The 62,175-nt window shown below is 47.3% G+C and overlaps 4 protein-coding genes across 8 annotated transcripts; 2 read left to right on the top strand and 2 right to left on the bottom strand.

Annotated features, from left to right (window-relative positions):
• The first annotated feature begins 1,432 nt into the window (after nucleotides 1–1,432).
• Nucleotides 1,433–12,871, top strand: NIPAL4 (NIPA like domain containing 4). Of its 3 annotated transcripts, XM_056502416.1 has the most exons (8): nucleotides 1,433–1,533; nucleotides 4,147–4,395; nucleotides 7,982–8,038; nucleotides 8,992–9,082; nucleotides 10,208–10,368; nucleotides 10,454–11,037; nucleotides 11,462–11,505; nucleotides 12,399–12,871. In XM_056502416.1, exons 1-7 carry the CDS (start codon nucleotides 1,497–1,499, stop codon nucleotides 11,471–11,473), a joined length of 1,191 nt encoding a protein of 396 aa, XP_056358391.1. In that variant the 5' UTR covers nucleotides 1,433–1,496; the 3' UTR covers nucleotides 11,474–11,505; nucleotides 12,399–12,871. The 3 variants fall into 3 exon arrangements, with proteins under 3 accessions (XP_056358391.1, XP_056358390.1, XP_056358389.1); XM_056502415.1 differs by having other exon boundaries at nucleotides 11,462–12,871; XM_056502414.1 differs by lacking the exons at nucleotides 11,462–11,505; nucleotides 12,399–12,871 and having other exon boundaries at nucleotides 10,454–11,455.
• On the bottom strand, nucleotides 11,667–45,024 carry ADAM19 (ADAM metallopeptidase domain 19). The gene is made up of 23 exons (XM_056502412.1): nucleotides 44,941–45,024; nucleotides 44,404–44,483; nucleotides 41,365–41,435; nucleotides 32,079–32,157; nucleotides 30,838–30,914; nucleotides 29,146–29,338; nucleotides 28,658–28,723; nucleotides 27,347–27,418; nucleotides 26,384–26,550; nucleotides 25,426–25,510; nucleotides 25,053–25,192; nucleotides 23,717–23,894; nucleotides 22,803–22,892; nucleotides 21,443–21,638; nucleotides 21,119–21,227; nucleotides 20,425–20,617; nucleotides 19,786–19,866; nucleotides 18,963–19,071; nucleotides 18,733–18,868; nucleotides 18,458–18,524; nucleotides 17,014–17,190; nucleotides 15,553–15,699; nucleotides 11,667–14,915 (listed from the first exon to the last, which is right to left on the bottom strand). Exons 1-23 carry the CDS (start codon nucleotides 44,999–45,001, stop codon nucleotides 14,847–14,849), a joined length of 2,643 nt encoding a protein of 880 aa, XP_056358387.1. The 5' UTR covers nucleotides 45,002–45,024; the 3' UTR covers nucleotides 11,667–14,846.
• Nucleotides 45,025–49,504: 4,480 nt separating this feature from the next.
• On the bottom strand, nucleotides 49,505–56,995 carry SOX30 (SRY-box transcription factor 30). Its single transcript, XM_056502424.1, has 5 exons — nucleotides 56,264–56,995; nucleotides 54,852–55,091; nucleotides 53,416–53,589; nucleotides 51,844–52,321; nucleotides 49,505–49,942 (listed from the first exon to the last, which is right to left on the bottom strand). Exons 1-5 carry the CDS (start codon nucleotides 56,868–56,870, stop codon nucleotides 49,573–49,575), a joined length of 1,869 nt encoding a protein of 622 aa, XP_056358399.1. The 5' UTR covers nucleotides 56,871–56,995; the 3' UTR covers nucleotides 49,505–49,572.
• A 78-nt stretch (nucleotides 56,996–57,073) lies between these two features.
• On the top strand, nucleotides 57,074–61,735 carry THG1L (tRNA-histidine guanylyltransferase 1 like). Of its 3 annotated transcripts, XM_056502425.1 has the most exons (6): nucleotides 57,074–57,432; nucleotides 58,183–58,359; nucleotides 58,770–58,939; nucleotides 59,635–59,723; nucleotides 60,307–60,414; nucleotides 60,965–61,735. In XM_056502425.1, exons 1-6 carry the CDS (start codon nucleotides 57,257–57,259, stop codon nucleotides 61,124–61,126), a joined length of 882 nt encoding a protein of 293 aa, XP_056358400.1. In that variant the 5' UTR covers nucleotides 57,074–57,256; the 3' UTR covers nucleotides 61,127–61,735. The 3 variants fall into 3 exon arrangements, with proteins under 3 accessions (XP_056358400.1, XP_056358401.1, XP_056358402.1); XM_056502426.1 differs by lacking the exon at nucleotides 57,074–57,432 and having other exon boundaries at nucleotides 58,271–58,359; nucleotides 58,774–58,939; XM_056502427.1 differs by lacking the exon at nucleotides 57,074–57,432 and having other exon boundaries at nucleotides 58,293–58,359; nucleotides 58,865–58,939.
• The last annotated feature ends 440 nt before the right edge of the window (nucleotides 61,736–62,175 follow it).

Here is a 62,175-nt window from a genome sequence, read left to right as displayed (position 1 = left end):
AGTTGCTGGGAGATAGGATCAGGCACTGAATGAAGGAGTCATGAGGTGTTAGCAATGCTGCAGCCTGATCATCTAAGGGCAATTCCTGTAGTAACAGGCGATTTATTTTATGGGGGGAAAAAAAAGGGCAATTTTTCAGACATGTTCAGATCCTGCAAATCTTATATCTTTATATTGCCTTATGACAGGGACCCTTTCTATGTATAAATGTGAGCTTGTTGAAGCAGAGCTTTTGTTTCACTATTGGTTTTACTTATCTCTGTTGACCTACAGCAGAACCTGGCTAATGGCAATGAAAGGACTTTTCTATCAGCAATAGGTTTCTGTGTACACACAGCCAAAACTGAGCACAAATGCAGGAAGGGGACGCAGAGGAGGATGGGGATGAAGGCAAAACTGATGTGCCACAGACTCTGCTCACCAGAATCAGCAAGGGAGGCTTTGTGTGCCCTGGGAGGGGGAGTTGATGGAGATTCCTCTTCTCCAGCCTGAACAAACCAAGTGACCTCAGTTGCTCTTCCTTCAGACCTTTCTTAATCTTTGTGGCCCTCCTTTGAATGGTCCCTAACAACTTGATATCCTTCATATATTGTTGAGCCCAAAAGGCTGGAAAATACCTCTAAGTTCGAGTCCAACCATTAACCTGACATTGCCACTAACATTTCTCTCGTTTACCTTTAGTTTCTATTTCTACCACAACTGAGTTCAGCCCCGGGCTTTGCACAACCCCTCAGCACACACCAGGCTCCCCTAACCCTGGGCTCACACATCTGCTGCCCCAACGCCTTCTCCAGCCTCTGCAGCAAGGAAAACACCCTCCAGAGAAATCCCTGCGGCAGAGCCTGGCTGTGTGCGAGGGGAGAACCTGCAGAGATGGCGCCGGGCAGGCAGGGACAGGGATGGGGACACGGGCTGGGAGGATGGGGACAAGGATTGGGAGGATGGCGACAAGGGTTGAGGGAATGGGGACAAGGGCCAGGAGGATGAGGACAAGGATTGGGAGGATGGGGACATGGGCTGGGAAGGTGGGGACAAGGGCTGGGAGGATGGGGACACAGACCAGGAGGATAGGGACACGGGCTGGGGGGAAGGGGACACGGGCTGGGAGGAAGGGGACACGGGCTCGGGATGGGGACACGGGTTGGAAGGATGGGGACACGGGCTCAGGATGGGGACAAGGATTGAGAGGATGGGGACACGGACCAGGGAGATGGGGACACGGACCAGGAGGATGGGGGCACGGGCTCGGGATGGGGACAAGGATTGAGAAGATGGGGACACGGGCTAGGAGGATGGAGACACAGGCCAGGGAGATGGGGACACGGGCCAGGGAGATGGGGACACGGGCTGGGGATGCGGGGCTCGCCCGGGCACAGCCGGCGCTCGCAGCCCAGCGAGGGCTGTCCCGGCCCGGGGGAGGAGCGGGGCGGGCTCAGGTGTGCCCGGCCCTGCCCTGCCTCGGCCCGGGATGCGCTGAGCGGCCGCACAGCGAGGCCATGGAGCCGCTGGAGACCAACAGCAGCTGCAGCAACGGTGGGTGCAGGAGAGGGACTGCGGGACCGGCCCGGAGAGCGGGGCAGGAGCGGGGCAGGAGCAGGACTGGAGCGGGACAGGAACGGGGCAGGAGCGGGACTGGAGCGGGGCAGGAACGGGGCAGGAGCGGGACTGGAGCGGGGCAGGAGCGGGACAGGAACGGGACAGGAACGGGGCAGGAGCGGGGCAGGAGCGGGGCAGATACGGGACAGGAGCGGGACTGGAGCGGGACAGGAGCGGGACGGGAACGGGACAGGAGCGGGGCAGAAGCGGGACAGGAACGGGACAGGAGCGGGACAGGAGCGGGACAGGAGCGGGACTAGAGCGGGGCAGGAGCGGGACAGGAACGGGACAGGAGCGGGACAGGAACGGGACAGGAGCGGGGCAGGAGCGGGACTGGAGCGGGGCAGGAGCGGGACGGGAACGGGACAGGAGCGGGGCAGGAGCGGGACAGGAGCGGGACAGGAACGGGGCAGGAGCGGGACTGGAGCGGGACAGGAACGGGGCAGGAACGGGGCAGGAACGGGGCAGGAACGGGGCAGGAACGGGGCAGGAGCGGGACAGGAACGGGACAGGAACGGGGCAGGACCGGCCCGGAGAGCGGGACAGGAGCGGGACAGGAGCGGGGCAGGAACGGGACAGGAGCGGGACTGGAGCGGGCAGGAGCGGGACGGGAACGGGACAGGAGCGGGGCAGGAGCGGGACAGGAGCGGGGCAGGAACGGGACAGACACGGGACTGGAGCGGGGCAGGAGCGGGACAGGAACGGGACAGGAGTGGGACAGGAACGGGGCAGGAGCGGGACTGGAGCGGGACTGGAGCGGGGCAGGAGCGGGACAGGAGCGGGACAGGAGCGGGGCAGGAACGGGGCAGATACGGGACAGGAACGGGACAGGAGTGGGACAGGAACGGGGCAGGAACGGGGCAGGAGCGGGACTGGAGCGGGGCAGGAGCGGGACAGGAACGGGACAGACACGGGACTGGAGCGGGGCAGGAGTGGGACAGTAGCGGGACAGGTCCAGGACAGGTCTGGGATAGGTCCGGGACAGGTTCCGAGCGGGTCCGGGACAGGTCCGGCTCCGAGCCCACCGCACCCCCAGCATCATCCCCCCGGCTTTGGGGCTGTCTGTGTCACTGCTCTGCTTGGGTTTTTTTCCTGCCTTTTTGCGGGTTCTGTTCCTTTTTTTTGACTGTATAGGAATGGGGAAATTTGAGCAGCCGGCACCACGCTCTGCCAGACCTAAAGGCACAGAGGAGGCAGGAGTTGGGTTTTTCCCTTTAAGGATTACTTAATCTAGTCGGTAATCACCTCATCCCACTGCCTTATGCTTGTTCCCCGTAGCACCTTGTGGAGATTTTCACCCAGCCAAGGAGGCAAATTCCCCCCCTTATTCCCCAGGAAATATTTCCACGATCAAAAATAGTTTTCCTAGTAGGAAAAAAAAAAAAAAAAAAAAAAAAAAAAAAAAAAAAAAAAAGTGTTATTAAGGAACCCTTGGAAACTCATCTAGAAAGTCACTGGTATTTTTTCCTTCAGAAAAACCTTTAGCCGGTTCAGATCCAAAGCCTCAGCCGTGTGTGCTGGAGCCAGGGATTGCAGCTGTGTAAGATCTAAGCCAGGCTCCTGGTTCAGGAAAAATGTGGGGCCCATGCCCAGGCTCCTGACACTGCTGGGAGCAGCTCAGCCATTCCATACTCTGCCTGCAGAGACATAAATACTTGCTCTATAATTCCTATGCTAGTTCAGGGAAAAAAAAAAAAAAAAAAAAAAGTCTTACTACAAAGAGGCTTTTGTAATCCACCTGGCTGCTCTGTTCCTCATGGTCACAGTCACACCATCTTTACTACATTTAGAGTAAAGATTGCAGTAAAAGATGTGCTGGGTGTGGTAGGAGTGTCAGGGGAAGAAGAAACTCGGCAGTTTTCCCACCCCCACACAGCAACACGCCTTGGCCAGAGCCACAGGGCTGCTCTCGGTGTTAGCAGCAGAACCTGTGCCTGCTCTCAGTCCTTCCACACTGGCAGGACTGGGTTTGCTTTAGGAGCACCCTGCACATAGGCAGAATAAAACCATTACACAGTAGAGGAAATGAATTGATGGATCTGATGTTGGATTATGACACAGCTCAGCACGCAGAGTAGGCACAGATGCACAGTTACTGTGTTGGCATCAGTCCACATTAAACCCAAAGTTACAATTGCAGATGAGCTGGCAGGTGAGGATTAGCTGGCTGGAAAGCACCCAAGCCTTTGCATCAACAGGGTTAAGTGTTGGTAAAGCCTAATTCAACCCCATAACATTGGAGTTTGATGGAGATGCTCTGGCATATATATTTGGAAATTCAAATTATTTTTTAGAGATCCTTGTGGCCTGCCAGCTCTGTATGTAGACTCATACAGTGTCAAAGAGATGCTTGAACTGCAGGCCATAAATCTGTCAGACAACACCCTGCCATTTGCACATGAGAGTAAAGAGGTGTCCCGAGCTTTGGAGATGTTTGTGTGTTGTTAGGGTGACAGCAGGGGTGGCTGTGCAGGGGGACACCTGAATGAGCCTAGGGGAGGAGGGACACTGCTGAAAGCCATGTCAGTAATTTGCTGTTTTATCTCCAAGGGTCTCTGATCACCCTTTCCTGCCTTTCCCACCGGGTTGTGTGCCAAGTGATCAGCAGTGCTGTCCCCTCTGACCCCGTCCACGACAATGGGACTTCAGATAGCTCCTGGATAACTCGGCTGGAGAACAATTATGGATTCTACATCGGCCTGGGCTTGGCTGTCTTCTCCAGCTTCCTCATCGGGAGCAGCGTCATCCTCAAGAAGAAGGGACTGCTCCGGCTGGTGGAGAAGGGAGGCACCAGGGCAGGTAAGGCTTTCCTGGGGGCAGGAGAGGGAGGACCATCTGCACTCACAGTCCAAATTTCAGCACTCCTGAGGCAAGGGAACCCCTCTGGGTACAGTCAGTCTCCCATCAGCAATGTAAATAAGAGTTTTTGTGGATGCATCTTTGTGTGTGAGACCCAGACAGCAGTGCTGTGTGGGAGCTGAGGAGCTGATTTACAGGCCTGGCATTGGAAAGGAATTAATTTACAGTCTGTATATTGGAAAGGAGTTAATTCAGGGTCCTGCCCTGGAAGAGCTCAGCTAGCAGCAGCGTTTCCCTGCCTGGCACCACAAATAGGGAGTGATGTCCTGTGAGATCTGAGTGCCCCCACAGAACAATGAGTGCCCATCACTCAGGAATGTGAGGGGCCAGGAGGAAGCAGAGAGCTAAAAGCTCTTTGAAATTAGTCCCTTTGCACAAAGCCACAGCTCAGGGCCATGCCCCAGCCCGGAGCAGGGCAGCACAGCCCTGACCCCACTCTTGCTGTAAGTGACACCAGGCAGCTTTGCACAGGTCACCTAGATGAGGATGCAGGGATTGCAGGAGCTGTGTGTGGATCAGGGATTGCAGGAGCTGTGTGTGGATCAGGGATTGCAGGGGCTGTGTGTGGATCAGGGATTGCAGGAGCTGTGTGTGGATCAGGGATTGCAGGAGCTGTGTGTGGATCAGGGATTGCAGGAGCTGTGTGTGGATCAGGGATTGCAGGGGCTGTGTGTGATGCAGGGATTGCAGGAGCTGTTTGTGATGCAGGGATTGCAGGGGCTGTGTGTGGATCAGGGATTGCAGAGGCTGTGTGTGGATCAGGGATTGCAGAGGCTGTGTGTGGATCAGGGATTGCAGGAGCTGTGTGTGGATCAGGGATTGCAGGGGCTGTGTGTGATGCAGGGATTGCAGGAGCTGTGTGTGATGCAGGGATTGCAGGGGCTGTGTGTGATGCAGGGATTGCAGGAGCTGTGTGTGATACAGGGATTGCAGGGGCTGTGTGTGGATCATGGATTGCAGGAGCTGTGTGTGGATCAGGGATTGCAGGAGCTGTGTGTGGATCAGGGATTGCAGGAGCTGTGTGTGGATCAGGGATTGCAGGGGCTGTGTGTGATGCAGGGATTGCAGGGGCTGTGTGTGGATCAGGGATTGCAGGAGCTGTTTTGGATCAGGTATTGCAGGAGCTGTGTGTGGATCAGGGATTGCAGGAGCTGTGTGTGATGCAGGGATTGCAGGGGCTGTGTGTGGATCAGGGATTGCAGGGGCTGTGTGTGGATCAGGGATTGCAGAGGCTGTGTGTGGATCAGGGATTGCAGAGGCTGTGTGTGGATCAGGGATTGCAGGAGCTGTGTGTGGATCAGGGATTGCAGGGGCTGTGTGTGGATCAGGGATTGCAGGAGCTGTGTGTGGATCAGGGATTGCAGGAGCTGTGTGTGGATCAGGGATTGCAGGAGCTGTGTGTGATGCAGGGATTGCAGGGGCTGTGTGTGGATCAGGGATTGCAGGAGCTGTGTGTGGATGCAGGGATTGCAGGGGCTGTGTGTGGATCAGGGATTGCAGGAGCTGTGTGTGGATCAGGGATTGCAGGAGCTGTGTGTGGATCAGGGATTGCAGGGGCTGTGTGTGGATCAGGGATTGCAGGGGCTGTGTGTGATGCAGGGATTGCAGGGGCTGTGTGTGGATCAGGGATTGCAGGGGCTGTGTGTGATGCAGGGATTGCAGGAGCTGTGTGTGGATCAGGGATTGCAGGGGCTGTGTGTGGATCAGGGATTGCAGGAGCTGTGTGTGAGTGCAGGGATTGCAGGAGCTGTGTGTGGATCAGGGATTGCAGGAGCTGTGTGTGGATCAGGGATTGCAGGAGCTGTGTGTGGATCAGGGATTGCAGGGGCTGTGTGTGGATCAGGGATTGCAGGGGCTGTGTGTGGATCAGGGATTGCAGGGGCTGTGTGTGGATCAGGGATTGCAGGGGCTGTGTGTGATGCAGGGATTGCAGGGGCTGTGTGTGGATCAGGGATTGCAGGAGCTGTGTGTGGATCAGGGATTGCAGGAGCTGTGTGTGGATCAGGGATTGCAGGGGCTGTGTGTGGATCAGGGATTGCAGGGGCTGTGTGTGGATCAGGGATTGCAGGAGCTGTGTGTGATGCAGGGATTGCAGGGGCTGTGTGTGGATCAGGGATTGCAGGAGCTGTTTTGGATCAGGGATTGCAGGGGCTGTGTGTGGATCAGGGATTGCAGGAGCTGTTTTGGATCAGGGATTGCAGGAGCTGTGTGTGATGCAGGACAGGCTGGCTTTGTGGGAGCTCTGTGGTTTCAGAAGGATCCTTTGGAGCTGTGTTGCACAACAACCTGCAGATAACTTTCCTCTAGCACCAGGCTCCCAGGGTGAGGCGTGTGTTTAGGTTGTGTACACACACACACATATATTTATCTCTCTATATATGGATGGGCAGTGGTGGAGCAGCACTGCCTAGAGCAGAATTGCACTGTGGAATTGGACACATCCCATCAGCATTGCAAACATGCTCCAGCAGCAGGGTAAGTCCTACCTGGCTGCTGACCTACTTGCATAACTGCAAAACAGAGCAATGATAATTAAAATACTGCTGCTTCCCAGTTCTGGCCTAGGAACAGTTCTTAAATAATCTTTCAGAGTAAATATCACCATCCCCATTTTACTCTGTGCCTATGTGGGGACACAGAGGCATGGAATGCTGAAGTGTCTGTCCAGAGACAGCCAGCAAAGCTGCCAACAGCAGCTGAGCCACTGGGCAGCTTCAGGTCCATCTCCATCCTCTGTCACTGGGCTGGCCCCATGCAGCTGCTGAACACAGATGGGTTTGCTTTCTGACATTATACTTGCACAATGAAATACCAGTATTGCTCCAACTGTAGATGTCTCTCTCCTCCTTCCCTCCATGAACTCTTCCCACAGCAGAGCCAAGCAAGTAAAACAAGAGCAAACCCCTCCCTGTTTTTCAGAATGTTTAACATTCTGAAAGGCATTAGAGATTAATGACAGAAAATTGTAGCTGACAAAAAGAGTTCTTGGGAAAAGCCCCAACCAAACAAAAAGACCCTAAAACAAATAAACCAGCAATTTCTGAGGAATACCAGAGGATAACATTTGAACTTCAGCATTTATGGAGTTGTTGAGGAGCCAGAAGAGACTGAACTCTAGCAGAAGATTTTCCCTGTGTCCCAAAGTCTTCCTGCTCAACTCTTCATTGCCCCTTGCCCTGTAATCTCTCAGTCTCAGTGACACCCCTGCTAAGTGAGCACATCACTTCTCTCCAAGGCAAGCCAAACACTGCTGTTACTGACAGCTCCAGTCAAGTCAGATTTATCAAAAACATGGGCTCTCCCTGACCCAGCAAAATCAGGGTTCACCATGTCAGCAGGCTCAAGCTCCTTATGTCCAGCAGCCTCTGGATTAGGACCAGAATTGGATTAGCTCCCACACAGTCCATTCTTCCCTGTTCTTTGTCACACTCTTCCCCTTGCAATTTATCCCTCTCCAAAGGCACATTCTCATCTCTTGCTCTGAAGAATATGGCTGTTAACTCCTGCATGTGCTTTTCTTCCCCAGGAGATGGAGGCCATGGCTACCTAAAGGACTGGCTCTGGTGGGCTGGCTTGTTAACCAGTAAGTAGGAGCTGTTTCTGTTTGCAGCTTTTCCAGGGTCTGTCCTTGTGAATGAGGTGTGGAACAAACTGAGCATCGTGCTTAAAGCCTGTTTTCTGTCGACTTCCCCATCCTCAGCAGAGGATCCTCAGGGAGAGGAGAGGCAGTGATCCACACAGGATCTCCCTCTCCATCCTCCTGCAGGACTGGCAGGACCTGCTAGCTCAGTTTTACCTGATCAAAAGCACGAAAAGCCAGGTTTAATAGGGCAGCTGGCAGGGCTGCCTGTGTACCAGGCACAGGGCAAACAGCCTCCCCTGGGTGCCTGGGGGCTCCAGGAAGGTTTCCTGCTGCAGCACAGGGAGATAACAAAGAGGTATTGGCAGCACCTCCTTCCTTGGAAAAAACTTGCTTTCCCTTAAATCAAAATTAAAAACATTATTTCCTGCTGCAGCACTACAGTATCTCCTGAAACTGGACTGGAAGCTGCACAGAAAGCAGCAGATTTTACAGCAGGGTGTTTCAGAGCCCTTTTTTCTGGCTCTCACCGTGGCAGCTGCAGCCCAAGGTGTCCCAGAGTCACAGCTGCTGAGAGCCAGCACAGCCCTCAGGGGACAAGGACAGGGACAGCCAGAGAGGGACACCACAGCCCAGGGACACGGTGTGGAGGGGACAGGCACTGGGGGTGCCACAGCTGCCCCCTCCCTCCCTGACTGGGCTGGGGGGCTCCTGAGCCCCCCTGGGGCAGCCCAGGCCCCCCAGCCCTGCTCATGGAGGGGTTCCCTTCTCCAGGGGTGCCTCTTAATTTGGAATAGAATTTTCACCCACTGTCTGCCCCTGTTTAGCAGCAGGGTGAAACCCCCAGCATAAAACCCACTCTCCGAGTGACATCTTGCTGGTTTGCAAACCCCCAAGAGAAAACACAGAAAGTTCTCTGTAACTCACTGGTGTTTATTTTTCTTGTGTTTGTTTAGTGGGTGGAGGGGAAGCTGCCAACTTCGCTGCCTATGCCTTTGCTCCTGCAACTATTGTCACGCCTCTGGGGGCTCTGAGTGTGCTCATAAGGTGATTTTTGTGCCCATAATTTGCAATTTGCCTGTGTTTTTTTCTACCCTGTTTGCCTGTTTGACTTGTAAAAATAGACTTGAAGGGATACTAATATGATTTATTCTGCCCAAGGAAAAAAGTCTCAGTGTTTTCTAAAAATCACTTTAAGAGTTGTTGTCCTTTTGGAGGATCATTTGGGAACCATTGGATTAAGTAGCTTGCCCTTCTGGAAATGCTGGATGTGAAGAGCAGCCACAGACACTGCAGGTTAAATTATTGCAGATATCTACATTGCTTCATTCCTTATTCCAGCTCTTTAACCATTCAGGATTGGTGGGGTTTTAATGTTTGTTTGTTTTGTTTCTTTTTGTTTTGTAATCACGAGTACTGAAAATTTAAAAGGGTCAAAAATACCAGGCTTGTTTTCAAACTGCCTTTCACCTGCCTTTTATTTTATAAGTTTTTAGGGTCCTGTCATGTTGTTGGCTCTTCCCAAAAGGGCTGAAACCCTATTTTATTTCTTCATTTTTAAATAGGAGATTCCTACCAAAGTACAAGGCTTTGGCTACTTAATGTTTTTTAGAAAGGCTGTATTATGAAATACATAAGCAAACTAAGAGTTAGGACTGCTCTGGTGTCTTGCCCCAGATTTTTTTGGATAACCACTAGATATTTTTGCAGCTACATCTGTAGCCCCAGTACTTTCAAAGTTTCTCTGAAGTTTCTTAATAGTTCTGATGATTTAGTTAAAATCAACATTTTTTGTTGTTAGGTTCAGGTGTTTTCTGTGTTACACTGGCCCTTAAAGTAATTTTCTTCAGCACTAAAAGCTTCATAATGCCCAGCAGCTCCTGAATGATTCTGCCAAATGATTCTGAAAAAGTATTTCTGAGTATGTGCTAAAACATTCAGCATTTTTGCACCTTGCTGACACAAGAGCTGTGATGTACAGGTCACACCTGCACCCCTGCAGGTTCAGCTGTGATAAGATGCCATGTGATTGTGTATTAACCCACTGGAATCCAACTAATTTACCCCAAAACTGTGTCCTTGTATCTCATGGAAGCCTTCTTAAGTTTCTTAGAGCTGCTGTTCCTTCTTTAACGGAGCAAAGCACCGGCTGATGTTTTCCTGTCCATACAGTGCCATTCTGTCCTCGTATCTGCTTGGAGAAAGGCTCAACCTGCTGGGGAAGCTGGGCTGCCTGCTGAGCCTGGTGGGCAGCACTGTGATGGTCATCCACGCCCCAGAGGACGAGGAGGTCACCACTCTGGAGGAAATGACTTCCAAGCTGAAGGAGCCGGGTACGCACCCGTCTCGGGGCTGGCCAGTGCACACCTCTGCCCGTGCCCACTGCTGGAGCTTTGAGTTCTTCTCTCCCCCCTGCAGGTTTCCTGGCTTATGCTGCCATCCTCCTGGCTCTCTGCCTCCTCCTGATCTTCTACCTCGCCCCCCGTTACGGGCAGAGCAGCATCCTGGTGTACCTCACCATCTGCTCCGTCATCGGCGCCTTCTCCGTCTCCTCCGTCAAGGGCTTGGGAATTGCCATCAAGGGCTTCTTTGCTGGCCAGCCTGTGCTGCAGCACCCCCTGACCTGGATCCTGGTCATCACGCTGGTGGCATCCATCACCACTCAGATCAACTACCTCAACAAGTCTCTAGACATTTTCAACACCTCTTTGGTGTTCCCCATCTACTACGTGCTGTTCACCACCATCGTCATCACCACTTCCATCATCCTCTTCAAGGAGTGGGTCACCATGACCGTGGTTGACATCATTGGGACAGTCTGTGGCTTCCTCACCATCATCTTGGGGGTGTTTTTACTCCATGCTTTCAAAGACCTGGATGTCAGTTTAGGGAACTTGCCCCAAGTCCTTCAGAACGAGCAGCCGGTGCCAGTGACCAGAGATGACAAGAACATCCTGATAGAGGTGGACAACTCCAGCATCGCCCCAGAGGATAAACCCAAAGTATTTGTGCTCTACTCTTAGGGTGTAACATGCAGGGAACTGGAGGTTGGGTGGGTGATGTCAATATTCCGGGTGCCAGGGGGAAATTTTAAAAAGGAAAAGCAGAAAATGAAACGAACAGTGTCTTTTCCAAAGTCAAATCTTTCTCCAGGCTTTTGAAATGATCTCTGTCATGGTGTGGCAGCAAGGGGTGTGTTAATCCTCTCTGGGCCCTAATGCATGCAGCCACTGGAAACAGAAATCCTCTAGAAATATGATAGTGCTGAAACAAAGCTCCTCTCAGAGGCCCCTTCCCATCTCTTATTCTTGGCACAGCTGCTGTTTACCCTTCACTCCTTCCCCCGGGTGGCCAGTGATGTCTTTGTTTCCAGCCCTTGATGGATCATTGATTAGTGGTTTTTGTCTTTTTTTGTTTCCTTTCTAGACACTTGCATGAACTCTAAACACCCACCAGCGTCTCAAGAGGAGGTGAGAGACAAGGACTGAACGGTGCTATTCAGACTCTGCTCATCCATGTTTAATCACTTGCTCTGCTAATAAGGGGACAAGAATATTTGGTGAATTTTGCAATAGCTGCTCACTCAGTCTCAGTGGCAAGACTCAAGCCATGAAGTATTTTTACAAAGATCTTTTTCAGCTTTGGTTTTTTTGTGAGGTGCAGGAGTTTCCCTGAAGCAGTGTTAATTATTTTCATGGGAGTTTTGCTTGGTTGTTTTTTGTTTTTTCCTGAGCAGCTCTGGTGCCCAGGCCTTGGTGAAGTTGCTGGGCCTGACCCAGACCCCACCTGAGGAAGGGAGGGGAGCTCTGGCAGGATAAACCCCATGTCACAAGAAACTCTGCCATTGTCTCCAAAACTTCTTGTGACAATTTTTTCAGTCTGAAAGACCAAGTGGCTGTAAATAGTAAGTATTTTTTCCCTCAGGAAATAGGTTGACCTTGGAAAACCCCCCATATTATTTGAGCCCCATGAGGTGTCCTGCTGTCCTCTGAGATTCTCACATGATTATACCTGGGTGTGAGCATCACTGAGCAAATACAATGTGGGACTTTGAGAGAGAGGACAATGCAATTTCCTATTTTAATAACATTTCAGTGCTATCTTTTTGGAATGTGGAAAGGGAAATAAAGGTCTTTTTCAAAAAGAAAAAAAAAAGTTGCAGGTGGATCTGAAAGTTTTTCATTATTTCATCTTACTAGTGTAGCCCTAAATGATAGAGACTGAGGGACAGCTGAGAACAACAAAAAGAATCTGGAGCAGAGTAAAACAGCAGCGACCTCCTTTGGTAGCAAAAAATAATCCAAGTTACTCACTCCAGCTTTGGCATCCTAATCAGTGTGATGCTTTGTGCATTGTATTTTAGGAAATGGCTGTAAATGGGACTCATCTTTCTTCACTCTAGAAGTGCATTTCATAAAAGCAATCCTGCCATCCCTGCAGAAATGCCATGTAGAAAATGAAGATTTGAACTGAGGTGATGAAATAATAGACAGTGAAACAGTATTTGGTAATGACAACCAACAAATTTTATTAAAACTAGGCAAAAGGCACAATGAATTGCATTCTTCAAGTATTTGCATAGATGCATAGAGAGCATTATTGTAAACCATTAACATGTGGACATGGGAGAAAGTGAGATGTATTTTGTTATAAGTTCTCCCAAGTACTATTATCTTTCCAAAAAATCAGGTTTTACCATCTTTTACTCCTCCTGCAGTTCTCCTGGTCTCATTCACTCAACTTGCACAAGTTGAAAATTTAAAAGGACTCACTTAAAACTACCTTTTGGAGATCTTTGTGGTATTCCAGCAATAAAGTTTTCTATTAGAGTTTGGACAGGTCCAGTTGTTCTCTGAGCATTTTTTGAAACCTTGATCCCATGCTCACATGAAAATAATTTTAGTGATCTTAGTGGCCATTTGCTGAAGATCAGGGGTTGGAGCAGAAGTGCTGCTGCCCTCAGCAAGGGCTCAGATGTGAGATCAAGTTCTTGTGGTTGAATCAACAATTACAGTGTATGTACAGTCCTGCTGCACTGTGAGCAGCCAAACCTGCCATTACATACCAGGAAACAACAACTTTGGGGGTTGTTTGAATACACATTTCTATATGTAATATAGCCCAGCTATCAAAAAAGGACAAAGATTAGAAAGCTGTTGTATTGTACTTGCCCTCCCTTATTTCAGAAAAAAGGTTTTTGGATTGGTTTGTTTTCCAGGCACACAGAAGGTAAGAAAAGGTCCAAAATTAGTAAAATAAGGAATAATCTGTGAGAATTTCAAGACACACCATGTGAACTGTTTCCTTGTGGAGAAAGAGGTAGTAAAGTTGTGAAAACTAATGTAACCTAAGTCATCCTACAGATACATTACTACATACAACTACAAATTTAATGAGTTGAAAGGGTTTATCTGGGATTTCTTTAATGAGCAGATCTTAGGGAAAGAGAACCAGCAAACAAGACTCATTTTCTTTATGCCAATAACATTTTTGCACATGTGGAGCAGCAGTTATGCTCTTTGAGGATTTGTCCATAATGAATCATACACAAGAGGACTGTTGTAACCACAGCTCCAGATTTCCCTGTGTTCTCCTAGGAAATAATTTCAAGGAAAAAAAAAATTGGCATAACAAAAGGTCTTATTTAAAATCCTGAGGAAAAAAAAAACCACATACAAAAGCCAAACTATTAGGAGAAGAAAAAACTAAATTCATAAGGGAGGGTCCTCAGGGTCAGAACCATCAGCTGCTTAAAGTGCACACAGACAACTCTCTCCATCCATGGCCTGGAGGAAAGCCTGGAGTAAGAGAACTGCCCTACAAAAGCACCATATGTTGTGTTGATATTTGGGCTGTTTCACCACCTGGGCATTTTTCAGGTAGGTTTCTCACTGGTTTGGGGAGCAGGCAGCCCATGCTGAGTTGCAGCTCAGCACAGAGCAAAGCCTGAGGAGACACTTGCAGAAGCATCTCCTGCTCTTGGTACCACATGCTGCAGAGGGCTCTCAGCACTGCCTGCTGCTGAGATTCCTGCTGCCCTTCTGCCCTGGGTCTGGGCCAGAGCTGCCCTGTCGTACCTTGGGTGTGTCCTAGTGACATGGATTGGAGCTCATGGGCCATGCTGGGGCTGCTTTTGGGATTTCCAGCACCAGGGAAGACAGCGAGTGCTGGAGGACAGAAGGGTTGCACTGCTCTGCTGAAGAGGGTTATATAGGAAAACAATTAAATAAAAAATAATCCCCTCTCCTAAAGCTGACCAAAATCCACAGTGGCCACACAAATTATATTTGGCTCCCTGTGGGGCCCCACTTGCCACCCCCTGTAAACAGAGAATAAACTGAAGAATGTTATCACCAGCTGCCTTCTGCTCTCCCCAGAGGCAGTGGGTTCTGTATAGCACCAATATGCTCCTGCAGCTGCATGGGGGGGCTGAGGAAGCCAGCAGGGCTCACATGAAAGCCCATCAAGGCCAGCACCTGCACTCACAGCTTGTTCCCCCTGGTAACACTTAAATAACTGATTAAAAACACGTGAAACCCCCATCACCCCATCCCTGCTCTGGATATTGCACAACAATATTTAAATACCGTACAAACAAGTCATCCCTACGTGGAAAAGGCAGAGAGGGTCCAGCTGAGCCTGGCTTGTACCTGGGGAAGCCCTGGCTGCAGCCTGGTGAGCCACAGAGGGAGCAGGGGCAGGGGGAGAGGAGTGGGACACTGTCCTGGCAGTGAGGGTGTGAGTGTGGCTCTGGGTGATGAAGGCCATCCAGTGCCCTCTGAATGCCACAGCCAGCCAGGAACAGGCTGCTTCAGGAGTGCCCACGGCAGCCTGGCTGTCCCACCTTCAAGTTGTTCACTGCTCCAGCTGTCCAGGCATTCTGGTGAGATGGGAAAAGGGGAAAAGAAGAGGAGTGAGCACTGATGGAAGAACAAGCCCTGTCCTCGCCCTCCCCTGGAGCTGATGTCTGCATTCACAACCCAATGCATCACATGGGAACTCTCCCACAAGGAATTTCCTGCAGTTTTCTCCATTCTCCACAGCTGGCCTCCAGTATATTGCAGGCTGGAGACACACAACTGTGCTGGGTGGAGATGTTTTGTGTTAAAGGGCTCAGTTTGCAGAGCACTGAGCTCAGTGAATACAAGTCCCTCACTAAGTGCCTGCATTCAGGATGATTTTTGTGAAGCACTCCCTGCAGAGAAAGCATCTCCTTAGCCACAGCTAGAGAGGCTGGAAAGAATTTTTGTTCTTTACTGGGACCTTCAAGTCTTGTGTGAATCTTCATGTTTTGCTGCTCTTTACTAACACTTCTGGGATGTGAAGAACTGAATTCACTGTTTCAATCAACTCAATAAATTCTTAATATAAAACAGGTAAAACCAGAGACCCCTGCAATAAAGGTGACCAACTCACAGCCTCTCTGTCTCCACCACCTGGGCTGTGCACAAAGGTGTTTTGCAGGCTGATATTCCCAGGGATGAGTGGTGCTCCCCACCACCCCTCTCAGTGCTTACCTCTGCCACAGGCTGGAGGTGTCCTGGGGCTCTGCAGTGCCCAGGAGGCAGGGGGACAGCAGGGCTGCTCCCCTGCCAGCCTCTGGATCTGGATGGGATGGGATTTGCTGGCAGAGCTCTCTGGGGTGGCCGGGGCCTTGAAATATCCTACAGAGGAAATAAATAGTTTTGTATTTTAGCCTTGGATGTAATAGGTAACCTGTGTTCCAGGCCCTTTTTAATCAGCCACATTAACTGATGCACTTCATGGCTAGAAGCAAGTTCCACACACACACACTCACTCTTTGTTTGCCTATACAGTGCCTGTAAACACTATGTGTGTGCATGCTCTTGTGCTCATACAAACACACACAGACCCACAAGCAGTTATTATTTGTTTGTGCACACAGCTGTCCCTAATAGGATGCTCAGAGCATTATATTTTCCATTCATCTAATGAATTTCAGGGGAAAGCATGTCTCAGGGGGAGAAGTTCCCCCCACAAGAGCCAATTGCCTGCTGTTGCTCAGGCTCTGTGCTAAGCTGCTGCCTTACAGGTGTTGATTTAACAAACACAGCTGCACTCATGACTTGGAGAGCACCCAAAACCCCTGCAGTCTCCTCAGACTGTGCATAAATGCAATGCATGATGGCTTGGGGGTCTATTGCTCTCCAAGGATCTTGCCCTGTGACTCCAGGAAGGACAAGGCAGACTAAATTCCACTGACTGCCAGGTCCAAAGAGCTCCTATAGGAATAGCAAGAGAGCAAATCTGGCAGATGCTGCAAACATCTAGGAAGGACACTGCAACCAGCAAAAAATGACATTAATTATTTCCCCTGTGTCTTCCCCGACTCCTGGCTCTTCACTAACCCAGAAACAGCAAGATTCCCTGTGGAAATCCTATGAAAAGTGCTCCATATCATAAGGCTGACTGAGATAGAGAGACTGTTGGGGAGGGAACACAAAGGAGATCAGGGGGAACTTGTCAACAAGCAGCTGGGAAGGATACCCATTCCTTATGGACAACACTCAGCTTCCTGCTTTTGTTTTAGTTTTCTTTCCTGCTGAAGTGCTGGCTGTGCACAGGAACAATGGAGCTAGAAACAAACCCCATTCACTAAGATTTTGCTGCATATGATTTGTTTTCCTCTACATCCTTCAGAGAGAGGGAGCCAGCCTCCTGCTACCTGCTGTAACTGGGCCCTTTGTTTCTTTGAGGGCCCCAATATAATAACATTATTTTACAAAATGAGTTTAAGTCAGTCTGAGTGACACACCATCTTTCCAATAAGAATGTGAGCTCCACAGTAAGTTTAGAACAGAGCTTCCTTCTCACCCTCAAGATAACCTCATGGAGAGGATGCTCACATAGGAGGGGTAAGCTTGGTTCAAGACTAACAGCTCCCCCAGGGCAAGAGGCTTCACCAGAACAAACCTGCCAGCAAAGAGCACCTGGAGGACAGCAGCAGGACCCCATACCTGAGAGGCTGGAGGTTTGGGAGCAGGAGGGGCTGGCCTGCTCGGGGGTGTCCTCCGGGGAATGTCCTTTGGCAGTGCTGGTCCCACGCTGCAGCTGGGGGGCTGCTGCCTGCTCACCTGCAGCCCTGCAGCTTGCTGACAGGGAGGTTTGGGGGGCAGCTCAGGGAAGCCAATCACCTGTGCAAAAGAGCCACAAATCCTCATGTATTTCTGCTGGAGGCAGTGAGTCAGGAGTCTCCCTGAGTTCTTCAGGGAGAGATCAGAGTGCAAGAATTGAATTAAAGCCTTTAAATAGATTGAAGTATATTAAGCCACTCACACATAAAATAAAATTTAAGTTTTAGGATAAGTAAGTTTTAGTATGAGCTCTAATGCTTTTAGTGAGTAAAAGGTTTAAATGCCAAAGTGCGAGTTCTAGTAAAGGTTAAAAAACAAACTAATGTTTTCAGTGAAGGCTCCAGGAACATAGTTTTAAACATAATAGAACTACAGCAAGAATATTGCTTGCATTTTTCAGATAAGACAAGACAGGTTGTATGTGTACTTTATACTTAACCTAGCGTGTTAAGAAACTAGAATTTTAATAAGTTAAAAAGTAATAGTCTGAGTTTGCATCTTAACTAGTTAAGGAAATCCTATATAAAAGTATGTATTGAGGAGAGCTGGTGCTTTTCTACCATTATTTTTCTATTTTGCTTTTGCTCAACACCATCACCAACATAAAAAAAAAAAAAAAAAAAAAAAAAGCTGCCACAACAACATTGGCCCCACTAGGACCTCCAAAAGCAGCTTTTGCTTCTATCTAGAACTTCATACCAAAAATTAACATAAACTTTAATGTCTGTAACTGTGCCTTTTAAAGCTGATGTGCTTCTGCAATAGATAACCTTTTAACAACTATTAGCTGCTTTAACTCATTTAAAAAATTAACCTGACAAAATTGGTGCCTAGATCACCAAAAGTCTATTGCCTGCAACACCAGAATGTGTTGTGTATGTCTGGTTGGTGTTGATTAGATGGACTGGGACATCTTGGGGTCATGAGGTAGAAATGGAAATCAAGAGAACAGAGTAATCTAGGCAAACAAACCCAGGGTTTGCCATTTCTCCAGTTTTGAGATGGGGGATGTGACAACAGAGGATCCAGCAGGAGAGACAAGCAGCCACACAGGGCTGCTCAAATCCCAGCTCCTGCCTTGGAGGAAACCACTAGAACAGGTGCTACACTCAGCTCACACTGACTTCCAGCCATGGGTGATGGCTGTCTCCTTGTCCCATCCTTTGATAAAACCAGTCTCTCACTCCAGTGTGAGGGGAAACCTCATCCCACAGCTTGGGGCAGCTCATCCCTGCCCTGCAGGCGAAGGTGATTCTGTAAATGGAAAATCCCACAGCTTGGGGCAGCTCATCCCTGCCCTGCAGGTGGGAGGTGACCCTGCCCCTACCTTCCTCTGCTGCTGGGGTGTTCTCAGCTTGAAGGCAGGGTTTGCATGCCCAGCTCCAGAGGTGTCACTGACAATGAGAGAAAGAAAAGTGTTATTGTCTTGATGTGTTTTCTCCTTCATTTTCCTGTATTTACTCTTTTATCTTCACTGGAGTGAAAAAATAAGATGCCAATAGTGACTATACCAACAAATCAATTCAGTGACAATCCTCACAGCATTTGCAGAGTCTCTTGTGTCCTGGGGACAAGGGACAAGGCACAGCACTGACAACTTACCTGAACTGAGGTGTCTTCTTCAGAGAACAGATGGTAAATTTACTCCAGCATTTCAGATAATAGAACAAAAACAAGATTCCTGTGAGGAGGAGAATGGGAGCCAGGATTGCCAGAGCTATCACCACTGCTGAAGAGCCTGAGGGCAGGAAAGCAGAGCCTGTTAAATGGAAAACTCCCAAAAAACTCAAGTCCTTCTGAAGGGTGCCTGCAGCAGAGCTGGTCCCTCTCACCTTCAGGCAGAGGGGGACCACTGTCCAAGCTCCCTCCTGTCCCCTCCTGGCTGCAGAACGGGGGGGCCCAGCCCTGCTGGCAGTGGCAGTTCTTGTTGTTGTTGCACACCTGGAGTGGGAAGATTCAGAGATTGAAGTGGAAGCTGCTAAGCAACCCACAAGTGAAACAAATTAAGCCCTTGCTGAATTAAACACTACAGGAGAGACTCCAGTGGGAGCTGAGTGACTGGAAACTTTTCTTCAGGGAGTAGAAGTGCCTTTCATTTCCTCAGAAATTCTCCCTTTCTCCAAAAGACAAGGGTTCTTCAGCTGAAGTGTCAATAACCCGAATTCAGCAGAAAAGCAGAATTTAGAAATGCTTTTCTCTTATCTCTAAGCTGAAGGACATGAGTTTTCCCTTTCATCAAGATTTTTTTAATTTTTAGGCCTAAGAACTTGACCCATTGGTATTTGTTTTTTCTTTCCATCCCTTGGGGGCTTTATCCTGAAGCAATTTGGGATAAACTGCCCTAAATGTTACTTTTTGCTATGTTTTTGATTTAGTAAATCTGATAGTTTTATTCAATCTAAACTGAGCCCAGGATATTTAAGATTACTCCTTGTTTTTAATTTATTGCAATCCCAACAGACCTCCTTAAATCCTATAAGGGACATTCATGGACCAGAAAATGCATCAAACAGGAAATAAATTTGCAAATTAATAGCCAAGAAGCCAAAATCCAGAGCAAACTAAGGAAGGTATCAGAACTGATACAAGCAGCCACAGAAGAATGGAAGCCCATCCTGTTTCAGCCTGGAATGGGATGAAAAAGAAGACACTTACTCCATGCCCATGGCACTTCTTGCTACAGCTCTCATAATCAAAGATGATGGACATGTTCTGGCAGCGCCCCTCAAAGCAAACCTGCACAGAAAGCATCCAAAAACTCAGAGTTAGCTCTTTGAGTTACCTACCATGTCACTGCCCTGTGCTGTTTTGTCACTTGCAGGTCCCAGACACCTTGGAAATACAACTAATTAACTCCCTGGGCAGAATAGCAGGAAATGAAGTTTAACCTGGTTCCCAAGCAATTAATCACTGCTCTAAATCCCAGTCAGTGTGAATCAGAGAGAAGTGGGAGCTCAGCTGGCAGCAGCCTGGCCATGCCCACTTGGCAAGTCCCTGCAGGAGCTCTCACATGTCTTGGTTTCCAGCTGTGCCTCACCTTTAGTGAGACAACTTCAAGCTAGCAAACCCCAGATTTAGCACTGGCCCTGAACTTCATCTGGCACACAAAGTCTTTGGAGAAGCGACGGAAGGGCACACACCAAAGCTTCTAAGGAATAATTTTTCTAACAACCACAGAAATCTCCTAGAAAAGCATTAGACAAAAAAATTAATAGCTTGATAACCACAAAGCACATTCTGGGTGGGAAGGAGATACTCTGAGCCTCCCCCAAGGCACTCCAGGCTGGTACCTACATGGTGGCTCCCACACTTTGTTCCTGTCAGCACCAAGCCAGGGTCCAGCATCTCCTTCTCCTCGCTGTCGGGTCTGTACACGTGGGTGCCCCTGCAGCGCTGCCTGCTCACCGTGGTGTCTATGGCCACTGCATTGGGCTGCAGGGGCTTGAAAGCAGAGCTCTGGCACTGGATCTTCCCACATTTAGCATCTCTGGTTTCAAAGGAAAGGCTAAAGTGATTATTCCTGGCTTGCTGAATGGTTTGCAGGCATGAGCTCTAAATGCAAATCAAAGCAGCAGTGCTGAGTCATTGTTAAATGGGCAGGCATCTCCCAAGAATTATCCCAAGCAGCAGTGTCTGCTGGATACTGATGGTACCACCCCACGGTCCCCATGGATGGCCAACCTCAACAAAATCTGAAGCAAGAATAAGAAATTTTTTTCTCAGTTAGAAAGCTACATTTATCTTAGAGATTAAAAACAAATCCCCCCTTTTCTGTTGCTTTGGAAGAATATCAAGTAGATGTTTGAAAATGCTGAACTGAAAGCTTCAGCTGTAAGGGCTCCAAGCCCCACAAGGATGCAGCTGGTTTCCCAGGAGGCAGAGGGAGGGAGTGAACCAATGCATGGATCAGTTCTATCTCCTGGCCCATGATTTTGTAAGATGTAAAAGCATCTCCAGTGAGCAACTCTGCTGCCACTCTGCCTTGTACCTGATCTCACACTTCCTGTAATTGCCGTAGATGTCTTTGCCACAGTTCCCGTAGATGTCTCCAGCAGCATTGACCTTCTCAAAGCAGGCATCTGGTGCTGGCTGTGCTCCTGCAGGGAAGAGACACAAGTGGCTGCCCCATCCCACCCCAGCTAACCATTCACTTGTGCTGTTTCTGGGATGGTTGAAGCAAGGGGGATTTTTTGCTGCCTCCTCCAGGTGAGTAAGGCAGGGGAAAAGGCTGCTGAGACTGACAGCAGGATGGAAAGGACTCCTGCCTTGCACAGGGTGAGGAGCAGCAGGATTTGCTGCAGGCAGTGCTTACCAGGCCCCCAGAGCTGTACACACTGGTCCCTGTAGGTGAGGCACATGCCACTGTAGCAGTAAGCCCTCCCTCCATCACAGGGAGCCCCATCCATCTGGTAGGAGTTGGGGGGGCAGAACGGGGACTCGCCAGTGCAAAATTCTGGGAGGTCACAGAGTCCTGAGCTCTCCCTGCAGGGAGTTCCTGGAGACATCAGCTAAAAAGAGTGGGAAAAACCCAGAATTACTGCTTGGCTCCTCTGTGGCTTCATGTTTGTAGTAAAGGCAGAATCTTGTGTGTGTCACTTTGTCCTCCTTGTCTAAGGCTCTCTGAGGTCAGCAGTGACTGGTGTCTCTGGGACTTCACTAGCTGGGTGAGACGTGTGGAATAAAATCAGTGACTGGACCCCTTCCCCAGGCAGTGATGAGATCATGCACAGAATGTAGAGCTGCCAGACCTCATGGGGACACTTATCCACCTCACTCTACCCTAGGGTAGGATCCAATTTACCTGAACCATTTCTGACAGATGTTTGTGTAATCTGTTCTCAAAACCCTCCCTGGCTGGGAAGTTTGTTTCTGTGTTTGCCTGTCATTTCTGCTGGAGACATTTTCCTGATGCATAACTTATGTCTCCCTTGCTTATGAGTTTACTCAGTTCATTCTCCTCTTGTCCACCACACATGTGGAGAACAAAGGGCATTCATCTGGGAGGTTGTTCCAAGTGAGCCCAGGTGGATTTCTGGAAATGGTTTTCCCATGCTCAGGATAGGTCAGAAAGAGCATGAAGTCAATGTGCAAACATAAAGATGAGCTTAAGAGAAATGTTTGCCCATGTTCGTTTTTTTAGTTAATTTGTTGTCAAATTTGATATCTTTGGCTCCAAAACCAGAAACACATTTTAACCAGTCACTATAAGGAAAGCTGAGATTTAAAATTATGCTCTTTGCTAGCAGTTCTTCAGCAAACACCTGAGCTAATGGAGTTCAGCTGCATCCCAGAGAGGGTTCAGAGCAAACACAGCATGCAGCCTAATCCCTGGAGGAAGTGCTTGTTCCAAGAGCTCTGTCTAGATTTCTTCTAGAGCCAATGGAGAGAAATATCAGCTCTGATTTATCCCTCAGTGTTTAAGAGAGGCAGTGAGACTTCAACAGCATTCACAGCTCATCTTACAATATCACAGGAGTCAATTTAATCAGCCAGAAGAAATGACCCCACTAGTTTGATTACTCTCTTGGCTGTTGCACCTAAAGGAAAATCAAACCAGGGGAGGAGTTAAACTCCATGTTTGGCTGTGTTTTCTCCTCTTCCCCCTCCAGTTTTCAGACTCACTCTTGCACCCTATTATTCCCTTTGCTCTTAGGAAAACCCAGAGGTCCCACCTTGCACTGATGGCAGCAGCTGCCATGGGCACATTCAGCACCAGGTTTCAGGGAGCAGGTCCTGGGGTCACAGCAGGGGTTCCTGCACTCCTGGAAGACAGAGAGATGCAGCAGAGCTCACAGGGCACTTCTGAGGCTGGCACTGCTCTTCTCACACCCAGTGAATCCCACACCAACACCCTCCACCCACGTTATCTCACGGTGCCCAGCAGCAGCTGAATGCCAGCAGTGCACAGCCACCCCCTGATGGGATACAGCTGTTGTGCTTGTCACATCTGGACTGTCTGGGCTGCTGCTCCAGCCCCCTTTTCTCTCAGGAGTGAAAGGATGGATTTGCAGAAGTGAGATGCAGTGCTGAGACAAGTCCTGTCCTTAACAGGAGTGGAGCCATGGGTAAAGCCAACTTCCATATGAAACTGCAACATCTGGAAGATTTTTTTTCTCTGGAAGGGTTGTTAAGCATTGGGATGGGCTGCCCAGGGAGTGGTGGGGTCACTGTCCCTGGAGGTATTCAAGAAATGACTGGATGTGCCATTCAGCCCTGTGGGGCAGCTGACAAGGTGGTGATGGGTCACAGGCTGGACTTGATGATCTTGGAGGTCCTTTCCAACCTAAATGAATCTGTGATGCTGTGACCTAAAATCACTTTTCCACCTCCTTTTTAAATGAAGTTTTAATCACCTCTGTTCAGCCCTGGACCACACCATCCCTGAGTTCTGGGGTGGATTGTGCCACACAATGTGAAGGCAGATGTAATATTTTAGAACCTTGATTTACATTTACATACAGGGAAGATATTTTTGTCTCCTGCACAAAGAAAAGCTGATTACAGCTCACATAACCATATTTGCAAAATGCATAATAAAAAATGCGTCCCACTAAACCCCAAATGGTTGGACCAGAACAAATTTTACCTCCACCTCTCCACAGTCACACTCCTCCCCCTCTTCCAGGTAGCCATTTCCACATTTCCCTCCACCATACATTCTTTTGGTGTCTGGCATGTTGGAGAGACACATCCCTCCACCAGACTGCAGATACTTCTCCAGCTCCTGTCTGTTGCACTGGTTGAACACCTTGGGGAATGGGTGCCTGGATATGGACAGGGTAGAAGAACATGAGGACAGGTCTGGGCTTGGTTTAGAGAACCAAAAAGGAGCACATGCAAATCCTGACAAGTGCCAAAGGACACAGCCCTCCCCTGAAATTCTTGGAGTTGTACTAAGGCAGGTTGTGATTTCCTGTGCCTGCCCTACACCTGAAGACAAGGTGAGACTGCACTGCAAGATGGTTGAATAATATAATTATCTCACAAAATAAACTTCATAGAACCAAAATATGTTGAGTTATATTTGACTGTGATTGCTGACAAGCATGGCTGTCCTCTCCTCCTCAATACTGGAGCTGTGGCTTATCCTTAACTGCTGAACAAGCCTGAGAATCCAGAGCTTGGCTGTAAATAACTGCCTGTGAGCCTAACTGCTAAAAATAATATTATTTTTTCCTATGTACCACCTTATTTTGAAGAATGTGAATATTGTTTATATGAATTATTAATTTCTACATTAATAATTTTTGCAACTAATGGATTAGTTGCTACAATGCCTGTGCAGTCCATGTTTTGTTGTGCATGTGTGTGGATGCTGTGTGCTCCACTTGCATGCCACTGTGCTTTCACTTCTCACCCAAATGGTTTTGGAGGAAATGATGATAAAAGAAGATGCCTATGAAAATAAACATCTGCTCAAACAGAGGAAGGCTTGAGAAAATGGCTAATGTGGCTTTAAGTGTATGGGTTAGTCTGGCATGTTTCGTGACTGCATCGTAGAAATTTTTATGTTTCCTCATCCAAAATCAAATTTTGAATTCCTATGGGCTTCTAGAGCCACTTCTGCTTCCCTTTTCTCTCAAAGACTTATTTCCTGTTAAAAACAAGCTCTCAGAAACCAAGGAGTATTCTTAAGAAAAAGGAACAGGAAAATTTTCCTTTCGCCTGACAGTTCAGAGCTTCACTTTTAAATGCTGCCATTACCTAAAGCCATCCTCAGGCAGGAATCAGTTCCTTGGGAACTAGCAAATTGCTACTTCTCCATGACCCAGGGTTTGTCCAGCAATTTTTTGCCTATAAACACTGACTCCAGCAGGCAGAAGCAAACCCACTTTCACTCCACATTTCTCATTCTGACTCCACCAAGGCTCTTGCAGCAAAGCCCTTTGCATCCCTCCCTGAGCCCTGCAAGGTGAACTCACCCAGTTGCAGAAGCCATGATGCAGCCCCCATCTGCTGCAGGGGTGGTGCAGCAGCCAGCAGAGTCGTGATTCATGCCAAAATTGTGTCCCATCTCGTGGGCAATGGTAGCAGCAACACCAATGGCATTGTCAGAGTGGTCCTGTGCAAGGTCAAAGAGGCAAGTCAGCACTTACCTGTGCACCTCTGGGTCCCTGGGGTGAGGGGAACTTCTCATTTGTACATGTAGAAAATATCTGCTGAAGGTATTCCTGCCTATAGCAGGTGAGTGGAGAATTTCACAGGACATATTGTCTCCCTGGGCTTTAGGAGGCATCTTGCCTGTGTACTCACTGCTGGCAAGAAGCTTTGTATTGGGTATTGGCAATTACTCACCATGTTTACTCCTCCTGACTGGAGATCAGAGCACATGGCCATCACAGGAGCCAAGCCTACTGTGGTACCTTTGAAGGGCACACCCCTAAAATCAACCCAGAGAGAGCATGAGATGGCACTGAGGCACTGCAGGAGGCAGAGAAATGCACCCTGCAGTGCAGAGCCCCTCACACAGGGGCAGGGGACACATTGCCTTTATAGTGGCTTCCAGTGCAGGACATCATAACAGAGCTACAAAGCCTTGAGGTCTGTTTATCTTGGACTGCTGCTCTGTTTTATGGGCCAGCCAGACAATCCTATTTTTTATAATGGTTTGGTTCCAAAAACTGTTCCTGCTGAGCTTTGCAACAAGCACAGAAAAGACTATTTCTGGATCCTTAGCTGAGTATTGTTTGCAAATACTTAATTTACATAAGCCTGATATTTGCCAGCTTGGGATGTGGGGACTTGAAAGAGTAGTAGGTAACACCTCTGAGATGCAGCCATGCTCTGCTGCTGCCTCTGAGCTGGAATTGTGCACCACCCTGACAGCATCTTTGAAATGGGAGCCCTGGAAATTGTGCTCAGGGCACGACCAGATGGAGAGGAAATACAATAATGTTAATGGGAAAAAACCCAACCAAAGAAAACAAAGGAGAAGACATTATATCTCTGCACAGGTCCTCTGACCCATCCTGGTGGATGAATTTCCATGGAAGAGGTAAAGAGATCTGAGAGCTACTGCAAATTTTTCTTGCAATGCCACCTGCATTGCTGGCCAGGTCACTGGCCCTGATGAGATCAGTGGCCCATCACCAGCTGGCTGCCAGCACCAGGGCTCTGTGTGTCAGTGGGATGGGTTGGGATGGGATGGGAATGCTTTCCACAAAGCCACTTTGAATCCTGAAAGGGTATCATGGTACAAACTGATTTCCCACCCACCCATCCCACTTGTCAGAGACTGGAGAAATGAGCTTACGTGATCAGCTGGGCATTATCATGTTTTCTGTGCAGCCTCTCTTTGCTGCTCCAGGCCAGGAAGGACTTGAGGGTGGAGTAGGGATTCTCTGTTACATCACATTTATCCCCATAATTCCAGATCTCCAGCCCCACCAAGGCAATCCTGATATTTAAGGCCCTGTAAAACTAAGATAAAGAAAAGAGGATAAAATGAGCACCACAAAGTTATTTTACTGTGTTTTAAATTTTGAATATATACTGTTAATTTCTACCAGAGATGCACATGTCCAGAGAAGATGCTCCCTCCCTCTGGAAGTGCATTTCAGCTTAGTGCTGAGCTCTGCAGACAGAAATGTGCAACCACCCAAAAACCTAAACTCAACTGAAATAGAGACATTGAACTTCCATTTTTGAATGAATGACAGAATCTAGAGAAATGAAGACTAGAGACTAACATCATGTTTAATCTATGCAAAATTATGTCATATGTCAAAATTCCTGAAAAGAATAAGAGAATAATCTGCCCATGTCAAGTACAAACAGGAGAAGCATTCATGAGTAGTGGAAGGAGTTTAAGGGGAGCAGAAAGGGAGTAGATCTGAAAAGCAAAGAAGTTTAACTTCAGCAGTACTAAATACCACTGCAGGGATAACTTCTGGAAGCTCCTTCCAGCTCTGCTTCCCAGGTTTTCTACCACTTCAAGTGAATACCTCAGTCCCTTTTTAAAAAGCATTACTTAGGTAACAGTTTCTAGAGATGTAGTAAAACACAAGGTGCTCCTGCTGGCTCCAAGGAATGGAGATCCCCCCACCCTGATCTGGATTTGCAACAACACAATTGTTTGGCAGACACTGTCTCCCAAGGGGAGAAGAGCTAAAACATTATTCTTTCACCCAAAAAGCCAGCCTTCCTTGGCCCAATTAATTCTCATATTTCATGATCTGGGCCTTGCTTTCCTCCTTTCACACACACCCAATCTCACCTTATCTACATAATTAGCAGCCTCCACTAATTTCTGCCTTGTTGCTTCGATGCTGAAGTGATGTTTCTGAAACTGAGCAAAATGAACATGTCAGGCAACACCAAGGCAACTGCAAAGAGCTGAAATGTGTTAAAACAAACCACATTGTTCTGGAAATAAGAAGGTAACTATGAAGTGAAGTTTCCCTGCACTGCACACCTGATTTTAACATTTAAGTGAAGGTACATTCAGAATTTATCCCTGGCACACCATGGCAGTGATGCACAGTGGAGCAACCCAAACTTATCAGTGTCCCCAGAGCCAGGGGCTGACAAAGAACTGGCAAATGTGCCAGGTAAAATGTGAGAGAACAGGACTTCATGTCTGAGGTCAAGGCTGCCTGAGCTCTCACCACACCTCACTCATCCAAACAATTTGCCTATTTAAACCACCTGGCAATTAATGAGTTGATTTTAGCAAACTCTTTGGTTCAAAGAGTTACAGTGGCAAAATGTTCAGATTTTTGTTTAACAGATGACAAAATCTGGGTCTTTTCTTTCAATGGACACAGCAAAGAAAGGGCAGTTAACAACAACACCGTGAGACTCTGTCCCAGTTTTTCTGATCAAATGGGGAACAACATATGGCAGTTCCTGGGTATTATGTGTTTTCTCAGTTTCCCTGGTGTCCTGCTGCCTAACAGAGAAACCAAAATAGGTTCTGCCTCTTTAGCTTTGTTCAGAATAAATTATAGCCCAGAGCACTGTGTGGTTTTCCCTACTGGAGTTTCAAGTTGTAAATTATGGATAGAACCAGCCTGGCTCCTGTCCGTGCTGGAGATTAAACAATCAGTAAAACACTGTGTGGTTTGCAGTGTGTCTGGCCTGCTGTCCAGGCTGGGGATGGGGGAGGGATTGCTGACTTCACTCAGCTTCTCCCAGACCTATTCTGTGATCTGGAGCCTTAAAAATGTCTATTTATATATTTGCTAGCAGCTCAGAGCAGAGCATAACCACAGTTATCTTCTCTAAAGATTAAGTGTACTGCAGTTAGAAGCACACCACTCCTGGAAACCCCCAAATTTCCCCACTCTGGAGGCAGACTCTCCCAGCCATAACTGGGACTGACCACTGGGAGACCAGAACTGACCCTCAGCCCTCATCCAAATCACAACCTGCATCTCTGCCTGGGCCAAGGGTGGCTGCCAGGACAAAAGTGACCAGGCTCTCCCTGGGATTGCAAGAGAAAACTTGCTGAGCCCCAGCAGCCCTCCCTGCCCCAGGAGATGCTGCAGGTGGGATGCTCTGTGCCCATAAAGATCCCATTTCTTACCTCTGCATAGTCAGCCACAAGCAGGAGCTCCACGTACTTTGTAGCCTGCAGAGTGTCCCGTTTCACCTGCAGCAGCAGTAGCACTGGGTTATTGGGTTACTCCCCCAATATTCCCCAAGAAACTCTCCACAAAACATTTCTACAGGTCATTTTCCCCAGTTTGTTTCCCACTGGCCATTCACCCCACCCTGTCATTCACAGGGACCTCAAAATGTGCTTGATTTGGGCAGCCAAGGTCAGTATAGCTGCAGCAAGTGCCCACAAGCCTGTTCTCAGCCCTTTTGTTCCTGTATCACATGTAGGAACAGCTACAGCCCACCACAGCCCCCAACACTCATTTACCTCCCTGCTGGAGCCACTATTTCACAATCAGCTTGTTAGAAACCCTCTTAAACATCCTCCTTCATTTCACTTTCTCAGCTGTGCTCCTAGGGAGCAGGGGGGATATTTGGAGCATCATGCATGGACTCAGGCTGAGCCCTGCTCACCCTCTGGCCTGGAGATTTCATCCCACTTGTGAAGTTCCTGAGCCAATCTTCAGCTGCATCCCCAGTGCCCTGGTAGCCACAAGCTCCTCTCTGCAACCTCAGGTTGTCCACCCTGTAAATCCAGTGCTGGTTTGTGCTGTTGGGAGCTGGCTCCAAGATATAGCTGGAATTGCTGCTCAATACGATAAGTCCTCTGTTGAAACAGGAAGCAATAAAAGGGAAAGTTAATTACTATCACAGCAACTGGAGAAAAATCCTCCTGCTGCTGCTGAGCTCCCATCTGACTCTGGCAAGACACTTACCCTTAGCAGGCCAGTCAGCTCATTAATAAAAAGGGTGGGAATATTTTGAGTTCAGAGGGGGAAATCTCTGAGCTTCCATATATTAAAATCCATTCAGTGGGCCTCAGACACTGAGAGGCCATTGCAGCATGTGCTGCAACCTGAGAAATTTAACTTACAGCTTCTACTATAGGGGCAGTGGAAATTCTATTCTATTTTACCAATAGGAGGAATTGGGCTTTAACAGACCTGACCTGAAAAATGTGAAGACTTTGTCAACAGGAAAAGCAGAGCTCTCTGTGGGCCATGCACACACCCATGTGTGTGATTCTCTCTGTTGTTTTGATGGGCACCACCCAGGCTGTGCAGGCTCAGGGTGAGAGCAGCCACGTGTGCTCAGCTCCTGTGCCTGCCCAGCAATTAGAAAAAGATGTCAAGAGTTTGCCAGCAGACACTGACAGCTCAGGGCTGCAGGAAGCCCCTGCACAGGCACACTGAACATCCCTGTCCCTCTGGAGCTGGAAAGCAGAGCCTAGGAAAACACAGGCTGAAGAAGCACGGCACACCTGCCACTGCTTTTGCTTTTGGAGTATTTATTGTGAGCCACAGGTGGCTGCACTGTCCTGTTTATCTCACTGGGCCCTTTGGCCTGTGCTGCACTCACTGGGATGTCTCAGGTTTGCTTTGGCAGGAGCTGTTTCCTGGCTGGAGCCAGTCCCAGCAGCACAGCTTCCAGCCAGGCTCCAGAGCAGATGACCACTAATGTCAATACAGCCCCTGGGATGTTTTGGAAACAAGCTCTGAGCTGGTGTAAATGAATGCAGCTCCTTGGGCACAACAAACCACTGCATTTACTCCTGGCTGGGGATACAGACCCCCTTTTCCAGCCAAAGGCTCCATTACTCCCAAAATAAAGGTTTCACACACACAGCCCTGGCACCACTCGGGGGGAAGGCAGAGAGCAGGGCTGACAGCCCAGGAGGGAGCTCAGACTTGAAGACTTTGCCCCAAAACACACAGAAAACTGGGAGAAGTGTAGAGCACTGGGTTGGGTCATGGTGAGTCCTGTCCCTGCCTGTGACAAATGCAGCCCTGAGCACTGACAAGGGCCATTTGCTGCAGTGTGTTCAAGTTAAACTCAGTCATTGCACCAGTCCACACTGGGGGAAGGGTCCTGGAGCTGGTTAGGAGGCCATGGCTACTAATGACACCCCAATTCCTGCATTTGCCCCAACATTTCCCCCTTTTTATGCCCAGGCTGGGTGGCCTTTGAGAGCTGGCACATCCACTCAGAGAGAACCAGGGCGGCCAGGCTGCTGGGAGCAGAGCTGGGGTGGCAGCAGCTGGGCAGAGGCATTCCCAGGGACATCCCCAGGGACATTCCCAGATTCCCACAGCCCCAGGCACTCACCGCAGCCCTCGGCAGGAGCTGAGGGTGACGCTGGAGCGCTCCCAGCCACGCACAGCCCCGTGGTAAAAACAGTGATCCTGCAAGGCAGAGAGAGGCAGGGTTGGTGGGATATGGATGGGATGGACACATGGGATGGACAGGGGTGAGATGGACACGATGGGATGGACACGATGAGATGGACAGGGGTGAGATGGACACGATAGGATGGACACATGGGATGGACAGGGGTAGGATGGACACACATGGGATGGACACACATGGGATGGACACAATGGGATGGACACAGCACACGTGCTGTATTTAGTCCCATGCAAACACTCCCAACGCTCTGCAATTCTTCCCTTTCTGCTGCATTTGGCAGCTGATTATCACCACTAAATCTCTGAGACTCTGCAGCAAAATTTGGCTTTTCAGCTGCCATGCGCCGCCCGTGCCAGAGCATCAAACAGCTCCTTGTTGCCAGCAAAAATGGAGAGCTTTGAGTCCCAAGGAAAGGACTCAGATGGCTGCAGCCCTGGGGCAGACCCAAATGCTGCCTGTGGTATGGATGGCAGCTGGCCCGGGGTCAGGCCCCACGGGATGTGCTCCAGCCCCAGGGAGGTGACACCGTGGGCAGTGGGGCAGCCCCTGTCCCAGAGCTGCTGTGAGACAAAGGCAGCCTCTGGCTGGGACAAGGAGGCTTTGGGGCAGAAACACCAACATATTCATTATATCCCTTCCCCTCACCCCGGGGCAGCATAGGAAAGATGATCTCATGGGGATTTTCTCTCTTATTTTTGCTTTGTGACCAATGCACATCTTTGTGCTGCTGCAGCAGAGCCAGCCAAGCCTGTGTGAGATCAGTGATTTATGGGGTTTTTTACTGAACAGGAACTGGCTTATAGGGGCTGTTTTCCCAAAGGCTGGGAAGGTCCCCGGCATGGGGAACCTGGTGGCAAAACTAAAAGCAAGAGGGTGAGCAATGTGAGAAATAAACAATTCCCCAGCACCCAGAGAGAGAGGGGAGCAATGCTGCTGCTGACCTTGGCTCTCATAACACAGCTCAGGCAAAACAGAAAGATGTTTTTACCATTTTTGGGGGATGGAGCAGCTTTCCCACTGGAAGCTGGACTGCCCTCCCCTTTAGCTTGAAGCTGTGGGGATCTGTGCCCTCAGAAAGAAAAAGGCTCAGGAGGAAGAGGTTGACCAGCTTCTCCAAGGCCTGGTGTCCCAGGACAGGAGGGAAGGGTCTCTGCACTCACCGTGGGGCTCAGGGGGGTGCTCTGGGCTTGGCCACTCTGGCTGTAGTGGGTCTCAGTGTAGCCTGGTGCAAAGAGGTTTCTGCAGACACAGTGGAGGGGGTGAAAGAAAAGTAAATTTAAAAATCAAGATGGTTCTTTTGACCTGGATTTCTGCTTTTAGGGGTGCTGGAAAATCAGCTAGATCCAGCTCTTTGTGAAGTCAGAGTAAATATTCCTCCTGCTGTGAACCACTGCTGTGGGTTTGGGCAGCCACTGGCAGGTGAGAGACAGGGATTCACAGGACACCAGCTGTGCTCTGTGTGCTCTCAGCGTGTCCCTCCAGCCAGGCACTTGTTCAGGGAGCAGTGGCAGCTCCTGGTGGCCCAGGATCCATGGCAGGACCATCCCCATGGGCTGTGCTGCCTGTGCAGAGCACACTGATGGCACAGCTGACCTTGCCCTTTCCATCTCTCTGCTGCCTTGGGGGGAGCTGAGCCCCTCTCACAGAGCACATCCTCTCCTGGAAGGGCCCCACAAGCCATCTGAGTGCTCTTTCAAGCCATTTAATAAATTAAAACAATAACAGAGAGCCTGTCCTTGAGTTCAATTAGGCACCAAGATCCAATTCCAACAGCTGCAAGTGAGCAAGTCAATTTTACATCAAGACTTTTAAAGACCCAGCATCCCAACATAATCACTGACCCTTAATGGGAACAATTATGTGCAGAGTTTTGTTTCTATTGCCAAGTTATGCCCCAAATATACTGGGATTAAATTCAAAGCACCAAGTCCAGCATTGCAAACACAGCACAGGTCAGTTCAGGACACATCTGGGTGCTAGTGTGAGTCCTCAGCTCAAACCCAGACTGTCTCCACTGCCCAAATCTGAGTACAGTCATAAATCAATCTGTATCTGCATTTCAACTGCTGCCCAGAAGCTGGTTCACATCTTTGTTGTAGGAAAATGCTGATTCCCCAGTTTGAATTTGTTCATGTCATCCCCATGTACACAATATTCTCCCTGTCTTCAACCCAGGATCGGACCAAAAGTCTATAAAAGGAGCTCCTGTGCACTGAATAGAAAGCATTTTGATTTTGTTCCAGAGGAAACAGCCTTCTCCTTCTTTTTAAACATCTGCATTTGTTAAACAGTGATGTAAAAAGTACAGCAAGTCAAAATCTGGGCCAAACCAAGAAGGTCATATCCTGTGTCCATCTCAGCAGCCATAAAATGTAGATTTAAAGCAGTTTTTAAAAACAATAGTTTGTCTTGCAAAAATCTGGAGAAGGATCACAGAACATGCCCTTTTGATGAAACACACTCCTGCAGCATCCCCACAGTGCTGCTGGGCCACCAAAGTGCCACATTTGCCATCCATGAGGATGCCACATGCACCCTGGACAGTGTGCTGTCAGATGCAGCTGCAGCTCAATCCCTTTGCGTCCCTGTTTAAAGCATGCCATGCACCAGATTTTAGAACTAAACTCCTAGAAAGTAGAGGAAAAAAAAAAACAGATTTCTTCTTTTCTTTGCCTGATTTCTTTAAGCTGGATGAAGAAAGCTGTATCACAAGCAAACACAAAGATTTTTCTATCTTGGCTTTTGGTACCTGTCAGTCAGATCTTATCAACCTTGAAAGCATCTCTGTTTTAAAAAAAGGACTGGGTGTCTGTGATATCTAATTAAATTACACCAGAACAACAGGAAACAAAACCTTTTATCTGTGTTTGAAAGTGCTTCACCCACCTGGCATCCAAAGGCTCAGACAGCTGAACAAGTACCCAAAGCTTAACAACAGACAACTGGGCCACTGTTGTGTTTGATAGCATCTGATGTCAGGAAAACAGCCTTTTATCTCCACTTTTTAAGTTCAGCATAGCCCAGAAACGCTCATTTTGTGTCTTTCTGATGTGTTAATTCTTATCACCAGATGCTATCAGTGATCAGAAGGTGAGGTTGCTGCTCTCAGCTGTCCCAGGTCTGTAAACCCAAGATAAGCAACATCCCACAGAACACAACTCCCTTCATCTCCCTGTCTGCAGCAGCTTGCTCAGCAAGGGTGCAAGAAACAAATATTTAATCAAGAGATTGCATTAACTGGCAGGAAATTGCCCTGAGCAATGCTCTGGCAGGTATCTGGTCTGTGTCAGGCAGACAGTGAAGCAGTGTGATCTGCCCTGTGCTATTGCAGCCAGACACGGTGGATTTCCAGTAGCTGAGGCTTTGCACAGCCTGATGTTTCATTCCCAAACAAGCAGGCTTGTGTTTTCCTCCTGCTCCTTTATTCCTGGAAAGCATTAGCCATGAATGGGCACTTGATCTCCCCTTCAGCATCCCCCAGAGGCTCCTCAGAGCTCTGAGTCCTGCCCAGAGCCCTGGGCACGGGCACAAGGGGTGTGCACATCCCTTCCCACTTGCACACTCAGGCTCCAGCCCCTCCTGGAGTGGATTAAGGAACTTTGCCTGGATTTTTAGGAACACTTATGCAGCTGCTCAGCTGAAACCTGTGTCATCTCCATGTTGCAACTCCCAAGCATCTCTGCACCCCTTGACTCCTACTCTACACCACAGGGTCCCTAAAAAAAGTCCAGTTTCTTATTCTGAGCTTGAAACCATCCTGTTTTGAAGACAGTTCCCAGCTTTAATAAAGAAGGCTGGGGATCTTGCAGCACTGCCAGAAAGGGCTATCACAGGGGATTGCACAAGGTGTGGTGGGGAGGGCAGTGAGGAAAGAGGAAAAACAACAGGACATCTTGCAACACCCTTGGTGTCTTATTTTGAGCCTGCAAAATTTAATTCCCAGCCCGACTCACTTCTTTAGCAAGCACCAAGCTTTTTACCAAACTGTAAATAAACAGCAAACAAACAAACCTTCTTGTCACCAAGAGTGCACCAGAGTTATCAGCCAGATTTGGCTCTCTTTTCCATGTGTACCACATGTTGGATAAACAGCAGAGAAACACCCATGCCCCAAAAGCTTCTCTGCCATATTTCAGGACAACATCCCTGCCAGGCTGAACAGCTGATTCCAGGGGAGCTCAGCCCTGCAAAGCACTGATGGAAGTTTCCAGAAGAACACAATGTTCATCTCCTTAATGGAGAAGGAAAGTCTGTGAAAAACTGCACAATTTGATTCTTTCTTCTCAGTTACATTACATGCCTCAGTGACCACTTCTCCAGCAGCTCACACTGAAGCTGCAGAAGTCTGGATGCAGAATAACATCCCTTAAAGGCTTCTGAGATCCAGTCAGGCAGCTGGCAGATCTCTAGCACACATCATCTTCCTAAAAGGCAGCACAGAGTCTCTCATTAGGGGAGTTATCAGCATGAAGAATTGATGAAGTCAGAGAAAAAGCTGCTTTGGGATGGGAGCACCCTCCTTTGCTAAAACTCGATAGCAGCTGCTGGTTTGGGGCCAGGGAAAGCTGCACACGAGTGACTGGGATGGGCTGGAGAAGCCTCACACCTTTCCAACAGGGACCAGCTTTCAGCAAGACCAGTCAATCCCCAAGATCCAGCTCAGCCTCCAAGCTGAGGGTGGAATAGCCTGCTCTTGGCAGGAATTGCTCCCCAGGAAGCCTTGGAGCCAGGCTGGACACCAGAGAGGGAGCCAAAGGCAGGAGAGTGGCTCGGTGCCATCATGCACAGATGGCCTGAGTGGCTGCTGCTGCTGGTCCCCCTGCAGCCTGTCAGTGAGATCATGCTTTGACACAAAGCCTTCCTCCCTGGGCTGCTCCTGCCTGCAGAGTGACAGCACGGGGCAGCCTGGCTCTGCTGGGGTCACACTTCACTCGTGGGCTGGGATGGTTCTCAGGAGGGGCTCAGGGCAAGCCCAGCCCTCTTGGCAGGCAGCTGCCCCTGTGGCACTTGGGGACAGGGAAAGGACGTGGCTTTCAGCTCATCTGGCCACTGCTGAGGAGCAGCTGGGGGAAGAGGGGCTGCACAGCACACCCAGACACTCCCAAAAACAGCCCTGCTCTCAGGACCAGGTCCTCTTGAGGGAGTGCACATTTCCCAGCTGCTCTAGAGAACCTCACCCCTATTTTCCTGATAAATGGGAGCAGTTCTGCCTTTAAAACATCTCTTGTCAGCACAAGCCTAAGAGGAGCTCAGGGCTGCCATGAACACACTCATTTGCACCAGCCTGAGATCACCCAGAGGGGCCCAGCAGCATCCTGATGTTCTTACTAATTAGAGCAAGAAGGACTTTTAATAATTCTGTCCCATCAGCAACCTTGTTTGGGTTCATTTTACAGAGGGGCTGGTCTGCATGAACAGCTGCCAGTTTAGAAACACCCAGCAGTATCTAGGAGATGGACATGGTTTTTATTTCCTCCCAAAAAACAAAAGCCAAATGGTCCATGAAGCTCTCATGAGAAACATCAACATTGATTTTTCAGTCGTGGGACCAAGAAAAGTGAAGCCTGCAGTTTCTTACATCTCTCTCCCTGTCCCTTTCCTCAAATCACAATAAATCTGTCCAGCCAGGCTGCCAGCAGCTGGGGGTGGAGGGAATTGATTTTCCCAAGAAACTTTAGACATGAAATTTCCATCTACAATTTGTGGTCCCTCTCCATTGCCTCTCAACAGGATCCAAGTGGGGTAAGAAGGAGAATGTGAACTCTTGCCTCTCAGTCACTTAAATGTTCCCTAAAGCCAGAATTTATTATCAAAACCTGAAGTGGCCCCATCTTGAACACCAACAACACATGACTCACGACAACACAAGCAGGCAGGTCTGCTTTCCATATCCACCACTATGGGAAATGGAATATTGCAGTCAAAACCTGGCACTTATTAAAACCAATGAAATCCAATTTTTTTTTCTTGGTGAGTTCCATCTAGATGAATCCTGCAGCTCTTAAGCTCCCTTCCTCTAGAGCTTTTGCTAAGAACATATTTATTGTGTAAACACAGCAGATTGGAAGGGAAAAGTGGCTTCCCAACTATTGAGGTGGAATTAAACAAGCCATTTGTAAAGTCTAGGAAAACATCACAGACTAAAGACTCTTCATCCCCTTTCCCCCACCCACATCATCTGTGACATTCACTGTGTAAATTATGTTACAGGACCCAAGCAAGATTTATCACATCAACCCTTGGCTTACCAATAGGAACCATAAAGGTTGCCCAGAGAGGAAAAAGGAAATGAAATAAATGGAAAACTGGCTGATAATGAGTCAGTGCACAAAAGATTTTAAAGGCTCCATTTCCCAGTCTCTTCCTCTGTGCCCCACACAGAGGAATCACTGAATATCCTGAGGGAATCAGGAAGCTGAAAAGCAGCTGTGGCTTTCCAGGTCCCACCCCTGTTTTTCTGATGATTCCAAGAGACAGTAGAGCAGGATAAACTCAATTTCCCCCTCTGCATAACCCTTAACCCCTGCCCATGGAGGAAGCCCATTAGACACGGATGATGTGCAGCCCATCAGTGGAATAATCTCATATATCCTTCCTGCTCAGAAACAGGCAGCAACTTCCTCACTCAGCTGGTAGGAGAGGCCCTGGAAATGTGCAAAAGCAGGAAACACTGGAATACAAGTGACACACAGATTTTTTACTGCAGCACTGAGAGCACCAGGCTCATCATCTGCCCAGCTGGGGCCAGCAGAGCTTGGAAATGATACTGCTCCTTATCAGAGTGGCCTAAAAACAGCTTTGTGTTGGCTCCTGAGGTCTGACCAGGTGAGCTCTGGACCTCCTTTGCTGTGTCCTCAGGCAGCTCCCGCTCATCTCCACTGGGGCTCTGCCACCCAGTGCAGTGGCCAGGAAAAGGAGCTGAAACAAAGAGCCCCAGGCTGTCCCAGGGATTCACCCACAGGCAGGGACAGCCCTGCAGAAACCTCCAATGCCCAGGGCAGCTGAGAGCCCTTCCCAAGTCTGTTCTTCCCAAGAAAGGAGAGAGAAGAAGAGAGAAGAAGAGAGAAGAGAGAGAAAGATAGAGAAAGAGAGAAGAAGAGAGAGAAGAGAGAACTTTTTACTCCCTTTCCTTCACTGAGGTGAGAAGACAAATTCCCTGCAGGTTTCTGCTGCACAAATGGGAGCTCTCCACTAAGAAAAGGCTCCCACCAGGCAGTGCTGCCACACACATTGAGAGGCTCTCAGCCTGTCCCTGCTTGGCTCAAAGCTGCTTTTTATTAACAAATGCAAATGCCTTTTTTAAAAAAGTCACTTTTCATCCAAGGTTTGCAACTCAGATTCTTCCGCTCCTAAGCCCCAGCCAAATTTAAAGCTGCTTTATAGGCAACTCTCCATATATTTGTTGTTTGTGCAGCTTTGAGCTTTCCAATCCCACAGCTGCAGGACATGGATTTGAGTCATTTAAAACAAGCCAGAGTCATTTGAGTGATATATTTTGTCATTATTCTGAAATGTTAGTGTGTCATGAACTCTGCTTGAAACTCCAGTGTGCTTCTGACTTCTTATCAAATTCCTGGACAGGAAATAATGCAACATTATGCTAACTGCTAATGCAATTATTGTATTCACAGATATATGAAGCCCAAATGCAGATGTATGATGGGCTTATTACAAAACACTGGGCTGGGCACAAGTCTGAAGCAAGATGTGCAATAATTTCTGTCTTTCACCTCTGTGGATGAACACAATGTCCTTGACATATGGAATATGAAATTGAGTGGTGTGAACATTTCTTCCACATTTTGAAACTAGAAAGTTTCTTCTAAAGCTACCATCCCTACCAAAGTACAGATTATGACACTTCCCCCGCTTTCCAAAGCAATTTTATCAGTTTATCACTCTCCAGAAGGAGAGTGGGGAATGTGCAATAAAGCTGCCTAATCCACCAAGAACATCACCTGAAGCAGCTCCAGAGTCTTGGCAAATCAAATCTCCTTTCTAGTTTTGGGAGCCACTGGGTAAATCATATCCCAACCAAACCCAAATAATTTCATGTTTTCCTTGAATGATGGGAGTCTGGGGTGTGGATACAAGAGCAAAATGTGGGCCAGGTGGGTGCATTCACATCCTGTGCTGAGCCCAGGGACAGAGGGGGAGCACAGCACCAACCTCAGCAGCAAAGCTGGCTTCCCAAGGCTCCTCTAAACTGGAGCAATTAGATGGCCCAGTATTCTGAGTTTATTTGAGTTTAAAAAGTCTCAAGAGCCTTCCCTGAAGTTGCAGTTCTCTTATGCCCATTTTCATGTGAATCTGCAACCTGGAGCTTCCAGGTTTTGTACAGCTTTGAAGGGACATTTCCCACTTGAGGGACTTCACTTTTTCTCCTGCTGCCTGGGCAACAACTCTTCCCAGAAGAAGTCCTGGATGCTGCAGCTACTCAGCACCCCAAACCTCATCCAAAACCTCAGCTTCCCCTGCAAGACAAGCAGGAGCAGTGAGGAGCTCCCTGTGGAGGAACCCCAGGTTGGGCTCTGCCTTGCCACACCCTTCAAGGAGAGAAGGTTTGTCTCCACTTAAAGGGGCTCTGGGGATGCTGAAAAATACACAGGGCTCCCAGGGACTTCATCATTCCTTTTTTAAGTCTCTAAACTACTTCAGCACTTTCACAAGTCTCTGAGAAGTGGAGCCTTTCCACTAATTGCATTTTGTGATTGTAACACCACACTTCTCGAGCAAGGATGCTTGGCAAGACTCCCAAATGAAGCACTGATATCTGTGAATCACCTGCATTTTCCACTGAAAATAAAAATTAAAAGCTCCAAACCAGTTGCTGTATTTCATCAGCAATTATAAAGGAGACCCATCCTGCATATCCAAGCCTGTGTGTATACATCTCAATGAATGAAAATGCATTTCAGGAAATAAACACAATAGGAGCCTTCTATTATTATAACTCTGTTTACTAACACCAGCAAAGGGCTTTTCTGTGCTGGAAATAGCACAGCACCTCTCCCATGAACACCTGGAGCTTACATCACTGTGCTTGGAGCTCAAACAGATCAACTCAGCAAGGATCCTTTCCCTGGCCAGCTTCTGCTGTGCCAGAAATATTCACCTTTGCATAGCAACTGCAGAATCAGCAAGACCTGGCAGTGCTGGAAGGAAACCCCCAGCAGCACCAGCTCAGTTCAGACCTGCCATGGTACCACTGCCAGCAGCAGATATTCCTCCAGACAAGGCTGGCTTAGCAGTGCTCATGGTGCCTGCTCTTATTTTCCCAGCTGAAACATGCTAAAAAATAATTTTTAGCTATTTCTGTTTAGTTCTACACTGGTGCATGACTGCCTGTGAAAAGCATCCCATTTTTGCATTTTGGAACTCTCAGTAGCTTTTGTGACTTTTTACAGAGAGAACCTCATGGGAGGTGCTCATCTTCCATCAGCCATCACATTTCAGGCTTTACTGCAGACAGTGACAAAGAAACTCTGGTTTTCCTCCAAAACATCCTGAATATAATTTAGGTTTATGCAGTGCCATCAGAACTAGTAAGATCTTCTGACACTTCACTCTTTCAGGAGGAAAGCTGAGCCCTCAATCTCTGTTGTTGGTTGGGACGTCCATAAAATAACATTTAAAATATAAACAGGGTCATTACCCCGGGGTTAATATTCCTACTGATTCTAGCAGACAAACATTTGGTTGTATTTCCATAGATAAATCTTCAAACTCATTTAAAAATAAATAAAACACCAACAATGCAAGTGGATTGCTGAGAAAATACAAGCTCCTTGCAGCTAAATTCCCAGCTGCTATTCCTCTACTGGAAATTAATGTACTCACAGGGCAGAGGGGCTCTGGTTGGCCTCCAGACCAGAATCCTTCTCCCTACCTTAATCTCCTGCAGCTTCAGCTGAATTCAATATGCAACACACCCTATGACAGCACACAGCATTGCTCTCACATGCCTGAGAGGAGGCTGCAATTCACTTAATGCAAAAACAATTTTTCAGTCTGCTTTAGCATGAAGGGCACTAATGGAATTGGAACTGTCAGATCATTTCTCCAGGACCTCTTTGGATCACAGCAAATGAAACCCTCATTAGAGTCACACTGACTCTAAAGCACTGAGCCATTTGGTAAATAGGGAGCTTCATATCAGCAACATTTCCCAGTTAATGTAGGAAGAATTATGGTGCAAAACTAAGTTTATACACTGAGGGCCAGGTCACCATCTGTTTTTTTTGCTGACAAAGCTCTGCTATAGTGTGCTGCTTGTGTGATTAACATCTGAGGGGACTTGGAATAACCTTGAAATCCAGTGAAGGACTTCCACATCCTGTCTTTATCAAAACCCTGTTGAAGTCAGCGGAGGTTTTCCTGTTGATCTCACTGTAATCCTTGCTCATTATTTGAGTGGGATCACAGTGCAGGCACAAGAACTCTTACCTGTTTTTCTCCAGCTCCAAGACGAGCTCCTGGCCTTCTGCCTTTACTGTAACTTCAGCTCGGAGTGGATGCTGTGTGCAGGAGACAGGGTGCCTGTTACTCATACATACACCATCACTATGAACACACCCACAGATACCAACTGGAAACTGCAGCTGACCTTAAACCCCCCTTGCCTTCCTCCTGCTCAGACCTGGAGTGATGGGGAAGGGAAGGGATGCACCACAGTGGCTCCCAGCTGCAGGCACACTGCAGAGCCAGGACTGCTGCTGGGATGCTGCACCTGAGCTGGAGGCACCACCTGTGTCTCAGGAGCAATAAAGTGCTCAGGAGAGGCAACAAGTCCTGGTGCTGGAGCGCTTGGAGGTGCAGCTGGGTGGGAAGAGCTCCCTGCACCTCCCTCTCTGCAGACTGTGCTCAGCACATCACAGGACATCCCAGCTTGCCCAGAGGCTGAAGAGTCAAATATCTGAGCCAGTTAGCCAAAGCTTCCTTTGTTGTCACAGCAGAAAGACATTTTTAGGAGCCTATTTCAGGAGGAGAGGAATCACGCCTCTTCCAGAGATTTTCACATCATTCCTTTGCCTGCAGAAAGTGCCAGAAAAAGGCAGGGAACAGGGACCCTTGGGTGCCTTCAGGCTGCAGCCATTGCACAGACCTCCCCAGGCCTGATGGTTCAAACAGAATGCACCCCAATTTCTTAGTGCAAATGCATACACTAACCCAACATTTTTTAAAAAAATAATAATTCCAGAGACTTAAAGCATAGAATAAGATTTTTAGAGGAGCAAGTAGAAGAGGCTCTGAGGTCTGCAGTTTTACCTCCCTCAAAGCAGAACCACTACATAAAGTCAGCTTGGGGTTTCCAAGTCTGAATACTTTATTGCAGAGAAAATGCATGAACAAATTCCCCAGAAGAGAAAGAGCTCATATTAATAAAACAATGCACTTTATTCAGCTGGAAGAAAAAAGAAATCATGAGGGTTGGTGGAATTATTAACCCATTATATTTTCTAAGCCAGTGTTGGAGGAGACTTTGCAGAACAGAACATTGAAAGTGAAAGAGAGCAAGGCTGACTGAATGGGATGCTCTGTCAGCCCAGAGATATGCTCACTTGCCATTTCAGCAAGTGCAAGTATCTCTTCTCATCAACTCCCTGCTCATATTCTGGGTTTTGCTCATCCTTCCTTCAGTTTCCAGGATGTGGCATTAGGCCCACACAGATGATGCAAAACAAGTTAATACATTTAGGATATACAAAAAGGGATAATTCCAAGAAGCAGAGCATCTTTTACTGAATCACAGGTGCTCAGTTCATCTCAGGATAGGTCTGTGCTTCACTCAGTAACATGAAAGCAGTGTAAGCTTGCTTTGTCCATAGCTGAGGGTCTCCAGCACCATAAAATCTCTTCACAAAAGTTGTGCAAATATCATTATTACTAATATCACCCTCCCTTCTCCTTCAGTAATCCCACTGCTTCACTCCATCACTTGCTGTGTAAATGAAATATCCCAGCTGTATATAAACTTTGCTAACACTCATTTCAGAGCCAATGGGAACTTGCCTGAAACAAACCAAGAGCGACCCCTGAGACCCAGCAAATTTATATAAGGGGAAATGCACTCCAGATGTATTTGCATCACTATCAATAACAGAACCAAAACTTGCAGGCAGTACTACACGAGCATTTTAAAAAGAATTAAGGTCATGAGAGTCATTGAAGGATTTTTTGTGCTTTTTGTAATAGGACACAGTGATAAGTTTTAGAAAGTCTCATCATATGGAAAAGACCCATTAATAAATCCCCAATTAGCACCACCACATTCAAGAGAAATGGCATGTCTCCATAATGCTGAGCTTCCCTTTTTTTGTTGTTCACAAAAACACCCTGTGGACTTTCCTCTTTCTGTTGACCACAGAACTGCAATTCCTTCTTGATTGCAACAACACCAGGCCTGGGAAGCTTGTGTTTGATGATGTCTGGACCCCAGTGGCTGTCAGAGTCTGGAGGCTATTGAGACATCACTTCACCCCTGGAACAGCACAGGGGTGAGATCTGTTTTAACACACAGTGTCTGAGGCACAGCCAAACCCACCTGAGCTGCTGGTTGGCTTTTCTTACCTAGTGAAGCACCCTCCCAGCTGGGATTCACAGAACTAGAGAATAGTTTGGGCTGGAAGGGATCTTAAAGATCATCTTGTTCCATCCCCATGCCATTAGGCTGGAACACCTTCCACTAGGAAGGAAGGCTCCAAGCCCCATCCAGCCTGGCCTTGCACACATCCAGAGATGCATCCACAGCTTCTCTGGGCAACCTCTCCAAGTACCTCACTGCCTCACAGTCAAAATTCCTGCCAAATATCTCATCTAAACCTGCCCTTTTCCAGCTTTAAGCCATTCTCCATTGTTCTGTCACTCCACAACCTTGTGAAAAGTCCCTCTCCAGCTCTTTTAGGCACTGAAAGGTTCTACAAGATCTTTCCAGAGAGCTCTCCAGGATGAACAACCCAACTCTCCCAGTCTGTCTTCATAGAAGAGGTGTTGCAGCTCTTGGAGCATCTTCACTGCCCAGCCCTGGCCTGGCTCCAACAGGTCCACACCTTTCCTGAGCTGGGGATCCCAGGCACAGCCCTGCAGTGGGGTCTCACCTGACCAGAGCAGAGGGTCAGAATCCTCTCTCTTGTCCTGCTGGTCACAGTTATTTTAATGCAGTCCAGGACACAGATGGCTTTCTGGGCTTATCTTCTCCTACAGATTTTTCTATCCAGCTGTTCCCTAAATGCCCCCAGCTGTATGGCCCTGCTCCCCTTTCACAGGCACAGATCAGGTAGGTACAGAGGGTGAATGCAGTTCCCAGACACACCAGCCAGCCCACACAGCCTTTCCTGCGATCTGCTGGAGCTATGGCAGCTCCTGGCTCACGCCGGCAGCTCAACAAACCCAAAACGCGCATCTCCAGGCTCTGTGCTACCGCGACATCCCCCGCCCCCACAAAGGCAGGTCTGCAAACAAAACAGAAACCACGGTGAGACCTACCTTGGGGCTGCGGGGGCCACCCAGGGCTGCCCAGCGCGGCACCACCAGCTCGGGCTGGAGCCGCGCCTCGGCGGCCGCGGCTGCGGAGACAAGAGGAGCGGCTCAGCATCCCCACCCTGCGCACCCCGGGCTCGGGCAGCACGGACCGGGGCGGCAGAGCAGAGGGAGATGTGCGCTGCTTGTAGGAAAAGCAGGAGGATCCCCCAACCCACCCATGCATCCATCCATCCATCCATCCATCCATCCATCCATCCATCCATCCATCCTCCTGCAGCTGGAGCTCTGGCGCGGGGCTGTCGCGCAGCTCCGGACCGGGCATCCCGCACTCGGACCGGGCACCCCGCATCCCGACCAAGCATCCCGCACTCGGACCGGGCACCACGCACCCAGATCGGGCATCCCGCACTCGGACCCTTCACCCCGCACTCGGACCGGGCATCTCGCACCCCGCATCCAAACCCGGCACACCGCACCCAGACCCGACACCTCGCACCCAAATCCCTCACCCCGCACCCGGACCCTTCATCCCGCACTCACGGGGCGGCGGCCGCAGCAGCAGCGAGAGGGCGATGCCGCAGAGCAGCCCCCGGCCCCGCATGGCTCCGGGCAGGGACCGCTCTCCGCCGCCGCCGCCGCCCTATAAACCCTCCCCCCGTGTCCCCTCCCACGCTCCGCGCCGCCCCGCAGCCCCTTCCTCTCCTCTCCTCTCCTCTCCTCTCCTCTCCTCTCCTCTCCTCTCCTCTCCTCTCCTCTCCTCTCCTCTCCTCTCCTCTCCTCTCCTCTCCTCTCCCGCCGGTCCTGCGGCTCTGCCCCGCGGCCGCGCTGGGCTCTGTCCCCCCGCGGGGCCGGGGGATGCCCCAGCACCTCCCTGGGGCTTCCTCTGCGAAACCTCCCCTCCAGCGCCTTGGCCAGCACGGAAATCCATTGTGCCTCCAAAGCTGGGAGAAAACGGAGTGCTGGGGGAAGGAAGGAGCTCGAGGGTTGTTTATTTATTTGTTTGCTGTGTTTATGTGCGATCTTACCATAGCTGATCTCATAGTTCCAGAGACATCCTACATTTCTCCATTCCTGGGAAATACATTACTCCTGGACAGTGGAAGGGATACAGGATAGATTTTTATGTGCCTGTCCAAAAGGACAGAAGCAAAAGGATGTTCACTCCTGGTCGATGGGAGGGCCAGGCTTGAGGAAGGACTTGGGAACATCCCAATACATCTTGTACTCCCGGTGCTGCCTTTCAAGGAGTTCCAGTCACTGCCATGAGGCTCCCAAAGGAGCATCCCTGTCTTCTCCTGCATCCTTCAGGGCTGAGCCAAGGCTTGAAGCCCACACAACATTTATTTGCTTGATCTCTGCCCTCCAGGGAGCTGAGCCCTGGGGGACTGCACGACTGTGTCTCACTGCTGAATTGTCCCGTGGGGTAGGGGTCACACCAGGACAGGAGAGTCCAGGTTAGTGGGACCACGCTGAGGTTACCAGCTGCAAGCACTGGGGGACTCCGTGGTGCTGTAGGGCTCCTGTGAGCCCACAGAAAGCAGCTGTGTCAGTTGTGTGTGGCTCCCAGCCAGCTCAAGGCAGCCCCACTCAAGGGGGCTGCAAGGGTTGGCTGATATGGATTTTTATGGGGTCAGCTCCGAGTGGCAGGAAGAGCCATTACCTCTTAGCCACACTCTTGAGACAGACATTGATCTGCATTATCCATTCAACCCTCTCCATTCATCTCTATCCTTAAAGTGTCTGTGTAGGTGAACCACCAGGGAAATGAGAAATGGGGAGAATTTGCACATGGATAGGTTATAAGTGTATAAGTAAATCAGGCTGATAGGAAATGAACACTCACTTCAAAATAAAGGTTTGCCAGATAACAGTAATGATTTTATCTCTTGTCCAGAGGATTATTTATGCCATTGAAAACTCTAATCTCTTTTGTACTGAAGGTCTTTGCAGGCTCCTGGCAGGACTGTCCAAAGGAAATGGGACTGTTCCCATTTGCAGATACCATTTTGGTTTATATCTCACATATGTCCCCTTTGTCCCCCAGCACTTCACAAACTGAATCTCTCTGATCTTGTGAAGGTCAGTTTATTCCTGGTATCACTCTGGCAGAGGAAAGTCAGGCACTGTAGGGACACCTAGAGGGAATAATCAGGGTGAGAGGGCTATCACTGACATTTTAGCTGACCCATAGAGAGGTCATGAGTTTTCATGGCACAACTAAATCTTCTTGTTTCAAAGAGCAAAAAAATACAGGGGCAAAATTTCAGCTCTTTTCTAGTCGTATGGAATATCCTGAAGGAAAATCTTGATTTTTTTTTTCTTGTGAATTCCCCTATTTATTTATAGCTGCCTGTAATATAGAAGAAAACAATGGCACTATTGTGCATGTCTATATTATAAATAAGTAAAAATGCAAGCCAAATTTAGACACAAATTTAGCTACTCTGCTTTCATTTCTGCATAAAATATCTGCCTACCCAAAGGGAAAAAAAACCGACTTTGATGAGGAGCATGTACGCTTGTACTAAAAGATTGTCACAAATCTTCTCAGTATAACAAACCTTCACAGGGACTCCTCCATATATTTCTCTAAAAGAAGATCAGCTCAAAAAAAGCACAAAATGGAATAAAATTAGCCTCATTTTAAGATTATTAAAATATTTAGGACAACAACTATCTGCTGGTGATGGTTTTCAGCATTCAAGTATCATAAAAATAAAATATGTGGAATATTTGCATTTGTTATATAGTGATATTTTTACCTTGGGATCTTGGTAATATGAGAATTGATATCTCAATTTAAAACCACCAGAAACTCCCTCTATAAAAATGTAATGACAGGCTCTGCAGTGGTTATATATAGGTTAATCTATATATACATGATATATCACTTACATTACTGAGACACTGTTGCATGGAAAAATTCAGGATATTTTGGCCTTATTACCAGTGCTCAGGTGCTGTAATGCTGGTCTGGCACAGGGTGAGTCAGATCCTGCCTGTGCCCACCTCTTCAAAACCTCTTCCCCAAATCAGTGGGACTTTTGCTGGATTTCACAGAACAAGGTCAGACTTCTGGTTATCTAAGAATTACACAGGCTCAGACTCATTTCCTCCAGGACCCAAACTGCCTGATTAAGAGTATCAGCTGGGAATTTCAAGTCTGCTCTGTTCCCTCATGTGTTACATCCCCGGTGGCCAAGGCATGGAGCAGCAGCCTCTGTGCAGCACCTGGAGCAGGGGTTCCTCACTGGGCTCCACAATGAAGAGTTTCAGCCTCCCCAGGGCAGAGCTGATGACAGAGCTTTTGCAGAGGGGGTTCTGCACTTGCTCAACAATTTTCAAGATGATTTAATGCTATTGTTGTTAGCTGGAGAGCAAAAGATGATGATTCTCCCTTTATGCTCATAGTGAATCAGGAATTAGGTACCTAGAAAGGGATGGACCCAGGGAGAGGGAAATGCCTGTTCAAAAAACAGACTTGAGCAGAGAATGACTGAGAGGTGTACCAGAGCTCAGTAATATTTCATTGGAACTCTCTCTTAGGAAAGGCTGTGGAACAAAATGTTCTGAGAAGACTCCTGCTGACACTGAAGGAAATGTTACCCAGAACCAGTCTCAGCAGAAGGAGAGGTCTGTCCTGCCTCACCTCTGCACTACAGACATCACTGATCAGAGAAATGGTACAACACTGGCTGACTTGAGCAGGAGGTGAAATCTCCCCTTTTACAGAACATTCTTCTGGTCCAGATCATTTGAAATGATCAAAGGAAGGAGGCTGTGAATGAAGGAAACTGGAGATTCAAGAATTAACTCCTTTATCCAGTGTCTTAACAGTTGAGAGCAGCTTCAGCTGACACAGAATATTCTGTTTAGCTTTGCTTTTCCACCACCCATGTAGGACAGCAGGAATATTTGGAAAGGCCCTGGAGCAGCTGTCCTGCCAAAGAGGGAGAAGTGCTGTAAGATGATCAGGAGCTAGACAAGGGCTTGTCCTGATGTGCTGATAGCAAAAGGGTATCAAAGCACTCTCCTTGCTTCTTTTGAAGGGTGGGTCACTGCTACCACTTTCTGCTATGACTTTTGTTCATTACTACAGGCAAGTGAACTAGAAGATGATTATTTCTGCAGACACATCTTCTTAACTCTATTTCCACCTGTGAAACACTCTATCTGTTTTTCAAGCTGAGAAGGACGCAAGGTGGTTTTTAGTTTAGATTGATGTAAACAGTAAGGAAGAAAATAATTAAAAGAGAGTAGAACATGTCCTTCCTTTGTCCCAATTACCCTTTGCACTGACATGGAAGCTTGCAGGAGGGGACACAGCCACCAAGGCACTGGCCCTGCCAACACTGGGCACGTCACACATTTCAGGAGGAGAAACAACAGCAAAGATACTTGGCACTTCAGGAATCTGCATTATGGGAAAGTTTGTGGGTGAGCTGAAAATTACCTAGAAATGGGAACTCTTCTATCATGATTTCCCAGCTGCAGGGCTGCCAGACGTGCTGAGGGATGATGCAGACAAGGTTTGAGTGGGTTGTTTGTGTAACTTTCACTTCTGTTGTAGACAAGACAGGAGAGCCTTTAAGAGAGCTCAGCTGAGGGCTGGCTGCAGTGACAGAGACCTGCAGAACAGATCCCAACAACCACTCCAGGACATCAGCTCTAGCTGGGAGGGAAAAATGTATCACCCTCACATGTAGTTTCCCATTAGTATGGTCCAGTTTTCCCCTTCTCTGGGCTTGGTAGAATTAATCACAACTTGCATACCATTCTAGATTCTGGTGCATTGAAATATCTGATATCCTACTCCAAGGGGTATAAAAAGAAAGATGGGAGAAGAGGGAAGTCAGATCTAGAGAATAATCTCACAAACAGCTGGTTTATACCCTGAAACATACTTGTGGAGGAATTTGTACATTTGGCCACATGCATTCCTGGAGGGCTGATCAGCTTTCAGTGAGAATTTAGAAATGAATAGGCAGTTTCTGCTATTTATAAGACTTTCCTCTAATCCTAACAGTTCATCAGACTCTTCAAAATGACCTGTGCAATCTGCTAAAGCTACCTGGGTTTCCCATTGAACACACTGACTGAAAAGGTGGTGTTGAGGAAAACATTTATTTCCCATTTTATAATATTTCTCTGGATTATAATACGTTTTAAAAATTACAATACTTGAAAAAACTTTACCTCCTCTTCTTCATCACTGTCAGTTACATTGACAATGTAAGTGCTGGAGGGAGTAGATGGGGGGGATGGCAAAACCTCCTCTACCACTTCCACATCCAGCTGTGGCAGGGGGCTCAGAACTCGCTCCTGACTACAGGTGCTCTGACAGGACACAACCTCAGGGCTCCCACAGACATGCTGGTTCTCATGTAGCCTCTCTTCTGAGTATGCCCTGAAACGATAGTCTTCATCCAGAGTGGAAAATATCACCTCCTGCCTCTGGTTCCTCTCTTCATAAAAGCCAAAGCACTGAGGCACCGAGCTGGAGAAATTCCCGTAGCCAAAGGGAGCTCTGAGTGGGAATGTGCTGCAAGGGAAGAGATTCAGGGTTGGCTTTCAGAAAGGCAGGGCTGCACAATGACAGTGATGTCCTGTGCTCCTCAGCTTATCCTGTTTTTAAAAGAGAAGATTTAAAACCATGCCTAATTTCAGCACTAGGGCCATAACAAGAGTCATTCCGTTTCCATTTCTGTGCACAAGCATCTCTTCAACTCCGTGCACACATGAGGTTGCTCTGAGAACAAACATAAATCCCACTGTATTTATCAATCAAATAATACCATGGATAAACCAGCATGCAGTGAATTAACCAACATACTCAGATTAATAAAACAAAGCATCAAATGGCAGTTTGTGTAATTTCTGTATGCCAAAATTTGTGACACACCTGGGGTAAAACGCTCTTATTTATAATTTTTAGTGAGTTCTTGCATCTGTTACACTGTTATCAAACAGGACAGAGAATCCTTGTGACCAATATGTGGTTCTCAGTGTAAATATTTAAAGAATTCACAGTGATAAATTTTTAAAAAGTAACCACATAGTAAATTGCAGGAAGTTACTATGTCAGATGGAACTGTATTCCTCCAGTGGCAAGACTGAATTTTTATTATGATGCAGAATGACACAGGGATTGTAATTTACAGTGTTTTAGAGAAATTTACTACATTGTGAAGAACACAAAATATGTGGAGAAGTAATAGAGCTCCACAATGCAGGCACTGCAAAGACACTGATACAATATCCATTGAGGCTTCAAGGGGAATATTCATCATTCCAATCTAATATTTAAATTTTAGTGCATACATCTGCACTCTCAGTACAGAAATCATTACTCTTGTATGCAAGAAATGGGTTTATAGGACAGAGAATTTATAAATCATTGTATTAGAAAGACCCTGGCATTAGCAAAGCTGGCAGCCTTCCAAAGTCCATAAATGTGTGAAATCAGAATAGTCTTTTATGCTACAGGAACTCCTCTCTCTCAGAGGCCTCATAAAATTATGTCATTTCAGACACCAAGGGCTGAGCAAAGACCATTTTTAGCAATTTTGGGAATATATGACCTGTGTTTCTTTAAAGGACCTAAAAAACAGAAATGTCTTGTATGGCACTTGTCAGCTCAAAAATTTTTTCTGAGTTTGATGGGTCATCATTAGCCCTAATTAAAGACCAGGTGGTTTTACTGCCAAAGGAACATATTGGTTGCTGCTACTAGTGAGAATTAGCAGTGTACAAACAGGCAAAATCTAAGTCTGACAATCATAATAATTTGTTAGGTTTGCTACTGCACCATCATGAAAAATGATGCTCTGTAAAGAATAAGCATCAGATGAGTGGTGTTTGAGCTGCCCAGCTGCACCAGGGCACTGCTGCTTTCTGTGCATGCTCAGCTCAGCAAATACCCACAGGACACTGCATGTGTTAGCTTGGAAATTCTTTGATTAGGGGACCTCTGATTGACTGACAAGGAAGAACCAGGAATTACTACTTACACAAGAATTCTGCAGACACTTCCCACCAGGCTGGGTTTCAGAAATATCAGCACTTATGGCAACCATAGAGTACCCAGGGGACATCTCCAGGACACACCCACATCAATTCTATCTGACCATTTTCAAAGCATATTTACATTATCTCCACCTAATGCTCTTCTGCAGAAATCAACTGCACTTAGACCCATAAAGTGGGAAGAAGATACTTCAGTTTTCCATGGCTTGGGAGTGCCAATTACTGCAATAGTTCTATGGAGCCTCCAGTAACTGAGCACATATTACGAGCAGGCTGAGGCCAGGGGGTCCCACCACACAGCAGCCACAGGAAGGTGAGAGCTCCTTTCCCTCTGAATGCTCCACCTGCTGTCTGCAAGTCAAAAGACTCTCTGCCTTTCAACACTTTTTCTTACTGGTATTGAAATGATTTCATTACCTTGAAGGGAAACAGCGAGGTCCAGGTATAAAGGAAGGGTGGCAAAATGGAAACTGAGGAGTTCCTCCAAACAAACTGGCTGGTTGTCCAATGGGAGCAGACACATAGGCAGGTGAGGGAATAAAAGGGGTAGGCTGGGGAAGAGCTATGCCTCTAGGAAAAACAGAGATCCCTGGGATCTCACTGTTAGAGACAGAAAACCTGCCACTAGTGCTGCTGATGTTACTGGGGTTCCTGTTGCTGAAGCTCTCAGCGAAAACGGGTGCAGGTCTCTTCAGGGAGAAATTGAGCCCAGGTGACACAAAAGCTTCTGTCTGAGCAGGTTCAGCAAAGTGCTGGGATGAAACTACAGGGCGCAGGGGCAGGGTTGGAACTGCAACAGCCACTGATGTGGTGCTTGCAGCCGTGGTCTGGAAAAGGGTCATGGGCCCAGCGTGCTGGATGGAGGAAGCTGGCAGACAGATGGCAGGAGACTCACCTTCAGGAAACAAAACAGACATTTATCAGACATGGACACAGGGTTCTGATAAATAGCATCATAGCAAGCCACAGCACTTCCATATAGAGACAGAGCATTTCTTCACAGACTTTCCTGACAACTCACCCTCATTTCATACACCTCGTGTGTTCTGACAAATGGGTTTGGAGCCCACATGTTCAAGTTTCGTTCCATAGAAACCCAGGGGTGGAAGGAAGGAAGTGGCTATTGAGGGTCTGTAAGGCCCCACAATGGGTTGAAGTGTGTCTGCAGCTCAGAAGACCTCACAAGTCTACTGATGTGAAGGGAGACAAATTTATAACAAATCTGTGTGCTGAGGAGCCTAAAACACCCTCATCTCCAATATGTTCCCTAATTTCATCAATGAATGTACCCACTAGGCAATTTTACTTCAAAATGTTTTGCAGAGCATACACTTCAATGTACACTTTCAAATCACACCTCAACAGGGCTGCCTTTATAGGGAAAGATTTCAAAACACATTGCATAGAAATTTTCAAGCATCTCCAACTCGAAACTTCACCAGAACAAAGCTGAGTAGTATTACTACACAGCATAATCAGCCATTTCATTTTCTTGTCACATTGCAAAGAAAGCAGCCCTTTCCAGGATGTTTAAAGAGGAAAATGTCATTGCCTGGATCTGAGTTATTTGCTGTTGAAATCCACTGACAGAGCCAGAGCTCCTTCTATAAGGAAAATACAGATCAGCTTTTACACTGGTCTGGGGGCTCTCACACTATTTCACTGTCAGTGTGGGCTTTCTGTTAAAGAAAAGGATCTTTCCAGGATATCTGTGAGGTGGAGACCAAACAAGAGGAAGAAGCAGCTGTAGCTTAACCTCTTAAGTAAAAAGGAAGTGCTGATAAATAACCACAGCTTCTCTGGGCAACCTGTGCCAGGCTCTCACTACCCTCACAGCAAAGTTTCTTCCCAATATCTAACCTAAACCTATACTCTTTCAGTTTGAAACCCTTCCCCCTTGCCCTGTCACTACATGTTCTTGTAAATACAAACTTTTACTGGAACAGGTAAATTCTGAATTTTTGAAATAATTCACTACTGAAAACTCACAGACTGGACGTGCAATACTGTTCTTAACGTTGGAGTTGACAAAAGAGTAAGTAGGTGATGAGAAGGGAAGGGTGCCAGCTGGATTTGTAGTCATGGTGCTCTGGGAAGTGCCCACAAATGCAGCAGAGCCAGGTGGTGGAGAACATTTCTTTTTGTTTGGTTGATAAACCCAACCTGTCAGAGATGAAAAAAAAGATGCAGACATCCAATATTTTGGATGATTTCATTATTTATCTAAAGCTATGTTATCTGTAATTCTGAAGGATCTGATAAGACAAGTCCAAAACTTGCTCCTTTAGGCAATTGCAATGCTTCACTTGTTTTGGTGAGAACAGGGACTTTTACTAGAGATGGAAATGAAAGAGAAATATTTGGGTATTGTTTAGAAGTTACCAAGTAGTAGGTGTTTGTGAGAAGAAGAAATACCAAATACTGGGGACTGAAGTGGCCCAGCTGAGGAAACCACATGAAGTAGAATATGACACTTACTGTACCATGGACTTACAGTGTAGAGGAAAACCATGACTATTCAAAATTTGGTCTTTCCTCATTGTTTCCTTAATCTCTTAAGTCTCACATGTATCTGCAGGTTACAAGACATAACTGAAAATATGATCCACTGGGATAGATTTTGGAAGAGTATGTTGTTTGCCTTTGCCTGACAACATTAACCAAACACAACCACATATAAGAATATATTATAAATTTACACTGAGATGCTTGGTTTCTTACACAGGTTAACTCTTAATGCAACTTTTAAAAAGTCCTTTTTTTTCTTTTTTTTTTTTTTTTTTTATTTGAAAGATGCAAGGAAAGAGAGTGATGCTCTTTTCCTTGTTTATGACAGATTAGCAGGATCATGAACAAGCAGCATTATGTCAACAGAGAGAGAAAGGATCACAACACCTGCTATCTCAACAGCTTTTTAAAAGTGTTCAAAGTTCTGTTATCTTCTGGATAAATTAATTTGTGAAGGGTACAAATTTTAACACTTGACAAAGGGCTGAGAAACATTTTTCACATCATTATGTGGGAACCTCAAGACTAAATGTTGAAGAGTCCCACAGAATACAATGTTGTTTGTGCTTCCTGTGACATTTCCCTTTCCTGCTTTTAAGGAATGGATGCATGTGTCACCACAGGCCACCTGGGCAGCTGTTTCTGGAGCAAGGAAACTGATGCAGCAGGCCACGTCCACAACAAACACTCTCTGGCCATTAGACTACTAAAGCATTCAGAAAATCTGCTGTAGCTGCAGTGTCCTAAGCACCAGCATTTTGAATGCTTTAAAAAATTCATAGTTTCAAGCACACAGAAGGGTTGCATGCTTGAAATATTTTCCATTCTATCTCTATTAACTGCTACAATGCAAGAGATCAATTTTCCATAAAGTCCTGCACTTCTAAAGCATTCAGGTAAATAGCTAAGATGTTTACCAGGAAATTCCTCCCTGTGCCTCAGTTTTATTTTGTTTGCTTCCTCGTAATACGGCTGCTTCTGCTCTTCAGTGAGTTTGCTCCACTCCAGGCCCAGCTGGACGCTGATCTCTGCATTGTTGGCCCCTGGGTTGGCTTTGGCCACAGCAGCCCTGTGGATCCGAGCCCACACCATGAACGCGTTCATGGGACGCTTCACGCGGCCACTCTTGGTCTTGCTGAATGGAGTGTCTGGCATCCCTGTGCAACAAGGCAAGGAAAGACCATCACCTTCCAGGGAATGCAGCAGGTCACACTCAGTACTGCACCCAGAGGATATCTGGAGCTTTGGAACAGATGAAACTCAGTGCACACTTGGAGAGCAGCTCCTGCAAAATCCTCCACTGCCCTTCGCTGAGTCACTGCATGAGGAATCTGTCACTTGGCTTTTGTTACATATTTTGTTTTGTTACAAAAAAAAATAAAGAAAGAGGGACTGCTAACACACTAGTTTGGATTTCAGCTGGCTTGTCTTCTTATGAATTTATAAACTAATTGTATAGCACATTGTATAGCACTGCAAATTTATTATCACCACCAGAACTATGTAACCAAAGCCCTAAGGATGCAGGGACTAGGAGTAAGGATGGTGATGCTGCTTAGTTTCACTGCCTTTTCAACTGTGGGTTTTAGGTTTCTGCTTGGGTTTTGTTGGATTTTTTTAATATACTTTTTTTTTTTTGTCTTTTTTTGGATTGGACACTCATTTTGTTGGAGGAACCTATGTTCCCAAATGATTGTTACATGATACCTGGCTTTGGATTTTTGTAAACACAGGCTGGGTTTAAAATGAGCTGGTAACATGATGAATCCACAGGCCCCTTAAAACTGATCCCTGAGGAAGCAATTTTCTTCTGGAAAACGTTTAGAAATTAACTCTTTCCTTTATCGTCTTAGGTTAGCTCTACTGCATTTAGGTTAACTCTAACTTCCATCATTGATAAAGGGAAAAATCTTTAAGACCTTACTTAAGTAATTAATTTTGAAAGTCTAGATATTAAAAAAAAAAAAAAAAAAGCTTCTAATACAGATGTTTCAAAATGCTCTTCATTTAATATGTCCAGACTTTTTCTGAGAAGTAAAAATCAAGCAGATTCCTGACCTTCAAACTGCAGTCGCAACTCAAGTATAATTCTGATCACTGTCCTAGGGGGTTTCATGCAGACAGGGAGCAACGTGACAAAACTGCCTTTGATTGTAACAAACCACTACAGAACTCTGTGCTCCCGTGCTTTTGTGTCTTACACTGTGCAAGGGTTGTGAGTTGTGCTAAACCCAGCCTGTGCAAAGGGATGCTTTTCTAACATGACCTTTCCACTTGTGTTCTCCTGCCTGAAACCTGAGCCACCCTGCAAGCTCTCTGAGCATAATACCTGAATCCGAGGGCAGCACTGTGAGGGGAACGTTTTTTGTTTCAATCTTTGGCCGCTGCAGTAGAGGCTGCAACTGAACTGGCATTTGTTTTACCGGCACTGGAGTCACATGCATCAGCTGCGAGGGCACAGGGCCTTGGAGCTGCACGTGGGACCTGGAAGGTAAGGACTGAAACAAGACCGGGATATTCTGATCTTGAGGAGGGTTCCCGAGCTCGCACAGGGATGCAGCCGGGGCATCGCTCTTCTCCACCTTCACGGGGCGAGCCTCATAGGCCAGCTTGGCTCGCTCCGTTTGGACGGCAGCTCTCCTCCAGGGCTTATGCCCAGTTTGCTCCAGGATCTTCTCCTCGTTCTGGCGGTCACCGCTGCCCCTTTCATGGTCCCTTTCTCTCCTGATGGCATTCCGGGCTTCCTTCTCAACGGCCGCCGGGGCCGAGATGCACCTGCTCTTCTTGGCCGCCCCTTCGCTGTGCGCGGGCCGGCCCGGGTGCTCCTGCACTGGGACGCGCAGCCCTCCGAGGGGCCCCATGACCTCCCTGTGCCTGGGGGGCGAGGCGGGGCTCGCCCGGGCGCGGAAGCGGCAGTGCCGGACCCTGCGCTCCATCGCTCCGCCGCCGCTCCTCGGCCGCCGCCGCCGTTGCGCCAACGCTCCCCGCGGCCCCGCGCCGCCGGCGCGCACCGACCCCGCATCCCGCACCAACCGCGGGGCGCGCTCCGAGCCCCAGCCCCGCCGGCTCGGTCGCGCTGTCCCCCCGTGCCGCGCCCACCGCTGCGGCCGCCCCGACCGCCCATGCCGTGCTCGTTGCTCGGCGCGCTCGGAGCGGGGCGCACGGTCCCCGGCTCCGCGCCCCGCAGCCGCCACCGGCACCGTTGCCGGAGCCGCCCCGCGCTCCGCCCGCCGGCTCCGCCCACCCTCCGCCGGCACCACCGAGCGCTGCTCCGGGCCGCCCAGAAGGGCTCGGCGCCGCTCTTTCCGCTTCCGTGCCGGTCATGCTGCGCTGCTGCCGGGCGGGCGCGGCCATCGCTGCGCGCTGCGCTCCGGGCTCTCCGCTCGGCCTCGCCATGGCCAAGAGCAAGTTCGAGTACGTGCGGGACTTCGAGGCGGACGACTCGGTCCTGCCCAACTGCTGGATCGTGGTGCGGCTGGACGGCCGCAACTTCCACAGGTGCGGCAGGGCCGGCGCGGGCGCTGCGGGGACCGTGCGGTGCGGGCTGGGAGCGCTGTGCCGAGAGCACGGTCCTGCCCCGTGCCCGAGCATCGCTGGGCTGGTCCTGTGCGGGCTTAGAGAGCCTCGTGTCCCCCATCGGCCTCTCCAGGGCACGGGATTCCAGCGGGGTTTTGTTTTTGCGGGCAGCTTCAGAGCCGGGTGGTCCCAGTAGGGAAATGGTTCCAGTGCCTTGGGTGTGCTGGGGAGGGACAGCAGCTGCTGTACTGTTTATATGGATGGAGTCAGTGTGTGTGTATTGCATTCGCCTTCCCTCGAGGTAAATGGGGTACAGTTTCCTTGGCTGATGGATAACACAGGTTCTTCCTGGGATATTATCTCTGGTTTTGGTAAAGCTCTTGAGTTTTGATAATGTTGTCCTTATTGGACTGAATACTAAATACTGAATACTCCCTGTGAGAAAGGAAGTTTACAGAACGTAGTATTTGTTATCCATTTCCAATTAAAATACATAAACCAGCTGCTTTGAAAGACTGGTTAGGGTCAGATACTGGTGGGAAAGAGAATGGGCCGAGTTTATCCAGAGCAGATAATGAGGATTTTTGTTCCTGCTTTTCATACCTGGAGGGAATTCTTTTGTCAGTATTGACAAAATCAATATTCATATAAAGCAAATATGAGGACAATGAATGGGGTAGCATTTTTAGTGGCTTTTTAAGGGATTCTTACACAACCATTTTTGCTTTGAAGGTTTTCTGAGCAGCATGAATTCAAAAAGCCGAATGATGACCGTGCTCTGCACCTGATGACCAAGTGTGCCCAGACAGTGATGCAAGAACTGGAGGATATTGCTATTGCTTATGGACAGAGTGATGAATATAGTTTTGTTTTCAAAAAGAAGAGCAGGTGGTTTAAAAGAAGAGCAAGGTAACACCTGCTTTGATACTGAACATCTCTTCATAATTCTTCAGATTTGCCTTTACCTACACACAGGTGGGCTGGTGCTTACACTGCAGTTAGTTCAGGTTTTTCATGTGGATTCTTTACATGTGATCTTTCAGGAAAATATGTTCAATAATACAGAGCTTGTAAAAAATTATATCAACGATTTACTATATAAATAATCAAAACATTAGAAACAGACATTCCTTTAAAAAATATTACAGTTCTCAGTACCTCTGTTCTAAAGTCTGTGTGCCATTCCTCATCTGTTTGGCCATTATTTAAGAAATGCTGCTCTCCACTAGAATTATCACTACTGATACCTCAGAGAACCACAGATATATAACCACACTCATGTATTTCTTTCTTTTTTTCTCTTGTTCTGTGTTTGCAAGTAAGTTCATGACTCATGTGGTCTCCCAGTTTTCCTCAAGTTACGTGTTCTATTGGAAGGATTACTTTAAAGACCAGCAGCTTCTGTACCCTCCAGGATTTGATGGACGAATTGTGTTGTATCCCAGCAACCAGAATTTGAAGGACTACCTCAGCTGGAGGCAAGCAGACTGTAAGTGTTCCTAGAACAGAGAGATTTGTGCAGTTGAGTTCACTTCCTCTGAACAAAAATGTTCTTTCTGCCAGTGTATTTGTATATACAGTTATCAGTGAAAGAACTGCAGGTAGGGTGGTAGTTTTCAATAATATTACACTTGTTCTGAGCTTTGTATGGGTACTGGGTGAAATTCAGAGTGTTCAGGCTACAACTAAGTTTATTGCATCCTTGAGAGTAAGTTTATCACAACAAATATTAGAACTGCTAATAGAATTAATAAATTAATTTTGATATTCAGAGTTGGCTTAGCTGAGGTAATCTTCTTTTTATCAAAGAGTTGTGAATATTCAAATTCACAGCAGGTAGTAATCGAAAGTGCTGAATATTCCATGTTAGAACAGACTATTGGATTTGTCTCTAGACCTTTCTCAGTACCTTGTCCCTATTATCAAATGAAAATAATGTACATTACGCCCTTCAGGCTCTACTGTGCCCTTTTCACTTATGAAATCTGTCTTCTAGTCATGATATGCAGTACCTTAAAAATGTATTATAAACATTATATCCTCTTTAGAAACTGATTATATTAATTTCCCATTACTCTTGGCTATTTCTTGGATACAACTCTGGAAATAAAGCTGTTTATTCCTAAGTAATCACTCAGATTTGGTAAATAATCTTCCTTACACTCATTTCTGTGTTTTCTTTAGGCCATATTAATAACCTTTATAATACAGTCTTCTGGATGCTTGTGCAGAGAAGTGGTTTGACACCAGTGCAAGCACAGGAGAGGCTCCGGGTAAGAGTTGCTTTTTACAGCTAAAAATGAAATCATAAGATTTGCTAAGTGTCTTGCCTGCCCAGCACCCCTGGCTTATCCTTACTGTAATAATTTTGTGTAGTCAACAGCTTCTTTAATTGCTCAATTCAATTTATACCACTAGCAAATAATGTAATTTTGGTCAAGTATTACCAGGATTTTAAGTTCTTAGTTAGCAATTTTAGAAATCTTAGAAATGTCATAAAATGTTCAGTATCCAAACACATGAGGAACAGTGGCAGAATTCAGGTCCTGTTGATTGCCAGTCCCTTCTGTAGTGTTTGTCTCCTTGTGCAGACCATAGCAGATTATTCCTGTTTTCTTCTAAAATTAGTTGACTGTCTTCCATTTGTCTTGAAAATGTAATAAAAACCCTCTCAGTTTTAATACTCACTTGGCAGTTGGAATTAATTCCTCTGTTGAGAGAAGCAATTAAACCTTGAGACTTTAAGGTGAAAAACCTTTACAGATATCTGTCTTGCTTCCAATATTCACCCCTCCTCTACCCTAGAGATACGAGTTGTTTCCTTTTAAGAGTATTTTTCTTTTCCTTTCCTCTCAGGGAACTTTGGCTGGAGATAAGAATGAAATCTTATTTTCTGAATTCAACATCAACTACAACAATGAACCTTTGATGTATAGAAAAGGAACTGTCCTAATATGGCAGAAGGTAAAAAACTGTATTGCCACTTGCTTTGGGCTCTTATTTTAAATAGTTACACTGTGGCAGACAGACTGTGTATCTCCAGTGTATGTCTAGGAATAAATATATTTTTAAATTAGCTGTATTTGCCATATAACTGTCTGTAAGATGACTCATTGTTTTGGAGATGTTTTTGAGAACTGTTTCTATGAGCATAATATAAAAACCAGTCTCTGAAGTCTGGCTTAGATACAAATTATGACCATTGAGATGAAACATGTATCAGCAGATGACAATGTGTGTATCATTGGGGCCCGGGCCTTCCCAGGGTTAGGTCCCAAGTATATCCATGGCAAAGGAATTACAAACTTCTGTTCAATCAGGTAGCTCAGCTCATAGTTGGCTTAGTCCTTTTCTGCTTTAAGGTAACTTGGAAATGTTCATTATTCTATGATTGCGTCGTTGATTTAGTGGCAGAAATTCCTGTCCTGTGTTTTTTTATTAAATTCTCTTTTATTATAATTTTTGAATGCACTCGAGTTTTTTATGTCTGCTAATGTGTCAACTGTATTTTCAGGTTAATGAAGTCATCACTAAGAAAATAAAATTGCCAAAGGAAGAAGAAGAAAAAGAAGTGGAAGTGACCCGGACTAAGACTCAAGTTGTTCCCCTGCACTGTGACATCATTGGGGATCAGTTCTGGGAGGAATATCCCGAGATTCTGGCTGAGGATAGTTGATATTTCTGATGAGCATAACTGGTAGTTTGCATTTTGCTCTGCTTGGGTTGTTGGCAAGTGAGGAGTACGAATGGTGGCTGGCAGAGTTTGACCTGTAGCCCTCTTCAGCAGCTACACTGGGTTTAGCACTGTTGCTGCCTAAAAAGAAGACACTATCTGACATACAAGGATATGTCCACATGGAAATCTAAAATCATACTATATTTTGAATGTTAAGAACTCATAATGAATTAAGACTGTTCCTGCCTTGTACATGTGTATTTGTAAAAAAAGTATGTAGAAATTTTCTGTATTTCTATAGCATTTAAACAATGAGGTAATTTTTTGAACTGCTGGACTATAAAAAAGCTTGCATATGTGAACAGAAAATTAATATTTTGATTTTTGTTTTCAACTGAGATGGACCAGAATACTTCAATTGGGATTTAGTATTAAATTTCAAGGCTGGTGTATTTAGTCAGATGAATGACAAACAATTCAACTGCCTCATGTCTGATTCTTACTGAAATGCAATGGAGTAGCCCAGAAGTTTTCTATGGTTGATTTTAAAAGTGTTTGTCAAATGTGCAGGATTTTTATACTTCTAAAAATATAAATAATAGTACCTTCCCTGCTGTGTTTCATTATGTGGCCTTTCTAATTCCTGGGACTTGTACTAGTAAGTGGTGACAGTTCCAAACAGTGAAGTTAAAAATAAATATACTGTACAGGCTGGAATTCTGTTAGGACATGGATAGACATCTTTCCTCATATTCCATGGCCTGGGAATTCACCTGTCTCCTGTTGTGCACAGCACTGCGTATTTAAAAAAAAAAATACAGCACAACATAGCAGAACATTCCAGGTGCCTGCAAAGAGGGAGCCAGCAACAATTTGTGCTGCTGTTTTCTGATCTTCCTGGGAATGACACAGACAGAGCAGTGCTGCCAATCCATGTCTGTTAGAGGGAAGGGAGGAGTGTGTGTTGCCTGCTCTATGCACAGTTCTGTTATGTTTTTACTGTCACTTAAGACTCTGTCAAAATTGACATCTCAGAGCAGAAATATTTC

Source organism: Oenanthe melanoleuca, chromosome 13 (genome assembly GCF_029582105.1).
Source record: "Oenanthe melanoleuca isolate GR-GAL-2019-014 chromosome 13, OMel1.0, whole genome shotgun sequence".
Lineage (NCBI taxonomy): Eukaryota > Metazoa > Chordata > Aves > Passeriformes > Muscicapidae > Oenanthe > Oenanthe melanoleuca.
The sequence above is the reverse complement of the archived record's forward strand: the minus strand, read 5'-3'. Positions and strand labels throughout refer to the sequence as shown.

Coding starts and splice junctions, on each gene's coding strand:
- NIPAL4 (XM_056502414.1), top strand. CDS start 1,497: ATGGAGCCGCTGGAGACCAACAGCAGCTGCAGCAACG. Junction 1,534..4,146: donor CAACAGCAGCTGCAGCAACG/GTGGGTGCAGGA, acceptor TTTATCTCCAAG/GGTCTCTGATCACCCTTTCC. Junction 8,039..8,991: donor GTGGGCTGGCTTGTTAACCA/GTAAGTAGGAGC, acceptor GTGTTTGTTTAG/TGGGTGGAGGGGAAGCTGCC.
- SOX30 (XM_056502424.1), bottom strand. CDS start 56,870: ATGGAGCGCAGGGTCCGGCACTGCCGCTTCCGCGCCCGGGCGAGCCCC. Junction 53,590..54,851: donor GCACAGGGAGGAATTTCCTG/GTAAACATCTTA, acceptor CATCTCTGACAG/GTTGGGTTTATCAACCAAAC. Junction 52,322..53,415: donor CAGTATTGCACGTCCAGTCT/GTGAGTTTTCAG, acceptor TGTTTCCTGAAG/GTGAGTCTCCTGCCATCTGT.
- THG1L (XM_056502425.1), top strand. CDS start 57,257: ATGCTGCGCTGCTGCCGGGCGGGCGCGGCCATCGCTGCGCGCTGCGCT. Junction 58,940..59,634: donor CAGCTGGAGGCAAGCAGACT/GTAAGTGTTCCT, acceptor TGTTTTCTTTAG/GCCATATTAATAACCTTTAT. Junction 59,724..60,306: donor AAGCACAGGAGAGGCTCCGG/GTAAGAGTTGCT, acceptor CTTTCCTCTCAG/GGAACTTTGGCTGGAGATAA.
- ADAM19 (XM_056502412.1), bottom strand. CDS start 45,001: ATGCGGGGCCGGGGGCTGCTCTGCGGCATCGCCCTCTCGCTGCTGCTG. Junction 20,618..21,118: donor TACAGGAAGTGTGAGATCAG/GTACAAGGCAGA, acceptor CTTTGAAACCAG/AGATGCTAAATGTGGGAAGA. Junction 19,072..19,785: donor AGAAGTGCCATGGGCATGGA/GTAAGTGTCTTC, acceptor TTCCCACTCCAG/GTGTGCAACAACAACAAGAA.